At 46.0% G+C, this 72,089-nt stretch overlaps 2 protein-coding genes and 1 pseudogene across 5 annotated transcripts; 1 reads left to right on the top strand and 2 right to left on the bottom strand.

Moving 5' to 3' along the window:
* Window positions 1-33,466: 33,466 nt before the first annotated feature.
* LOC136477363 (lysine-specific demethylase JMJ706-like) lies at window positions 33,467-41,446 on the bottom strand. 4 transcript variants are annotated; one of them, XR_010763995.1, is made up of 12 exons: window positions 41,013-41,322; window positions 39,346-39,703; window positions 38,637-38,793; window positions 38,329-38,551; window positions 37,857-37,910; window positions 37,709-37,788; window positions 37,143-37,420; window positions 36,630-37,031; window positions 36,195-36,544; window positions 35,902-36,111; window positions 33,775-34,261; window positions 33,467-33,643 (listed from the first exon to the last, which is right to left on the bottom strand). XR_010763995.1 is itself a non-coding variant. In XM_066475503.1 (11 exons), the coding sequence occupies exons 2-11, from the start codon at window positions 39,599-39,601 to the stop codon at window positions 33,887-33,889; spliced, it is 2,385 nt and encodes a 794-aa protein (XP_066331600.1). In that variant the 5' UTR covers window positions 39,602-39,703; window positions 41,376-41,446; the 3' UTR covers window positions 33,467-33,886. The 4 variants fall into 4 exon arrangements, 3 of the variants coding, with proteins under 3 accessions (XP_066331600.1, XP_066331597.1, XP_066331599.1); XM_066475503.1 differs by lacking the exon at window positions 41,013-41,322 and adding an exon at window positions 41,376-41,446 and having other exon boundaries at window positions 33,467-34,261; XM_066475500.1 differs by having other exon boundaries at window positions 33,467-34,261.
* Window positions 41,447-47,256: 5,810 nt separating this feature from the next.
* On the bottom strand, window positions 47,257-50,035 carry LOC136473687 (probable xyloglucan endotransglucosylase/hydrolase protein 30). The gene is made up of 4 exons (XM_066471334.1): window positions 49,612-50,035; window positions 49,356-49,456; window positions 48,284-48,492; window positions 47,257-47,945 (listed from the first exon to the last, which is right to left on the bottom strand). The coding sequence occupies exons 1-4, from the start codon at window positions 49,808-49,810 to the stop codon at window positions 47,414-47,416; spliced, it is 1,041 nt and encodes a 346-aa protein (XP_066327431.1). The 5' UTR covers window positions 49,811-50,035; the 3' UTR covers window positions 47,257-47,413.
* A 3,613-nt stretch (window positions 50,036-53,648) lies between these two features.
* On the top strand, window positions 53,649-56,559 carry LOC136473689 (polyubiquitin-like; annotated as a pseudogene).
* The last annotated feature ends 15,530 nt before the right edge of the window (window positions 56,560-72,089 follow it).

Raw genomic sequence — 72,089 nt, forward strand, 5'->3', positions numbered from 1 at the left:
TAATGCCTTCTTCCGGCTTTGTAATTGACCTACAAAAGAAGATCAATTTTTTAGGTACCCAAACTTGCTTGGGTCCTTGAAGGTTAGTGACCAAGCTCTTTGGCACCCAAATGGCTTTCTTCTTTGAGCCCATCCATGTTTTACTAATGAACTTAGCCTTTACACCATTTGCACCCTTGGTAAGCATATAGAAAGAATCAAGCTTAATGAAGGATACATTAGCTTGTGACTTCTTGTTCATGCACTTTTGCTCTACATGACCAACTTGCTTGTAACTAGTGCAAAACCAACCATTGTTCTTCTCATCTTTCTTCTCCTTCTTTTCTTCCTTCTCATTATCATCTCTATATGTATCATCGGTCATTATATCTCCCAACACTTAGTTTGGTGTCATGGTGTCCAAACCACTCCTCACTAGAATAGTGACCAATGTGCCAAATCTTGAAGGCAAACATCTCAAGAACTTGTGGGAGAAGTCCTTGTCCTTCACCTCTTCTCCAAGTGCTTTGAGATCATTGACAAGCACTTGAAGCCTATGGAACATCTCTGGCACACTCTCATCCTCCTTCATCTTGAAGCTTGCAAACTTCTCTTTGAGAATGTATGCCTTTGCACCCTTCATGGCTTGAGTGCCCTTAAATGATTCCCCTAATTTCTTCCATACCTCATGAGCTCTCTTAATGTTCTTGATTTGCTCAAAAGTTCTCTCATCCAAAGCAGCATGGATGGCACTAAGAGCAATGCCATTATTTTGGAGTAGCATTTCTTCGGTGGTGGTGGGAGCCTCTTCATCTTCAATCTCAATCTTTGTCTCTACCACCTTCTAAACCTTCCTATTGATTGACTTGATATAAGTTGTCATCTTAGCTTTCCAATAGGGATAATTTGAGCCATAAAATTGGGGTGGCTTCTTGGTGTTGTTGATTTGAGCCATTTTTACACCGAAGGTTGTTAAGCCTCAAATGACAGTGACCTTGGCTCTGATACCACTTGAAAGGTCCTAATGGCTATAGGGGGGTGAATAGCCTATTAAAAATTTCTACAACAACACTTAACAAACCGGTTAGACAATTATGAGACGAAGCAAGTGTTGCGCTAGCCTACTAAAAATGCAAGCCACCTACCACAATTCTAGTTTCTATAGTTTCTATCCACACAATGTCTATGTCACTACACTAAGTTAGTGTGCTCTCAAAGACTAACTAAAGAGCCACACTAACCAAACTAACAAGCTCTCACAACAAGCTACACTAAAGAGCTTGATGACTATTTTGCGATAATGTAAAAAGAGAGAGGAAGATAGTTATACCAATGAAGACCAATCACCTCGGAATCAAATGATGACACAATGATTTTTTTACCAAGGTTCACTTGCTTGCCAGCAAGCTAGTCCTCGTTGTGGCAATTCACTCACTTGGAGGTTCACGCGCTAATTGGTATCACACGCCAAACCCTCAATAGGGTGCCGCACAACCAACACAAGATGAGGATCACACAAGCCACGAGCACATGTCACTCTACGCCGTCCATGTGTTGCTCTGTGTTCAACCGAAGCTACCCGATCTCAACGGTTAAGTTGCGACCGAACGCTGCACAGTGAATGACCGAACGCTACTGCGCCTGAGTCCGGTCATTTCTTGAGAGCTCCCCGAGCCTCTGTTTTGCGACCGGACACGTTCGGTCCACCATGGCCGGACATAGACCAGTGTCTGATTAGTTCTGTGCCTGCACACGTAACTCTAGTGCCACGTACTTCACCATACGTCAGCACTGACTGGATGCAGACCCTAAGTGTCTGGTCACTCTTTGCGCCAGCGTTCGGTCATGAGACCGAGACCACGTGCCCACTACTGCGACTAACCAGATGTGTCGGTCCTACCGAGGCTAGCGTCTGATTAGTTCTATGAAAACCCTGTCTTTTCTGTATAGGCCGCTAGTGGCACCGTCGGACTGTCCGCACTCTATGGGTGGACACTCCGCCGGTGGAGTTTTGAACCTTTCTCGCCTCTGTTCCATCACCGAGTTGATCCACATCAACTCCAACTTCATCTCCTTTATAAATGTGCCAACACCACCAAGTGTACACCACCATGTGTATGTGTGTAAGCATTTTCACAATCATTTCCCAAAGGATTAGCCACTCAACCTGCCACGCCACTCAATCCTAGCGACAATGTAAATTTAGATCACTCGAGTGGCACTAGATGACCGATATGCAAACAAGTTTTCCCCTCTTGATAGTAGGGTCATCTATCCTAAACCTAGTCATAAACTTCTCTACACACCTATGACCGGTGAAATGAAATGCCCTAGGTTATATGTTTGCCTTGCGCATTCCATTTCGTCTCCTCCAATGTCGATGCAACACATGCACCAACGCAATCAATAGTGATATGATCCACTTCATATCGTCACATGATCATATTGGTTCATCGATCTTGATTTCACTTGCTTTTCACCGTTGCCTTCGTCCATCGGCGCCAAGTCTTGCTTAAGCTTCACCGCCACATGGTCCATCGCTCTAAAGCCTCCAACTTGCCCTTCACACTTGCAACCGGTCCATCAAGCCAAGTCATGTCTTGATCTTCTCCACCTTGATCACATGACTCAATGTCATGTCTCATTTGCAATGAGCTCCTTCATCATCACATGTGTGAGCTTTGCAACATCTCCAAGCCATTTTCACCTTCATGGCATATGTTGCTCACACACATGTACCTGTGGACTAATCACCTGTGTATCTCACATAAACACAACTAGTCCACCTAGGTTGTCACTCAATTACTAAAACCACACAAGGACCTCTCACTTGGGCCGCTACCGAGAGATGGGTAAGGAGCAGCAGGATGCCTCATGCGGGTTATGCTGACTCCATCCTGAACGATAGACCTAGATTCCACTCAAACATATCCGATAAGAGCTCCCCTAACCCGTCACTCGAGCCATCGAGGTAACTTTACCAACCCCCAATTTACTTTTCCAGTGCATGAGCATTCATTCATGCATTCTCATACATCCAAGCAATGCATATGCAATTATTACATCACAATGCTTCGCATCGTGTCACAAAACGATAGTCGTCTCATTCGATATGAGCGGCGACCGACCGAGGTTCGAAGGCCAGCCCGCGAAGGGCTCGAGGCCGCCTTGTGTCAAATAGAGCTAGGGGAGAAAACACAGATGAGCCCTAGCGGCCTTTGCCTGACCCACTCAGAAGCGGATAGGGTCATCTCAACCTTCTTGTTCGATCCTAACCTTGAGCCAAGCCCACAGAATCTCCATCGAGGGGAGGCCAGTGGGCCACTTGAGTTGGTCTTCGGAACGACTCGGGCATCTACCGAAAGGTGGGTTAAGGAGCAGTGGAATGCCACATGAGGGCTATGCTGACCCTGCCATGAATGATGGACCCAGATTCCACTCGGACATGCCCATTAGCGAGCTCACTGAGCGCAACACTCGAGCCATCGAGACAAGTGTTGTTAGCTCAACCCCTCCGGTTGTGGAAACCATGGACGGGGTGATGCATAAAACTTGGTCGATCCCTACCGAGCCCAACGGGGCTCGGGGGCTGGCCTACGAAGGGCTCGAGGCCACCTCGCGTCGAATAGAGCCAGGGGAGAAAACGTAGATGAGTCCCAGTGGCCCTTTGAAAGGTCCTAATGGCTAGAGGGGTGTGAATAGCCTATTAAAAAATTCTACAACAACACTTAACAAACCGGTTAGACAATTATGAGGCGAAGCAAGTGTTGCGCTAGCCTACTAAAAATGCAAGCCACCTACCACAATTCTAGTTTCTATAGTTTCTATCCACATAATGTCTATGTCACTACACTAAGTTAGTGTGCTCTCAAAGACTAACTAAAGAGCCACACTAACCAAGCTAACAAGCTCTCACAACTAGCTACACTAAAGAGCTTGACAACTAGTTTGTGATAATATAAAAAGATAGAGCAAGATAGTTATACCATCGTGTCGAGGAAGGAGCCAATCAATCACAAGAATGAGTACCAATGAAGACCAATCACCTCAGAATCAAATGATGACACAATGATTTTTTACCGAGGTTCACTTGCTTGCCGGCAAGCTAGTCCTCGTTGTGGTGATTCACTCACTTGGAGGCTCATGCGCTAATTGTCATCACATGCCAAACCCTCAATAGGGTGCCGCACAACCAACACAAGATGAGGATCACACAAGCCACGAGCAATTACTAGAGTACCTTTTGGCTCTTCACCGGGGAAAGGTCAAGAACCCCTCATAATCACCACGATCAAAGCCGGAGACAATCACCAACCTTCGCTCGATGATCCTCGCTGCTCCAAGCCATCTAGGTGGTGGCAACCACCAAGAGTAACAAGCAAATCCGGGAGTGAAACATGAACACCGAGTGCCTCTAGATGCAAACACTCAAGCAATGCACTTGGATTCACTCCCAATCTCACAAAGATGTTGAATCTATGATGGAGATGAGTGGGAGGGCTTTGGCTGAGCTCACAAGGTTGCTATGTCAATACAAATGGCCAAGAGAGTGAGCTAGAGCTGGTCATGGGGCTTAAATAGAAGCCCCCACAAAATAGAGCCGTTGTACCCCTTCACTAGGCACTGCTCAGGGTGACCAGACGCGCTGGTCAGATCGACCGGACGTAGGACCCCAGCGTCCGGTCACCCAATGCTTGTCACATGTCATTGGCTTCAAATGTTGATCGCCTGATCCCAACGATCATCAGTATATTTAAGTAGTGACCAGACACACCAACACCATCGTCTTATCGTTTCCAATAAGGTACCAGAAGCAAAAAATCATGACCAGACGCATCCGGTCATGACCGACCAGACTCACCCAGTGTTCGATCACTCAACGTCTCCCCTGTGCACTGCATATGTCATCATACATCATATTGACCAGACTCAGGCCCTGAGCATCCAGTCATTTCTCATGCTAGCGTCTGGTCATGAGATTGAAATCGCACGCTCACTGCTGCCACTGACTGGACACACCGGTGCTATCGAGACCAGTGTCTGGTCACTTACAGTGACCTCCATTCACCTGGGTTTAGCCATCGGATACATCCGTTACACTCTGTGAAACCCTATCTTTTCTGTATAGTGCACCGGTGGCACCGGTGGACTGTCTGCACTGTCTGCACTCCACCGGTGAAGCTTCTTACCCTTGCTCAAATGTGCCAACCACCAAGTGTATCATCTTGTGCACATGTGTTAGCATATTTTCACCAACATTTTCAAGGGTATTAGCACTCCACTAGATCCTAAATGTATATGCAATGAGTTAGAGCATCTTGTGGCACTTTGATAACCATATTTTGATACAAGTTTCACCCCTCTTAATAGTACGGCTATCGAACCTAAATGTGATCACACTCGCTAAGTGTCTTGATCACCAAAACAAAATAGCTCCTACTACTTATACCTTTGCCTTGAGCCTTTTGTTTTTCTCTTTTTTCTTTTCAAGTCCAAGCACTTGATCATCACCATGGCAACACCATCGTCATGTCATGATCTTCATTTGCTTCACCACTTGGAGTAGTGCTACCTATCTCACAATCACTTTGATAAACTAGGTTAGCACTTAGGGTTTCATCAATTCACCAAACCAAACTAGAGCTTTCACCCATGTCTAACCCGCTCAGAAGCAGACAGAGTCATCTCGACCTTCTCATTCAATCCTAACATCGAGCCATACCCACAGAATCTCCATCGAGGGGAGGCCAGCGGGCCACCTGAGTCAGTCTCTAGAATGACTCGGGCATCTACTGAGAGACAGGTTAAGGAGCAGTGGAATGCCACATGAGGGCTATGCCAACCCTATTATGAATGATGGACCCAGATTCCACTCGGACATGCCCGTTAGCGAGCTCACCGAGCACATCACTCGAGCCATCGAGGCAAGTGACGTTAGCTCAACCCCTCCGGTTGCAGAAATCACAGACGGGGTGACGATCACAAAGACGAGCCGACCCTTGACCAAACCCCCACTATGCGTGGGGGCTCAAGGAAAGTTTGACTCATAAGGAGACAAAATGTGCAGTTATAGAACGATGGCTCAGATCCAAGGGAGGGGGTGCGTACAAAAGCTAAGAATGACATTTCTAAAACAAAAAATGCTTTCCCCTACCAGTTTCGCTATTGTCTCCTCGATCTTTAGTGAAACCCAACCCTAGCAATGGCAAGGGGGCGGGTCTCACTCGGGGGTTGATAAGGGTATACATATACCCTTTCTGAAACAGTCATCATGCCTGACCCTTTCTCACATTAAAAACCTAGAGGCAAGGTTTTGTGGAAACGAACGCTGAGAAAAATGGTCGACCCGTAAGAAACCTATGCCCTAGCAGCTACGACACTCTTGCTTACTAGTGTGACCAAAGTTTCCCGCCCACACCTTGAGCTCTATGGTCTTAACAATAAGAAGGGTCGGAACGCATTAACCCCCTTTTCACATAAAAAGGAAGCAAGAATAGACTTGTTCAAACGAAACAAAAGAATAGACTTGTTCAAATGAAACAAAAGAACAGACTTGTTCAAACAAAACAAAAAGGGTCAGAACTTGTTCGCTTATTACAAAAATGACCGCCCAACCTATTTAACTAACTAGCCCCTTCGGGGGAGAACTATGCCTTCTATCCTATCCGCCAGGTCCTATGAAAGGGGAGCCACCACCATTTCCATCTCCTCCAGCTCATGGACTTCATAACCGGGGTGCATAGCTAGGCTCATCGCCTCTAGATCAATGTTATCCCCATAATGAGAACGAGCAATCATGAAGGATTGATTGACCTCGGTGCGAAGCACATTCCTCTCGAGCTGGTGCACCCAAGACATGATCTCGATGGCATGAGCCATGAGCGAGCTGGTTCCCTCCAACCACACCACCTCAAGGTCATCGTAGACTACTCCAAGAGCGGTGCTTAGGATACCGAGCTTGTCACCCTCCGCCTAAATATTTCTCCTCACCTCGGCAAGATCCATAGCCAGCTCGGTAGAAATGCTCTTGGCCTCCAGCTTCTAGGTTGTCTCCCTTTTGAGCTCGGCCTAGAGGGAGCCAACCTTCTGTCGTGCATTGTCATGCTCTTGGTAGGCCTGGTCACGCTCTCATAAAGCCTGGTCACGCTCCTCGTGAGCCATGCCGCATTCCGAGCAGAGCCTCTCCGCCGTTTGGGTCAGCTCATCATGCTCCTTGCGTAGCTGAGCGACCACCACAGCATCCAGGCTCGCCCTTTTCTCTAAGGCCATGAACTTCTCTTCAGCCCCTAGCTTTAGATCCCTTTCTTTCTCAAACTCACCCAGAAGGTCAAGGATCCACTAGCGAGTTTTGGCATCCTTCTAGAGCAACTCATCCCGCTCCTTCCTGACCCTAGTGGCCTCTTCATCATCCTTCTATGACCACGCCAATAGGGCCTCGAACACCTTCTCGGCCTCATCAGCATCCCAATAGGCCTTGGCCACCCACGACCGAAGATTGGCTGCCTCCTCGGCGAGGGGAGTCAGCTCAATCATCCTCTGCTAGGTGGCAATGAGCTGAGCTATCACATCCCCGCGTAGTCATGCCTCTTTGATGAGGTGGTCCTAGGCTTCCTTCTGTTGACAAAGGAACCAAGATTTCCCCCGGCTGCAAGCTATAAGGGACTGTAGGGAGATGATGGTCAAGATACAAAAAGTATATAGAGGAAGAAAAGGGCAACTAGCAGGACCAAGCAATACCCAACTAGAGGGAACAACAACATCACGTAATGCGCCCGTGGTGTGTTCTAGGGCCTCGAGCATGGACGTGATTCCTACATCGAGGCTCTCCCGCTCCATGCTCTCTATGGCATCATCAAGGGTAAAAAGCATCGACGCCGGATCCTACAGATCTGTCCATTAGAGCAGGGGCTCACCACATGCAGGCGAGCCACTGCCCACCAATGTTAGAGTTAGGGATGACTCCCTGCTGGCCCCAAGCGCCGCCGACCCCTCTCACCATGATGTCCTAGCTGGGACACCCCCTTCGATGATGAAAGGGGTCAACGGTGCGGACGTGAACCTCTCTCCCAGCACCACGACTCCCGAGGACCCCTCGGTCACATCCCCCTCCGTCCAGCCCATGCCACACGCCATTGGTTGGGTCACCAATGGCATGGGTCACGCTGGTGCCTCAGGCAACGCTGCGGTTGTGCACAGCTATGACCCATCTGTCATGGCCACCGCCACCTCCACCTACATTGGTGCCACTGAAAGGTCCTTGTTTGGTTTTGGTAATTGAGTGACAACCCTTGGTGGACTAATGGTGTTTATATGAGATGCACAGGTGATTAGTCCACAGGTACATGTGTGTGACCAACATATGCTATGGAGGTGGAAATGGCTTGGAGATGTTGCAAAGCTCACACATGTGATGATAAAGGAGCTCATTGCACATGGGACATGACATTGAGTCATGTGATCAAGGTGGAGAAGATCAAGACATGACTTAGCTCAATGGACTGGTTGTAAGTGTGAAGGGCAAGTTGAGTGATGACTTGGCACCGATGGACCGAGGCAATGGTGAAGAGCAAGTGAAGTCTAGATCGATGAACCAATATGATCATGTGATGATATGAAGTGGATCATATCATTGTTGATCGTGTTGGTGCATGTGTTGCATCGACATTGGAGGAGATGGAATGGAATGTGCAAGGCAATGGTATAACCTAGGGCATTTCATTTCACTAGTTATAGGTGTGTAGAGAAGTTGATGACATGATTTAGGATAGATGGTTGTACTATCAAGAGGGGCAAACTTGTTTGCATATCGGTCATCCAGTGCCACTCGAGTGATCTAACTTTGCATCGTTGCTAGGATCAAGTGGCGCAGCAAGTTAAGTGGTTAACTCCTTGAAAAATATTTATGAAAAGCTAACACACATGCACAAGGTGTTATACATTTGGTGGTGTTGGCACATTTGCAAAGGAGAAGAAGTTGGTGAATTAAAGGAGGTGTTTTTCACTATCAAACAGTGACCGGACGCTAAGTTCTAAGTGACCGGACTCAGGGTTCCAGCGTTCGATCAATTATAAAAGAAGGTGGTGCTCACGGGCATGATTTGCCCTATGACTAGACTCGAAGAAGAAAAGTGACTGGACTCTAGCTGAACACTATTCAGCGTCTGGTCCTGCTGATGTGGCAACGTGCAGAGAAGAGGAGGTGGACCTTGACACATCCGGTCATGATTTTGCCTCTTTGGAACCTTACTGGAAATGATCGGACTCAGGCGTAGCAGTGTCCGGTCATCCTCACGGTGCGTGTTCGGTCACAACTTAACTGTTGAGATCGGGCGCTCAGCATTTGAATCCAGGGATGATGTGGCAACCATCCATTGACCGGACACTAGCAGGGTGTGTCCGGTCGATCTAATTGGTGCGTCCAGTCGTCCTGAAATCTATCTAGTGAATGGGTAACGGCTATTTTAGCCCGTGGGGCTATAAATAGAAGTGTTGGTTGGCCTTTGGCTGAGAGCATAGCACACTAGAGCCTTGGTGGCTTATGCGGTAGTGCTTGGGAGCCCTCTAACTCACTTGAGCTTGATAGTGTTCATCTGATCGAGTGAGTGAGCGATTCTAGTGTGATTGCATCGAGTGGCACTAGGTGGTTGTCTTGCAAGTCGGTGATACTTGTTACTCTTTGAGGTTGCCACCTCCTAGATAGCTTGGTGGTGGTCTCCGTCGAAGCCCGCAAGAAGCTTGTGCGGTGCTCCAAAGAAGAGCTTTGTGAGGGGCATTATGCTTGCCCCGTGGGAGCCACAAAGAGCAACTCTAGTTGAGTGTGTCATTGAGCTACCCTCACTTTTAGGATAGGTTCTTGCAGTGCCCAACATGTAGGCTTGGCGGGTGATGCCAATTAGCCATCGAACCACCAAGTGAGCGGTCGACACAATGGGGACGTAGCGTGTTGGCAAGCATGTGAACCTCAGGAGAAAAATCACCGTGTCAACATTGTTCTTCTCGTTGGTTTGCAATCCCCTTACACAAGCTTGTAATTACTTTCATATACATTGTGCTTGTGTAGTTGCTCTTGTAATTAGGTAGATTGTGTAGCTCACTAGTTACCTTCTTGCTTGTGTAGCATAGAAGTATCTCCCTTGCATGGCTAATTTGGTTTGTGTAACCTTGTTAGTCACATTGCTTAGTTTGTGTAGCTAAGTATTTACACTCTCTAATTTGGCATTGGTTGCCTTGTTATTAAGCATTGCAAATGAGCTTAGGAGCTTTGTGCTTTTGCTTACTAGAATTGTGTAGGAGCTCCCCGGTGTGCAAAATACTAGTGGCATAGGTTTGTGTGACCTTACTCCTAGAATTGGATAGGTGAGCTTTAGCTAGCTTGGCACCTTAGTTGCTTAATTAGGATATTTATAAGGTGCTAGAGAACATAAATAGAGAGGTGTAGTCTTGGCTAGACTGATAGTTTTAATTCCACACTTGTTTCGGTTAGCTAGCGTGATTAAGTTTTAGAAAGGACTATTCACCCCCCTCTAGTCTGCCATCTCGACCCTACACATGGTATTGGAGCCAAGGTTTCTCATTTGTGGTCTTCACCGACCTAAGAGGATGGCGACTTATGGGCTAGATGTTGATTGTCCACACATTTTTTATGGCACACACTTTGCACGGTAGAAAAATTGGACGATATGCAATTTTAAGTTTATTTGCCCTCAAATATGGTGGATGGTAGATGTGGGCTTTTCTCATGTGTTGGATGAAGATAATCTAACTCAAGCACAAGTGAAATACCTAGATCTCAATATCCAAGCTACTAACATCATGTATAGGTCTTTGGATGATTGCATATTTGGTGAGATCATTGACATAAAGACTGCTCATGAGATTTGGAGTTATCTCAATGAGAAGTATGGGATGGTCTCCGTTGATAATGGTGATGATGCCACAAGTGATGTCAATGATGATGCTACTCCATGCACACTTGATGGTGATAATGATGGATCATGCTCGGGCTATGAGAGTGATGTTTCTTCAAGCTCTCCAACTATATCACATTGCTTCATGTTACAAGGTGACACTAAGGTATCTAATGCTAATGTGATTTATCTTGATTCATATAAGGAGCTTCTAGATAGATATGGTTGCATGATCAAAGCTTTAGAAAAAGAGATGGCTAAAACCGAGAATTAAAAAATGAAAACTCTTTTCTAAAGAACACATGTGAACAACAAAAATATCTACTTTATGTTACTACTTGTTCACATGAGGAGTTAAAATTGGCTCATGAGGAACTTAGTGTTGCTCATGATAACTTGGTACAAGACCATGCTTTTCTCACTAAGGAGCTTTCCAATGGAAAAACTAAAACTAGTGAGAGCTCATCACATGGGTCAATTGATCAATCACATATTGTTGCTAACCCTTGTGATGTAGGCAAGAAGCATATATCCACCTCTTGTGATGATTTATTAGAAATGCCATGTTCTTCATAAATAGATGCTTGTTCTATTTCTATGCCTTGTGAGACTAACCTTTTGAAGGAGAACAATGAGCTCAAAAGTGAAGTGAAGAATTGGAGCAACAAGTTAGAGAGGTGCTACAACTCAAAAGTCATCTTTGAGCACATGTTGAAGACTCAAAGAAACTATGGTGATAAGTGTGGCCTTAGCTTCAAGAAGAAGATGACAAAGGGCAAAAGAAAGAGAGAAAGAAAGATGAAGAAGCTACAACAAAGAAAGCTCTCTCATACCATGTACTACCGGTGTCATGAAACGGGACACCTTGCAAATGGTTGCCCTAAGATTGAGAAGCTCAAGAAGATAAAAGAAGAAGAGAGGCTCAAGCATGTGAAGTGCTTCACATACCGCACTTGGGGTCATCTTATCTCAATGTGCCCAACCAAGCAATTGGTGAAGCAACTAGAAGAGCCTCAACCAAAGTCACAAGTTGAGCAAGAGAAGACACCCCAAGAGCAAGTCAAGATCTATCATGAAGATGGTGGTGACCTGATGACGACGAAGAAGAAAACAGGAAGGGGTGGAAAGGCAAGGCATCCAATGCAAACTCAAGATGCCAAGATGATGAGCAAGACACAAGATAAGAAGATAGTCTATGCTCACATCAAGTGTTTCAAGTGTAGAAATACAGGATACTTTGCCTCTAAGTGTCCTACCAAGCTTGAGAAGAAGGCTCAAGCAATCCATGAGAGGCAAGGCAATGGGAAGTACCACATGAGCAAGGAAGAGAAGGCTCAATCAAAGAGAAAGTGCTACTCATGCCGGGAAAGGGGACACATGGCACATTCATGTCCCCTAGGTAATATTTCTAAGCCTATTTCAATTATTGATAATAATATGATTAGAAAGGATGGCAATGGTACCTCATTGGTTGCAATTGCAAAACATCCCACTACTCATACTAAGGCTATGCCTAAGTATGTTGCTCCTAACTTGAGAGGACCCAAACTTGTTTGGGTACCATTAAAAAGTGGATGATTGTTTATAGGTACCATCGGCATTGGAGGCTTGATTCAATTGATTTCACATTGATCATCATATGTTGAGCCAAGTATTGAAGCTTAATGCAATCCTATCCTAATGCCAAGCCAAGAACTAGTGAAGTCCAAAAGTGCTACAACATACAAGTGTCATATTCAAGTTGTGTATGATTTATTGGATATATATATATTTGATGGCTTGCAAGAATTTGAGTTAAAGCTTGCAAATTGATTGATCATGAGCTAACCGAGGTATATCTCTTGTTGATCATTTCATTTGGGTGCATATGAGTTAATTGAATTGGATAAATATGCAATGTTGCTTGCTATGAGATGTTTGAATGGATAAATATCTTAGTAATCAAGTTTGGATTGATTTGTGTTGGATAAGTTCATAAGATGACATTTAGTAAGTGGATTAAATGGATTTATGTGTTGTGAAAGTATTCAAACAAGTTGATTTCAAGTTTCATTCACATTTGATGAAGTATATCTCAAGTGATTGAAATTTGTCCTATATTGAAAATCTGAGTGAGCTGTGATCTTAACCATGTTTGGGTGACCAAACCTATTGGATTGACATAAAAATTGGTGTACACGCTCTGGACTTATGGTATAAGATGATGTACAAATTTCATGAGAATTGGATAAGAGATGCTTTCATTTTGGAGTGGATCTTGTCAGCTATAGTGCAGTAGTTTTCAGCATATAATAGTGGTGGAAGAATTGAAATTTGGTAGCAATCTAGAAGTCAAATGAAGCTCAACTTTTTACATCTGCTAGATAACTTAGTGAAGCACATCTCCACCAAATTTCGTGGTATTTGGATTTGTACTTTGGGAGATATGTATTTTTCTTTGAAGAGTACAGAATCTGTCAGAAAAATGACAATTATTGAATTTATTTGAAGTCACTTTGATTGAAAGGTCCTCAAGTTGAAACATGTTTATAAGTAATTGAGGCACCTAAGTTTGGTTTTAAGATGTTCTAGAAGCATTACAAACAAAGAGTACAAGGGCATTTGATTGTGGAGTGTACTTTGCACACATTCGGTACTTAAATTGGAAGATCAAGATCAAACTTAAGATGAAGATGAAGTTTAAGTTCTAGTTACTATTGGAAATCATTTGGTAGAAAGAAAAGGACTTAAACAAGTAGAAAGAAAAGGACTTAAAGAAGGAATTAAGGTTACTCATCAAGTTAAGTATCAAGGATGGTTCTTTGGAGAGAGGTCACTTCTCCCTAGTGTAGAGGCTTGCCGCCTATATGTAGGTAAACCAAGTGTGGTACTTGGAAGGCTAACATGGAAGTGGTGATCCAAGGGACATTTGAGATGCTTAGTTGAAGCAATCAAAAGGGTTGATCAAGAAAAGCAAGCAACACCCAAAAGAAAGCTAGTCATGACAATTCAACCTATGTGTTGTTCGATTCTGGTGCATCACATTCCTTTATGAGCATGAGATTTGTAGAGCGGCACCACTTACCACTTATGGCTATACCGTATGCCTATAAGATTCGTACTGTGGGTTCACAAATGTTCATCAATACCCGAACGGATACAGTAAGCTTGGTATTAGCTACCCACACTTACCGCCTATAGTTCATGGTAATGTCTGGGCAAGGCATTGATGCTATTCTTGGAATGAACTAGTTGCGGGCGTATGGGGTAGTATTGGATATGAAGCGGAGAAGTGTGGAGTTATGGCTTCCTTCTTCTGAGGATAGGATGTCTCTTATTGTACCCTCAGATCTAGTCTTACCTATTGCTACCCATGTTGAAGCCTCTCCTAATCCTACCTCCATTCCTATGGTATGTGAGTTCCCAGATGTTTTCCCTGAAGATCTTCCTAGGTTGCCACCGGACAGAGAGGTAGAATTCTCCATTGAGCTAGATCCTGGTACTGCCCCTATCTCTAGATGCCTTACCACATGGCTCCAAGGGAACTAGCAAAAATGAACAAGCATCTAGAAGAGTTGATGGAAAAAGGTTTCATCCATCCTAGTTCTTCACCGTGGGGTTGCCCAGCTATTTTCATGAAGAAGAAGGATGGTACTCTATGGATGTGTGTGGATTAATGCTCTCTTAATGCGGTAACAGTTAAGAACAAGTATCCTTTGCCCTGCATAGACACTTTGTTCAACCAATTAGCTGGTGCCAAGGTGTTCTCGAAGATTGATCTCTGATCAGGCTATTATCGATCAAGATCAGGCCACATGATATACCAAAGATAGCTTTCTCCACTAGGTATGGGTTGTATGAGTACCTAGTGATGTCTTTTGGTCTCACCAACACTCCTGCCTTCTTCATGTACCTGATGAATTCAGTTTTCATGCGGAAGCTGGATAAGTTTGTGGTAGTTTTCATTAATGACATCCTGATCTATTCCAAGAATGATGAAGAGCATGCCCAACACCTTCAGATAGTACTGGCTCGACTAAGGGAGCACAAGTTGTATGCTAAATTCAGCAAGTGTGAATTTTGGTTAGATCGAGTGTAGTTTTTGGGGCATGTGTTGACACCTGACGACATTTCAGTAGATCCCAGCAAGGTGCAAGATGTGTTGGATTGGAAATCTCCTAAGTCCGTGCACCAGATTCATCAGTTCCTGGGTCTAGCTGGGTACTATCGGTATTTCATTCCTAATTTCTCCAAGATAGCCCAGTCAATGACCAAGTTGCTCTAAAAAGAAGCTAAGTTTGATTGGAACCCCACTTGTGAAGAAGCTTTCCAAACTCTAAAGACATTCCTGACCACTGCTCTTGTGTTGGCCCAACCAGATATTGATAGACTCTTTAATGTATATTGTGATGCCTTGAAGATGGGGTTGGGGTGTGTGCTTATGCAAGATGGGCGTGTGATAGCTTATGCTTCGCGCTAACTGAAGAAGCACGAGGTGAATTACCCCACTCATGACTTAGAGCTGGCTGTTGTAGTCCACACTCTAAAGATTTGGAGGCACTATATGTTGGGCAACCAAGTGCATATCTTTATAGATCACAAGAGCCGCAAGTATATTTTTCACTCAGTCTGAGCTGAATATGAGGCAAAGAAGACGGTTAGAATTGATAAAGGATTACAACCTGGAAGTCCATTATCACCCAGGAAAGACCAATATAGTAGCTGATGCTTTAAGCCGAAAGTCACATCAGGTTGAAGAAACACCTGTGTCTCTCAACTATGCAGAGGTATTGGCTCACATTGCATTGACCTCAGAATTGTGGGAGCAGATTATTCAGGAGCAAAAGGAAGACCCCAAAGAAATTCCCCACATCATAAAATTGATGGCCGAAGGGCATGGCCCTCACTTTAGTGTTGATGATCATGGAATAGTGAGATATAAGGATAGACTGGTGGTCCCATCCAATGAGGAGCTAAAAAGAAAGATTTTGAATGAAGCCCATCATTCAAAGCTGTCTATCCATCCTGGCAGCAATAAGATGTATCATGATCTGCGCCACTTGTACTGGTGGTCCAACATGAAGCAGGACATCACTCAGCATGTCACGGAGTGCGACATTTGTGGTAGAGTTAATGCAGATCATATGTGTACTCCAAGATATTTGCAGCCCTTGCCTATTCATGTTTGGAAATGGGAAGATGTTTCCATGGACTTTGTGATGGGTTTGCCCCACACATCCAAGGGCTATGATTCTATTTGGGTCATTGTGGACCGTCTGACTAAGTCTTCTCATTTTATCCTGGTGGACACCAGATATGTAGCCAGAAAGTACGCTCAAATATACTTTGATCAGATTGTGACTCTGCACGGGGTTCCCCTTACTATCATCAATGATAGAGGGTCAGTCTTTGTCTCTTGTTTTTGAGACCAGCTGCAGCAATGTCTTGGTACTCATCTCCTCAGAAGCTCCACATACCATCCACAAACTAATGGCCAAACCAAGAGGGTGAACTAGGTGCTCGAGGAAATGTTGAGAGCTTGTGCCATCTCTTTCCCTGAGAAGTGGGATGCTTGCTTGAAGCTAGCGGAATTTTCTTACAATAATAGCTACTAAGAAAGCATCCGCATGTCACCATTCGAAGCTCTATATGGAAGAAAGTGTAGGACACCACTCAACTAGGTTGAAGTGGGAGACCATGGGTACTTTGGGCTTGAGTTCATCAAAGAGGCTCGAGAGCAAGAAAGCATCATTCGGAATCACTTAAAGGCAGCTCAAAGCTGACAGAAAGCGTATGTCGATAAGCAAAGAAGGCCCTTAGAGTTTGTAGCTAGAGATTATGTGTATCTCAAGGTGTCTCCTATGAGAGGGGTGCATCGGTTTGGCATCCATGGCAAGCTAGCACCTCGATATGTGGGTCCGTATCGGGTGTTGGAGCAATGTGGCCTAGTTGCTTATCGTCTATGGCTTCCTGATATTTTATCTATGGTACATGATGTGTTCCATGTATCGCAACTGAAGAAATGTTTGCGGGTCCCTGATGAAGCCATGGAAATTGAAGGGCTTCCCCTCTAGCCAAATTTGACTTATGTTGAGCACCCTGTCAAAATCCTGGAGGAAAAAGAAAGAGTAACCAGGAATAGAGTGGTAAAGTGCAATGGCAAAACTATTGAGAGGATGAAGCCACATGGGAGCAAGAGAGTTACCTATTGAAGCATTACCCCCACCTCCTCCTTGGTGCTGATAGTTAGTTGCTGCGTTGAAATGTATTTCCTACCTCCTTCTCACACTAGGCACACAAAATCTTGGGTCGAGATTTTGTTTTAGGGGGGTAGATTTGTAACACCCCCGGTGTTACAGTGTACTATTTTTTCTAAAACACTGCATGAGTATCTTACTTGTATGTGAATGTGTGTAATCTAGGGTATAAATCAATTTTGGAAATTTAAACATTCATTTGAAACATGAACCGAATGTTACATGGTATGCCACATTGTATCGCTTGGACAGGGAATTACTCACGGTCGGGATCGAGAGTCGCTAGCTAGCTTAGTGGGTAGCTTGGAAACCGAAAGTGACGCGAATCCGAACGAAGAACTTAGTCGTTTCTTAAGTCAGAGAGTGTGTCGACAAAGCAAAGCTCGAGCATTTTTAGAGGAGGATCGGGTTAAGTCATGGCAAGGTGTTTTAGCTTGGTTTGATAGCCCTATATACCCTCTGGAGCATAGAACAACTGGTTTGGCGTTTGGAGCATCGGGTTCAAGTTTTTGAGCCACTTTAAAAAGCGTGCATGGCACATTGTCCATCTCCGGGCACGGTCACCACCTCTGCTCGGCCTGGCACACTGCTGGCCTGCTCAGTGCGCGCTGCCGCGCCTATGCAAGCACGCCCATGCGCATGCCCCACGCTGCTGGGTAGGGTCCCTGCTGCTGCACCTTGGTACGCGCTTGCGCGCGCCGCACGTGTCCAGACACGTTGTCCGCCCGACGTTGCCGCTCGCTGGCCATCCGGCCATTACTGCCGCTCGGTCCGCTCCACTGTGCATGCCGAGCTTGTGACTCGCATGCACACATGTGTGCACTAGGGTCCTACAGGCCTAAATGTTGCCTCCTCCATCACATCCACCTACGCCACAGCCCGACATCGCACCTGCTTACGTGTTCAGCTCGTTCGAACCAATGTCGCCACTCTCCCGAGCACACTCACGCGCACCGCCTGCACGACCTTCACTGCTCCCGTTGATGCATCATAGCTGCACGCGCATGGGATAGCTGCCTCACTGTGCCTTCACGTCCGTATCCGCTCCACGCTCAGCGCCGAGCCAAGCCATCCTAACTTCCCTGTTTCGCAGTTGCCGTGTCACCGGAACCGCCCCTCCGATTTCACCGTAGTGAAGCCACAGTAGTGCAATTAACCCTGCCCTCGGCTCCGTGGTGTATCTAGGTGCACAACCGACCCACCTCGTTGTTTGTGACACTACACAGTGCCCCAATTTGGGATTGCCGCGCCATCGGGTACTTAAGACCGGACGGGTATGCGCCGTCGGCAAGCCATGTATCATGTGCATCTCTTGGCAATTCCTTGCACCGCTAGCCTTTACTCTAGCTACTAATCACCCTAATCACCTCAGTCAAAGCTTTACCGCTACCTAGCATTCCCTAACATGGCCGTGCCATCGCCGTGCGCCAGCGCGCCGCTCGCGCGCACGTGGCCAGCTCGGCCCAAGCCATCTTCGACCGAACCTACACCTCGACTGTTTCCATGGGTAGACCCTTGAGCTCACTAGCTAACTCGTTTGCTCCATTTTTGCTGTTACTCACCAGAACACCCCGTCGTGGCTACAAGGTACCCGCCGACGGGGTCCGACCTCGTTGTAGCATCCCGGTCATGTTTCCTTCGCCCGGCGCGTCACGTTCGCTCCTAGGTAAGAGTCGGCTTGGTAGTTAGGGAGGGGAAGGTCTGTTGTGGCCAGTGTATGCCGCCGGTGCCAGCGCCATTGTGCCAGAGCGCGCGCGGGTGTCGGGGGTATCACCATCATGAAGATAGGAAATTCTGAGGGCGTAGTTGTAAAATAGTAGACATGCGGAACAGTGAGCTTATCGCTCGAGTGGTTACGAAGTAGTCCGAGGTTGTTTCTGCATATCGACCGGCACGTGTGGGTCCTTTCCACCATGGGCCGTCGTTCGGCTAGGCTGCGCCCCTGTGTGGGCCGTGTCGCGTAGTTGTGGGCCGAGCCGCGCGAGTTGGGCCACAAGTTAGAAATCGGTTTCTTCAATTTCCAATAAAGTAGAAATGCTTATTTAATTTAGTTATGAGCTGAACTTTGATAAATTGTAGTAAATTCTATAGATGTCCTAAAATAGTGAAACCAAGTTTGTTAGGTTCGCAAAATTACCATCTACCTGTTAGTGTAATTAGATTACAGTTAATTATGTCAATGGTAGGTTCATAAATTCAAACTTGATGACTTAGTATTATGTAGATTAAGATTTGTAGGAATTTTTATGGTAAATTGGTGTTAGCTATAGCTATAAAAAAATTTATAGTAGGCTTACTAGATTATTATGTACTTGCTGTAAATTTTATAGCCCTAGAATAAGTTGATAAATAGAGTAGCTATTATCCTTGCTTTATCATCTATAGCGTACATCAACATTAGGAGTAAGAATACCTGTAGTTGCTATAATAATGTAGGCCATACTTCATACTTTTTATTGGTAACAATAGATAACTTAGTACCGTGGTCGGTAGCACTAGCTTAGTAGTTAGACAGATGAACTTTTGTATTAAGAGTTGTTGTTGCTATATGACTAAGTATTGAATCATCATATCATGCATGTAGATCATGAGTTGATTGAGTTCGTGCCTGTCGATGAACCAGAGTACAAGGAGGTCATCGAGGAGTACGAGGAGAAGATCCTCGTGTAGGAGGGAGCCCTAGAGCCTGTTGGTGCTGACCTTGCTGACCTGTCGCCTGCCTAAGGCAAGCCCCGGTGCATAACCCCTATTTTTATGATCACTGAATATATATATATATGACGTGCATTTAAGTTACATGCATTTTATGGAAACTACATGCATAAATATATCTACCTACGAGTCCTACTAGTATAGGTCGAGTAGTTGCTATGCTCAAGATATCGGTAGCGTGAGTAACCTGCCGTTACTCACAAGTAGGTGATGATTATGAACACTCATGATAAAATGTTGTAAAGATAAATGGTGACCGGACAGGGATATGGTTTGGGTATTGGTGGGTGTAAGGGGTTGTGTCCTGCGGCCAATAGGGCATAGCTCGGTTACACTTTTTCCCTGTCTATGTCGATTAAGGACCGGTCGTTGCATATGGCTCTAGGCAAGTCATAGATCTATTGTCCCGAGCACATACTTGGGTATGGGCACAGGGAAGACTTGTTGCTCTCTTGTTGTGGATCTGGCTCTTTCTAGACCGACTGATTGGAGGCAGAGATGGTGGAGGTCTTTGCACCGCACAGAGTCCGAGACTCAGGAGTGGGGGCTTGGAGTCCAAGTTTGGACGGGGACCTGAACACCCAGGATAGGAGAGTGATGGGTTGGTCCTGCTTGTGCCTAAGGTACAAGCGGGGAGTGTGTCTTCGGGGCACCGAGCTAGGGGCATTGATTCGTGAATCACCGGTGTTCCAGTATGGCTTGTCTGCAGTTTAGCACCATAGTAAGAACTAAAAGTGAAAGGAGAAGAAATGGAACTGATTGCTCAACTCTTGCTTGAAAGTAGAATAGGTGCTTATATAGACTGGCTAGATGATAACTTAATACGGCTGATAATAATAACACAAGTAAGGACTCACTATTAGTATTACTTTCTACTCAAAAGAAACCAGCAAACCATAAAGCTTATCATATTCCTTGGAGTCAGGAAATTATTCCCACTAGTCAGATAAGTCTTGTGAGTACATTGTGTACTTAGGGTTTATTTACCCCTATTGCAGGTGATGCATGAGAAGTACCTTTGTGTGGAGGATTCTTCTGGTGGACTCAAACGGAATCCTCGTTCCTATCGCTAGATGTTTATTTAAATTCCATTGTTTATCATTCCGCACTCTAACATTTGGTAATGTAATAATGTACTTTTTAAGAACTTCTGATGTATGAAATGGACATGTATTGTAACTCATTCTCATTATTGGATCCTAGGGAAAAATGTGGATCTTTCGGGTTCTCCCTTAGGGTGTGCCCGACGGATATCGCTGTTGTAGCTTGCTTGCAGGGTGCTTAGTGTTAGGTGGAAGACGAGCGCCTTCGTAAGCGTGCTATTTCGGGTGGTTCTACCACATATTAGTCCCATGAAAGATTCAAAGAGTTGATAAAGATGAAATGGTATCCCTCAATTCTTGAAGTTGTAAAAGCGGACAAACTCAAAACGCTCTCCAAAGGTTTTGTTTTTGTTTTTGAGTCTAGGATCCGCCACACTATAAAGAGGGATGCAAACTTAGTTGGTCTGAGGAAGATAGAGTGCTCAAGAATATAAATAAAATTAAAAGAGAGACACTCTAGCACTCTACGAACACATAGAATATTTTTCGGTGACTGTGGACGTCGGAAGTCCCAATGTGAGTCGGAACTCCTAACAGTCGGAAGTCCCGACCCAAGCTGAGAGTCCCAGCATCAGTGGTTCTATTGTCCGGCTGTCTGCGCACATTGGAACTCCTGACGTACATTGGAAGTTCCGACCATTGGAAGTCCTGACCCATGTTGGGAGTCCAGACACCTAAAGCGGTGTTGGCTGGTTGTCTAACTACGCACATCGGAAGTCCCAACGTATGTCGGAAGTTCCGACCGTTGGAAGTCCCGACGTTTGCTGGGAGTTTCGACATTAACTTGCACACGTGAACTTCTGACCCTGTGTGAACAGTGGTTTATGTTAACGTCGGAAGTCCTAAGATCTGTGTTGGAACTTCTGACATAGATCTGAATGGTTAGATTTCTACTTAGAGTATAAATACCCCACTCTTCACTTCTAACCGTTATGGACTCATTCACAGCTGACCTAACTTCGTCCAAATAGCTCCCAAGCAAGAAAGGCACCTCTATCCTCCCTCCTTTGCTCCAATCATTGATTCCCTTAGGGTTTTGAGTGAAAGGAGAGTGGATTAAGTAAGAGAATCACTTTGGCAAGCTTGAGCACTTGATTTCTTCATCAAGCCGGTTGATTTTGCGTCTATTACTCTTGGGGCTTTGCCGCTAGCCGGCTAGGCGTTGCCCAAGAGCTTCCATCTTGTGGAAAAGCCTTAGGAAGTTTGTATTACCCTTCGATTTCATAGTGGAAAGCTCAAGTGACCTTTGTGGTCGCTTTGAGAGAGGCAAGGAGGTGGAAGAGACTCTGACCTTGGTGGTCACCTCAACAACGAGGACGTAGGAGCTCCTTTGTGGGGTTGTCGAACCTTAGGATAAATCCTTATGTCCCGTGTGCTTGTTGTGATTGCTTGAGATTACTTGTATTTGTTTGTCTCTTTCTCTCTCTTGAACTTCATTTTAGGGTATGGACTTGATCTACGGTTTGGAGGCATTACAGCGTCAAGGGAGTGACCCAACATCTTCACCAAACCACTAGGAAGTGGGGTTGTAAGATTATTTATCCGTAAAGTTAAATTTGGCACTGCTTTTGTAGTTCATGTAGGCATCGGGACTGCTGGCGTTTGGGTTGGAACTTCTGACGACGTCGGGAGTTCTGACCCAAACGCCGGGACTTTTGACATTGACTGACAAATTTGAACTTAGCATTTGTAGTTAATTTTTAGATACGCCTATTCACGCCCCCCCCCCCCCCCCGTGCATTGTTAGATCCTTTCAGTGTGAGCAACATATGCCATGGAGGTGGAAATGGCTCAGAGATGTTGCAAAGCTCACACATGTGATGATGAAGGAGCTCATTGCACATGTGACATGACATTGAGTCATGTGATCAAGGTGGAGAAGATCAAGACATGACTTGGCTTGACGGACAGGTTGCAAGTGTGAAGGGAAAGTTGAGTGATGACTTGGCACCGATGGACCGAGGCAACGGTGAAGAGCAAGTGAAGTCAAGATCGATAAACCCATATGATCACTGATAATATGAAGTGGATCATATCATTGTTGATCGTGTTGGTGCATGTGTTGCATCGACATTAGAGGATATGGAATGGAATGCACAAGGCAAAGGTATAACCTAGGGCATTTCATTTCACCAGTCATAGGTGTGTAGAGAAGTTGATGACTGAGTTTAGGATAGATGGTCATACTATCAAGAGGGGCAAACTTGTTTGCATATCGGTCATCCAGTACCACGTGAGTGATCTAACTTTGCATTGTTGCTAGGATCAAGTGGCACGGCAAGTTATGTGGTTAACTCCTTAAAAAATGTTTGTGAAAAGCTAACATACGTGCACAAGGTGTTGTACATTTGGTGATGTTGGCACATTTGCAAAGGAGAAGAAGTTGGTGAATTAAAGGAGGTGTTTTTCGCTATCAAACAGTGACTGGATGCTGAGTTCAAAGTGACCAGACTCAGGGTTCCAGTGTCCGGTCAATTATAAAAGAAGGTGGTGCTCTCAGGCTCGATTTGCCCTCTGATTGGACTCGAAGAAGAAAAGTGACCGGACTCTGGCTGAACACTATTCATCATTTGGTCCTACTGACGTGGCGGTGCATAGAGAAGAGGAGGAGCGGACGTACTGACGTGTTTGGTCATGGTGGACCTTGACGTGTCCGGTCATGATTTTGCTTCTCTAGAACCTTACTGGAAATAACCGGACTTAGGCGTAGCAGCGTCCGGTCATCCTCACGGTACGTGTTCGGTCGCAACTTAACTGTTGAGATTGAGCACTCAGCATTTGAAGCCAGGGATGATGTGGCAGCCATTCATTGACTGGATGCTGGCAGGGTGCGTTCGATCGATCTGATCAGCGTGTCCGGTCATCCCAAAATCTGCCCAATGAAGGGGTAATGGCTATTTTAGCCCATGGGGCTATAAATAGAAGTATTGGTCGACCTTTGGCCAAGAGCGGAGCACACTAGAGCCTTGGTGGCTTATATGGTAGTGCTTGGGAGCCCTCTAACTCACTTAAGGTTGATAGTGTTCATCCGATCAAGTGAGTGAGCGATTCTAGTACAATTGTATCATGAGGTTGCATTGAGTGGCATTAGGTGGTTGTCTTGCAAGCCGGTGGTGCTTTGTGAGGGGCATTGTGCTTGCCCCGTAGGAGCCGCGAAGAGCAACTCTAGTTGAGCTTGTCATTGAGCTACCCTCACTTTTGGGGTAGGTTCTTGCGGTGTTTGACGTGCAGGCTTGGCGGGTGATGCCAATTAGCTGCCAAACCACTAAGTGAGCGGTCGATACAATAGAGACGTAGCATGTTGGCAAGCATGTGAACCTCAGAAGAAAAATCACCATGTCAACATTGTTCTTCCCATTGATTTGCAATCTCCTTACACAAGCTTGTAATTACTTTCATATATATTGTGCTTGTGTAGTTGCTATTGTAATTAGTTAGCTTGTGTAGCTCACTAGTTACCTTCTTGCTTGTGTAGCATAGAAGTAGCTCCCTTGCATGACTAATTTGGTTTGTGTAATCTTGTTAGTCACATTGCTTAGTTTGTGTAGCTAAGTATTTACGCTCTCTAATTTGCCGTTGGTTGCCTTGTTATTGAGCATTGCTAGTGAGCTTAGGAGTTTTATGCTTTTGCTTACTAGAATTGTGTAGGAGCTCTCCGGTGTGCAAAATACTAGTGGCATAGGTTTGTGACCTTGCTCCTAGAATTGGATAGGTGAGCTTTAGCTAGCTTGGCACCTTAGTTGCTTAATTAGGATCTTTGCAAGGTTTTAGAGAACATAGATAGAGGGGTGTAGTCTTGGCTGACCGATAGTTTTAATTCTACACTTGTTTTGGTTAGCCGACGTGATTAAGTTTTAGAAAGCATTATTCACCCCCCTCTCTAGTCCACCATCTTGACCTTATAGCCACGAGCGTGGTCGGCAGCCCCGTCTACCCTGCCATCGGTAGCGGTATCACGGCTGTCACCGGCTGCTCCATGACCTCCAAAGCCATTCCTTGAATGCCCATGTCCGCTCGTCCTACCGACGGCACAGGCGCCACCATGGGTGACGCCTGACCGGCCGGCTATGCGGTCACACTGGTGCCACTCCCATCCGAAACAGGCGCGACACCAGCCGACGGCCGCCGCCCCGATTGGAGGGTGATGCTCTTCTTTGGCACCAAAGGCATCCACTGCCTGTCGACACTACAAGGGATGAAAAACATAAGTCACGATGAAATCTAACTAAAATAGGAAAAAACAGAGGAATTGATAACTCACCTCAGCGTCATCGGGGGGTAGATGCGTTTGGGGGACAAACCCCCCGACCCTTGCTCTGCCTCATCAAAACGAGGCTATTTTGAGCCCGCCCCCTGCTCCTAGGCAGAGGGGCTCACCCCTGGCATCTCCTGGGGCACATTGGTGGAATGCCCCGCTCCCCTTAGCTCTTGGGGCGCGATGGCGGAGCCGCCCGCTTTAGCTGGCACCTCGAGCACGATGGCAGAGCCGCTCGCCTCTGTTGGCTTCTGGGGCAGGCCAATGGTATGTCTTGCCTCTACCGACACTCTAGATGTACCCTCCCCTCTATGGAACGGGAAGGGCCCTAATGCCTGCAAGGACGAACCGATGTCTGTCAGCGCATCCTCGTTCTCTAGGTTGTCTCACTCGATATCGCCGGCTACCGTTTCTTCTTCCTCCATCACCTCATCATCATCACCATCGTCGGTGTCCTCCCCTTGTTCTCACGCCCACAGCTTCCGCTATTTCTTCTTCTTCTTGTCCACCTTCACCTTCCTCAGCTGCTCACCCTCGACATGATTCACCGCCCTCACGGCCGAATCCCTCGGTAGAGGCGCTCGGTGATCCGTGAGGATGAGGTCCCTTGGCTGGTCCTACCCCTCTCAAAGTTAGTCTCACGGGGTTAGGAAATCAATTAAAGAGAAGGCAAGAGAAAGGGAAACTTACGAAGACAACGTAGCTTGGCTTTGGGTAAACGAAGTCAAGGGCGGCACCCACATCATCCCGCAAAGGCTCCATCGCCTCCTTGATGCATTGCGTGATCTCAAAGTTAGGGAGTGTTCCCTCGACGAGCGTCGTTCCATCGAATGATGCCTCAGGTGCCATCGCGTATAGTAGGAGCACGCGCATCATCAACGGCGCCACCCTCCTCATGTGGTAAGCCTCGATGACGTCTAACCCTTTTAGGATGTTCTCCTTCAGGATGTGGATGGCGGCAATGTGGTCTTGGATCTTCTTCTTGTCCTTCTTCAGGATGCCCCACTTCCTCCACTGCTCTAAGACCTCTTCGATCAGGCGCCTGGTGAACTCTGGTAGAGGGGTGGCGGCATCATTCTTGAGGTAGAACCACTACAAGTGCCACCCCTTGTTGGACGTCGAGAGCCGAATGGACGGGTACTCGCTGACCTGATTGTTTCAAAGTTGGATGTCGACGCACCCCACTGGCATGTGCAACTCCTACCTACCGCCCTTCTCCCTCTTCTTCTAGAGGTTAACGGCGAAGAAATATCTCCACAAGTCAAAGTGGGGGCTGATCCCTAGGAATCCTTCGCACAACGCGACGAAAGCCGCCATGTGCTGGATCCCGATGGGATTGAGATGCTGCAGTTCAATCTTGTAGAAGTGCAGCAGCCCCTAGAAGAATTTATGGGTGGGGTCACGAGCCCATGCTCGTGGAAGTGGGCAAATGACACCACGTAGTCATTCGGCGACGACGGTGAATCCTCGTTGCCGGGCAGCAACCACTCCTCGGTTGAGGTCTACACATGGAGAAGACCGCAACAGACGAGGCCCACCATGCGTGGGAAGGTGATGTCGGAACGACACCACAGATCCATTGAAAGTGGGTGCGGATGGATGTGAGCTCAACAGCGGCGGATATGTGGAGGCAAGAAACCTAAGCGTTGGCGGCGTGGCTATGGAGGTAAGGATGCAGGCGTGCATATGAAACATGAAGGGCTAACCCTTTGGTTTTATAGGGGCGATGGGTGCGAGGAAACCAACCGCCCGCCTAGATCTCCATGCCTGCCATGACCTGTCACCACGTCTCGTCGTGGGGCATGCGCACACAACCTATGGCCATCCCCTCAGAAAATGCGCCGAGTGTTTCTCCTCCCCGAATGGGCCACAACCTATCACAGGTAAGAGGGATATGGAGCTAAAAATGCTCCCATGCCCCGTCTAGGCCTAGGAGTTCGAAGGTTGGCCCACCGACAGGTTCGACAGCCACTCTGGGCAACCTTAGAGTGAGGGGTGCAAAGGGATGGGCTCGCTAGCGGCCAGTACCCGGGCGCATGAGCGCCGCGGGCATCTTGGCCCACGTTCGAGTATCGGGTGGATACGATCCATGGTTTTTCCTCGAAGAAAGGCAGAGAGCCCTTAGGATCGGTCAAACGGACTCGAGAACTATATGGATTGATCGCTGAGAATCTAGAGTCGGTCACCAGCTGACCCGAGCCAGACCCCCGTGAACGTTATGTCGGGGCCCCACTCGGACTAGCCTGTTAACAGCTCACCGAGCACCATGATTCGTCCATAAAGGAAAATCATGGCACCGCTCAACCCTTCCGTTTTTATCAAAAAAACACTTGAGGGAAGACGATCACAAAGATGAGCCAACCCTCGACCAGACCCCTGCTATGGGCGGGGGCTCAAGGAAAGTTGGACTCACAAGGAGATCGAACACGCAGTCGTAGAACGACAGACCTCCATAGGGGTCGGAATCTGGGAAGACCTTTTCTGACCCACCAAATCTTATGGCTATGCCCCCGAGGGGTCCGATCACGACGAAAGGGAATCGTCGTACCCAGGACACGGCGTGGGTGACAAAACAAGGCCAAGGCCCTCAGAGTCCTCCAGTTCGGAAAAGCCTCTGAAGGAGTATTCTACTCCTCCGTAGGCTCGGGGGCTACTGTCGGGGACCAATACTAGGGTACTCAAAGAGGAGCTAATGGTCATCAACATTAATTTATCCGAGAAGTCAAGAGCGCGACTACAGCTCCAACCAACCCCAAGGTGCGTGGGCTCCGCCTCTCCCGACCTCTAAGGGCGGGCTCTGCCTCGTTCGACCCCTTGGGTTTGTGCTCCGTCTCGTCTGGCCCCTTGGGGGCTGGCTCTGTCTCACTCGATGGGGACTCATACTGCCACCAACCACTCCAGGTCCAAGCATATGGGCCTAGGTCAAAACTCTGACACCATGGAAGAGACCGGCACGCCCCGTTGTAACCCATGGTCATGACGGGCCATATCTGAGGATTCACATCAAGAACAGCGTCGGGCGCGCCGGTGCTGTTCTGCCTAACCCTCGTACGAACGCTGACAGGCGCGTCAGTTCACCACGATGCCTGTCAGGACAGATTGTGACGCCATGACCAGCAGATGACGCCTACGCATGGCACTAGCGACGAAAAGGGCCGCGACGTGAAACCATCCCTATTGACATCTACAGGATCGGCGGGACCCGCATGAAGGAGAAGAAGGACCTGACGATATTAAAAGCCTTCCTCTCTCTCGTTTCTTCTCCTTTTTCTCCGATGTAACCCACGCTTTCCCTTGACCTATAAAAGGGAAAGCAGGACGCTCCATGAATGGAGGGGGATCCGATCGATTCAGAGCCGCGCGAAACCAAACCACGAGATAAAAACACAAGAGCACGACACGAACACACGGTTGAGCAGCGATCGAACTCTCAGTACCCGTTCACTCCTTCCACCATAGACTTGGGATCCTTTTCCTCTCTCGCCTGTTTGTAACCCCTACTACAAACCAAGTGCTGGTAACACGAGCAACCGCAAACTGGACGTAGGAACGTTCCGCCTGAACCAGTATAAACCATTGTGTCCTCCGAGCACACCATCCGAGCCAGACGCGTAAATACAAATTTACTCATCGGTAGTCCGAAAACACCGACACTTTGCGAGATGGATCTTTTAAGCCTAATTAATCCATGATTTGACAATAAAGTTCTACAGTAACACATGTGCTAATGACGAATTAATTAGGCTTAATAGATTCATCTCGCGGTTTACTGACGAATTCTGTAATTTATTTTTTTATTAGTATCCGAACATCTCATGTAACAACCCATATAATATTCGATATGACACCCAAAACTTTAAGCCCTGAATCTAAACATCACCCTTGTCATATGGACAAGACCAAACACAGCACAGCTGATGAACAGACATGCATATGCGTACTACATGTACTGTTACCGGATTTAAGTACTAGCTAGGATAGCATATAAACATGGCACACAGTTTGGTGCTGTTCTCGATCAGAAAACCTTACGACAGTAACGAACAACTCCTTAGACGAAACGACGTGCCCAACTGTTTGCAGACACTTAAACTAAGGCTTTGTTTACATTCAGCCATAAAGGTTTTAGGGTGACACCTCGGATATTACATGGGATGTCGTATGGGATGTTCGAATACTAATAAAAAATAAATTATAGAATCCGTCAGTAAACCACGAGACGAATTTATTAAGCCTAATTAATCAATCATTAGCACATATGTTACTGTAGTACTTTATTGTCAAATTATGAACTAATTAGACTTAAAAGATTCATCTCGTAAATTAGTCGCAAACTGTGCAATTAGTTATTTTTTAGTCTATATTTAATACTCTGTGCGACCATGCATGTGTTCAAATATTCGTTGTGACAGAGCGTAAAGTTTTGAGGTGAGAACTCAACAAGGGCCTTGTTTAGTTGGCGAAATTTTTGGCGAAATGGTATTGTAGCACTTTCGTTGTTATTTGGCAATTAGTGTCCAATTATAGTTTAATTAGGCTTAAAAGATCCATCTCGTGAATTTCGTCTAAACTGTGTAATTAGTTTTATTTTTTATTTTTATTTAATGCTTCATGCATACGTCCAAAGATTCGATGTGACGGAGAATCTTAAAAATTTTTGTAAAATTTTAGGAACTAAAGAGGCAAGGTCTAAAGGGAAAGCGATTCCCCAACCCCTTTTCTGCGTGACGTGTGCAAAGTCTACGGCAGGGAGACATGCACGCATTGTCATTGCTTAACAAAGTCGTAGCAGCGGTAACATAAGAACAATCCCCGGCATCTCGGCATGTGCCCGGATGGGGACAGCAGCAATAACAGCAGCGAGACCAACAGCTAGCCGCGCCCCTCTCGGACGGAGCTGCTTGTAATTGTGGGGAGGTGGAGTGACAGTCACACACATAACGCCCAAGGAGCGGGTCGCCTGCGCCGCTGCCCGCTGGTAAATGATGCCTGCCTCCAGCACCATGCGGTGCACGCCTCGTGGCCGGCTGGCCGGTCGGCGCCGGCCCCACCCATCATACGGCCACATCCCGCCGGGAACCCCACCGTCCGTGTCCCGGTCCAGCTGCCGACAGTCAAAACCTCACCCTTGCCCACAATTTGACCGTCTCTCATGGGGTAGGGGCGGGATTACTGAACTCTACTGGAGCTGCTGCAGGTACAGTTCACGTACCGTGGCAGTTCTGTTTTTTTTTTAAAAAAAAACCATCGTGCTGACAGTAGCTAACACTCATACCTAGGGCATCCAAGCAAGTATTGCGTGGATTAGAGAAATCAGGATACCAGATTCCATGCACAGACAAGATGAATAACATAATCCGTGACGTTGACATGGAGAAATGACTAATAATCAGTCAAAGGGCGACACAATATGCCGCGAGGGTATATAACTACTTGTACTGCATTAAGCAATTCATGAACTGACAATATATAAAAGGCACTAGGGAACAAATCTGATTTGATCTAGTAAGTAGGAATAAGATAAGGCGATGCCTACAATGCAAGGGGCATGATTGTATAATCATTACTATATTAGAAAGCCTGATCTGCTTGCTTAGACCAATAGCTATTTTGTTTAAGCAGGATTTTGGGTGACTAACCACTGGACTTGTATTTAGACACTTAGACCTAGCAATAGATGACAAGAAGCATCTGTTTTCTTTTTCAAAACTTATATAGGCGAGCTAGTAGGGGTGGTACGGCAAGGCTGCATACTTATATTGGATCGGCTCAGTCGCTCAGCCACATGATGCTTTGGGTAATGAATTTATACTCACTTCAATTTGCAAGGTGAGTCATGCACGTGAATTGCAGTCTATCTCCTAGTTCCTCAGTTTCTGCAGCGTTTCTGCATAAGCTGACTACGGAGTTTAATTCTTTGGTCGTGCAGAACTTCAGACCTAAACCAGCCTGCAGAACTCTGTGCTGTTTGGTTGTAGGATCAGTAACGTAGACGTATAGGAATCAAGAGTTTGCAAACCTTCACCCAAGTTACAGTCCTTACGCGTGTGGGAATCGGATACTATACCAGTACCGTGCATGAACTTCCAAGGTGTATGTATATACCAGGATTTGGTCCATGGTACTGATGCACTGAGCAGGTAGGTCAAGATACGGAGTCCTTGAACTCTGTGGCCTTTAATGGTTTGTCTCCTTCCAGAGTGTGGTCACATCTGGTTGAGGATTTTGATATCCATTCAAGGCCAGGCAGAGGCAGAGGCCATGCAACAATTTACTCAACAAGGTACACGCATCAGTGTACACTGCTGTGCTTGCGTGCATAGCATGGTCATGGACCTATGCTGAAGCCAGGCCACGAGCCCACAGGCCACAGCGGCGCAGAAAATATTGGAATGAAGCGTCATCTGGCTAACAACTCTGCCACCACCTTAAATCCAGCAGAGGTGCAAAGCGAAACTGGGAGGCCAAGGCATGACTCGACAGGCCCACTCCATTAGACCATACTGTACTACCGGTATCAGTATGTGAGCCAGTTGCAGCTTTCGGATACCACATGTAACCTAGCAGTAGGCAGAAACCATAAGACTAAGAGCAATGCCTAGCTTGAGTTATTAGCATGTTGGACAATAAGCACATGGCAAAAGTGGCGGATAGTACTTCGTCCTAAAAGTCTTGGGACGTTTAAGAGTTTTAGACTATGACCAGACCATGGTGGCAACTGTGTGGGAAAGATCCAAATAGGATCGTTTTTTGCCCTTTTATATTAGTTGGACACAGCAGTGTATTCGGAAGTGCCTAATGTGCGGACAATAATGCAATTTCTAGATTCCATCAGAAGATTGTTTTCTGCAATTAGCCTAGACACTGAAACCACGGTCGTTTCCTAATTAGGATATGGAACATTTGTCTTTGAACAAGGTTCATAAATAAGAGATGACATGAAAGCAAAGGCATCTCAGGCGCACTTACAGTTATTGTGAAGCGTATCTTCGCCTTAATGCTGCACCTATCATCAGATGAGGCTGACATGATAGCCGAATAGAAAACAGGACAAGCGGCACCAAAAAGAAAACAGCACAAGCACAAAGTGCAGTCTTCTTGGGGTCATGGCAAAGCTTCAGTCAGCAGTTCAGCACTCAGCGTTTAATCATCATCGACATGTGAGAGTGGCAGCAAAGAGAATCCCTCTTTCTTTTTTACTTGTCTTTAAAGACATGCGATGATTTGATAACATGTATTTTTTGAGAACATGCACAAAAGAATGAAAAGTGAATACGCAAAGTGAGAAAGATATCAAATCTTTCCATATGAACCCCATCATGAGTTTTTAGTGAAGGGCTAGCCTCTTTACCGAGGTAAAGTGCGATAGTCGTGCAAAAAAAAAAACACACCAAACTGTAGAGTAATGGCTCTTTTATGCCCTCGTCAAGAAGTTCAGTTTGTCAACAGGTGGAGCAGAATGATGGTCCGTGCGTAAGTGGAAGTAAGAAACCCAGCACTGGCTATTGTCCTTGTCCCACCAGGACCGAGTAATTTAATACGTTATGCAAAACCAACGGTACCAAGGGCGGGTCTGGTGTAAGCGGTAGAGTCTTATCGCCTGTGACCGAAAGGTTCCGGGTTTAAATCGCGGTCTCCTCGCATTACACAGGTGAAGGTAAGGCTTGACACTGACACGCATCCCCAGACCCCGCACAGAGCATGAGCTCTCTGCACTGGGTACGCCCTTTTTTTATGCAAAACCAATGATATGAGGTATATAATGCCTAATTTGCAGAATTTTGTAAAAGCATTGAGACAAGAAACAGCAAGTAATTTCTACCTAGACTACCTAAAGTATTATCGAGAATTGGAATGGACGAATTCATTCTACAAATAGAAGCTGCTTAGGGTGAGTCAAAATTACCTACTCAACTAACCAACCAGATACATAATGAAATTAAAATAATTGTCTAACCAAATATTATATCCTGAACTTACAAGAGAGTAAATCTTATATGACAGATTTCAGTAGATCAGGATCTAACAGCAAGGAGTTGAGACTGAGTTGCTCCTTTATTCCTTCTGTTATATCCACTTTCTATAGGACATGATTGATTCGAGCATTTGCATGCGCTTCAACATTATCACAAAGCATCTACTTTGTTGCATATGCAACATGACAGTCAGTGGTAGTGAATTCCTGTCAGCATCAATCGTTTTATTAACATATCAAAGTTATCAACACATCTGGGGACAAATGTACCAGTACCAACAATGGCACAAGAATAAGAAAATGCAAATGATTCCAGATTATAAAAAAGAGCAAAGACTGACTCGTTAAAAAAAATGTACAATGTCCATTTCGTATGAGGATCTATTAAAGCATTCTAGGTACAGGTGTATCTGTGGTGGAAAAAGAATGAAAGAAATTGTTAAAAGTAGTAGACTAACCTCTTCACAGTGGAAAACCTACAAAGAAAGGAAATAAGTGAAGATATACAGCTACGGATCATCAGAAAAATTGCCTGCCTACAGCTTTCAGGTCCCATGCCACATAGGTGACCTGGCAATAAAATCATAAAATCCAGCCATAACAGTACCTCCATTGGAGACCTGTAGAAAAAATCAGTACCGAACCATCCAATGAAAATGAGCTTTAATCTTCCAGAAGTTACGATTGATGTTAGCAGTTAGCACCAATAGCAGCATAATTCATTGAGTGTGCTGACTAGCCAAGTCACTGTCCTCCTGGAACCTATAAGATATTTCCACTTCAGAAACAGTGCTTGGGAAGGATGGGCCACGAATTTTCAAGCGTTTTGGCCCAAGATCTACAGATGGAGATAGGTAACTGCAACCGATAGATTTCTGGCTGAAAGCAACTTCGTCTTGCACAATTTTTGCATCTAGCTGATCTATCCTCATTTTTAGTTTGCTTCGATTGACGAAGTTATCTGTATTTCCAGAAATGGAGTCAAGACAATGCGATTCAGCACCCAGATTGACACTTCTTGTACCACAGGATACTTCTGTTGTGTTCTTCTCTTGTCTGTCATCTGAGCGGGCTTTCTTTAACCGTCTTAAAGCCTAGCAAAACAAACAATGAGTAAGCCATTAGTAAAAGAGTAGGCGGCATGAGTTAAGGTAAATACTGAAAGTTCTGAAAAAAGGTTGTGCATTTATCTAACCATTCATTAAAAACGTCCTGTTAAGTAAATTGGTTTAATTGCTAGTTCTGAGAAGTTATTGTTGTGTAAAGTCTCTCCATGTTTGATTGTTTATTATGTCTTTTATTAGGGAATTAAGCTCCTTAATCCATTGTTTAGGTTTAGTGATCATTTTGCTAATAGTTTTTAAATGAAGCTTAGAAACTAGGAGAGTCGTACGTGCAGTAGCATAGATTTTGATTAGCCAATCTCCATAGCAGGTTAGAGTCAAACCTGTTTAAGCCTGTCCACAACTTTATCATGCATAAAAAAAAACTTTGGGTACATCAAATAGGTTAAAGGATTGGTATAAAATGATGATTCTTTTATGTTAAAGATAATTATATACAACTCAGGAAATAAGGTTCCAAAAATACTAGCACAACTAAGGGCCTATTTGATTTAGCTTTGAATTTTAGATTCTAGTTCTAAAAGCTGAAGCTAAAATAATCAGGGTGTATTTTAAAAGTAGATTGTTAGAACCCAACCCTTTTTACACCACGATCCACAAGATGCATCCCACCAGCTTACAGATTTAAAGAATAAAGCTTTTAACAACCTGCAATATGCAGCTAGCTTTTAAGAATCCAAAGCTAAAACAAACAGGCCCAGAAACTGTTCCAGGTCGATTGTTTAAGTTCAATACAACATCCTGTCTCAACAACTTAATTAATTAAAATAATAATAACCCTTCATTCAAATATAGGTAACTTATGTGTTAAGGTATGCCCTACTCATGATTATTACTATTGTGGTCGTGTGGACGAGGACCCTTCACAGCAGGTTTAGCAGCAACGTATTTGCGTTCTGCAGCACAATCATAGATTCATAGAGGTGCAGGAATTCAATACTAGCAGGTAGCAAAGTGTCCAAGAAGAATAAAAAGTTGAAATAAAAAAAAGGATGTTGAAGAACAAGAAGTTGAGTTAGATAGGTCCTGCAGCTCAGAGGTGAGCTGCTTGTCAGGAAGGGCTGTAAAGTTATGGACTTGGGTTCACAAAGGAGCTGCAGCAATGACGCAACAGTGTGAAATAGCATGGCAAGGGCGGCACAGATGTGCAGGCACCAGAGTCCAATGCTAGCGGATAGCAAGATGTCCAGGAGGAACAAGAAGTCGAGATCCAACATGAACAAGAATTCTAGTTGTAGTCAGTTCACTTACAACAAACCCAGTTCTTGGATATGTTAGATTAGATTTGAGTTATATTAGTTGAGTGAGTCCATCATCATAGAAAGGGGCATGTTTTTTTTTTGGACAGAAATAGGAAGGGACATTTGATCCTGGAAATCAAGCAAACATCTTATATACTGTACCCCTAATATTCTTATAGCCGTACTTTTGTTGTGACCTCCTATTCCAATTTCAAACCATGTTGTCTGACCTCCCTTAGTACGACAGTTAACATCACATGACCAATCCAATCATTATTTGTCAAAGTTTAACAAACATACTGCAGAGCCATCCACTCTTAAATGGAGGAGGAGCAGTTAAACTAAGCAAAATCACAAAAGTAAAAGTACCTGATTCTCAGTTAAATTTACTGTTACATCTTCTGAACATCTTTTCTCTGGAATTATGCCAGATCGTCTCTTAACTCTAAATACCTCACAGTCAGAATCATCAGTATCCTGAGCAGCCAATGCTTGATCAGTGCATAAAGGATAAACATTAATCATTCCATTCTCTGGACATGAGCTAGAGAATGTTCTTCGGTTAGAACTAGTACACTCCTGCAAAAATAAAGTTACATAAAAGTTTTAAGTTACCCAAATAATACACAGAAAAACAGAAGTAGAGAAGGCAGGCATCATACATCACTTTGTGTAGAATACTCCTGGGGTCCATGTGCAGAAGTTATTGTTGATAATGTAGGATATGGCTTATTCAGATCATATCCAAGAACATCTACCTCTGACAAGGTATGAAGTTCAGGGGATGTATCAATTAGGATCTTGCAATATGGGAAGTATTTAGCATTGTGGTCAATGCCATTGGACAAATAAGGATGCGTGCTAGAGCCATCACTTTGAGACATTTGTTTTCCTACTTCATCCAATATCCCAATTTCCTCAAACTTCTTTGATAGTTCCTCCAGTTCAAAGATGTCTTTCCTCACAAAAATAACACGATCACAGTGGCAAGAGCACTTCCTAATTTCTTCCTCTTCAAAACAAGGTAAATAAGTAAATAAGATAATCACAAATGAAGCAAATATCTGTAATCTGTAATAAGTGCAAAACGACCTTACCATGACAAAGGCAAATTGCATCGGCTCTGCAGTTACACATAATGTGAGCTATATAGCAGTCACGTTTGCATATTCCACAGAGAACTGTGGCGTCAATGTCTGCTTTATAGCGTGTACGAGCACCCATTTTCGCAAGTGACCAACGAACACGGTGTTGGAACCGCATCAACTGCACAAAGGGGGCCTTCATAGAGCTCTGTATATGTGTGTCTCCAGTTAATGCTACATCTCCGTGATCAGACATGGAAAACTCATTAGTAAAAAATGTTGTTTCTTTACAAAGAAGCTCCTCATAAGGTAATACTGGTATCCTCTTCAGAAGTGCATAACGTTGACTAGCAACTGCTCCTAGAGGAAACCATTCGCTTGTAGCAAAATTTACTGCCTCGCCACAATTGAAACCTGACATTTGTTCAATGGTTTTCAATAAATCATAAAATAAAATAGAAGATTCAAGATGTTGAATAGTTACAGAAAGTAGATGACTGCAGGTAATTGCATAAGAGATCCTACCATGGCTGAAACCAGAATGATAAGCTCGGGGAAATGTTACAACAAACTCTCCAGGTTTCTGTATGGCTCTATAGACTGGAACATGATGATCCAGCAAAATATTAGGTGGGAAGATTGTAGTCTTCCCCAAAAGAACATCAAATGCTGCACTTTCCCCTTCACCTGATAAAATTTCGTGATCATATACATGCTCACGTACCACTTTCTCAAAATCAGAAGCAGCACTTCCTGGAATACCGTACCATGTTTTTGAGGCTCCACAGTGGTGATAGTTAATACTGGCAAAATGATAATTCACATGAGAATGACAGAAGTGTCAACGAGCAGTATCGTGCAAAGAATAATGACAAAAAAAATATAGATAGTGGGAGTATTTTCATTTATGCCACCACTTGAGATGTGCATTTTATCTATACCATCAGCCTGTGTCAATGACATGTAGGATCATTCCCTAAAAAAAATGACATGTAGGATCAGACTCCACATGTCATTGACTAGCTTGGTGGTATAGATAAACAGTTCCCCTCAAGTGGCTGTATGGATAAAAATTCCCATAGATCATTCACCTGTACAGGTAATGATCTTCCACATGCCAGGCAAACATACTAAAGAGCATCCCAATATACAGCATTGGATCTGTTATTCCCTGAAAATATATGAAATGTAAGTAACTGAAAAAGGCAGGATGGAAATTCATCAGTGCGATCTACTCACTGGAACTGCAGCTCTGAGAAGACGTAGTGTAGAGTTCGGCAACCGTGAGAATCTCTGGATCAAAGCACGGACAAAAATACTTTATGATACCATCATCATTGCCAGAAATGATCATAAGATCACCAGATGATCATAAAAATATCAGGGTTAGAAACCTTGACGAAGAAACAATAGAAGGAATGTGGATTTCTTGAGTAGAAGAATGTGCCCATTGTTTACCAAATACTCATACAAATTAGACAGACTACATTCACTATTTTAGACTGGTCCCTACTATGGAATGATTAAAGATAAATTCATCACGTATATCACTTGAAGACAAGTTTTGAGCTGAGTCATAACACAGAATATCAGCAGATTATATGCAACCAATATGGCAAAATAGGTAAAGCAGTGCAAGATAAGTTTTAGGCGTTGCGTGAAATTAAGAAGCACATAAATGCCTGTAGAAACTGGGACACAAAATAAGTACCTTCAAGTTCCATTTGCTTCTCCCAAGCTGGTCATTAGAAGAAGAAGAAGAAAATGCACTACCATCGATATCACATGCATACTCAACAGACTCCATCTTGCCAAAAGCTATCTCATGCCAAAACTCCTCTTCCATATACCTTGATGGAAGACAAGCAGCACTGGAGTATCTTCGTACAAATTCTTTATTTGCCATCTTCTCGAACTCCCGAAATGTGTACTTTCTGATAATTTGTACTACCATGTTATGCACTGCAAACAATTAAAATCGCATATCATGCACTATGCAATATGAATGGCCATACAAACCTTCCACTCATGAAGAAGGCAAACTTGTCATCCTTGGACCATTCAGCAAGACGGAGAGGCTGAACTCTGGTCGTAAACTTAAGCCCACCTAATTCCTTCATTAGTACAGTGCCCGCAGGTACCGAAGCAGAGATCGGTGAAATGATCTTGCATATACCTGGGTAATTGCACATGGTCACAACAACACAATATTCACAGAAACTTAAAAATCCATGTGTGAGCATTGGTTCATCTTTTTTTTCAGCAGGCACATGGAACTCGAAAAGCCATTATTTATGGCGCACACTGATGAAGATTATGAATACATACTACCGTAAACAAAGGGGCTGTATGATTAAGATCTGAGTGCATTGTTTAAAGAACAAGATTTATGGGGGCACATCTCAGAAAGGTTGCTAGCAAAAATTGCTTCCGAGATGCCAAAACATGCAAGGTGGCAATACTTAGGTATCTAAACTTCACAATTATCTCGGTAGGTCCCTACACTTGAACAATTCGCCACCTGAGATAATTTAGTAGTTTAGGGACAAAAGCGTCACCAGTGTGTAAGTATAGCAACTCTCATTGCTAATTTCTTCATGTCGTTTTCATGCAACTACATCTGTCAACCATTAGTTCTCTGTCTATCATCATTATCAACACTTGACCTTGTTACCTAGCTAGAAGACTATAATCAACAAAGGAAAAGGATACAGAGAACAACTATTACCATATTTTGCAGCCACAGGGGCAATTTTGCTGAGATAAACCATAGGATCCTCAAACTCCTGGGTTGATGGAGAAAATACAGGGCAATCTGGAATCTCATCAATCCAATCTAGGCTAGATAGATCAAACTTCTTTACTCTGTGTTTCGAGAATGGATTTCTCATGGACCCTCCCTCTCTCAGTGACGCATCACAACTCCTGCGCAATCTTGCCCCGTATGACACAGATTTCAGAGTAACTCCATCCTTCCCTGCCATTATCCTGGAGGCATTGGTCCCTTGATCTAAACACCCTGAACGCAATGACTGAAGCCACTTATACTTTGCAGTCCCCAGCTCAAGAGAACCGGTCTCCTTAATCTGAGCACACAAGAAGAAGCAATTACTCATCCTGTTAGAGCACTGTATACACATTTCATTACTAAATTATAGCTAGAAATGGCATATTGTAATGGAAGATGCCAAACTAAAGTGAAGTGGGCATAGCTTGAAAAGTTTGTCTCAGCTGATGTAAACAGAATATCACAACCCAAAAGGAAGCGTCTAATCGAACTAATGTAAATAAGTAATTATGAACATGTGTCAATTGTGCTTACTTTTCCACACCAGTCTATATGCCTAAAAGCCGGGGCTGAATTCTACAAAAGGCAAGCTCACTAAATTTGTTCCCGCAATAAAAGCCACTGTAACCAGTAGCCACGCAGGTAATACCCAGAATACACGTGGTAGCATGCTAAAAAAAGTCAAACTCTCCTGTTGATACAGAGAATCCAACAGCTGTGCACCATCTCAATCACAAAATATAGAAATGCATCCATATCCATATAGTTCAAAATTACTTCTCAGATCACCTAAAGATCAGTTCACATAAATAAAAGAGTTCATATTAAGAAGCACTAGGGTTATAGCCCGCAAATCACATCATATCAAACCTATTGTCGTAGAATAGCAGAAACACAGGCAAAAATAGCAACTGAAGTGGTCAAATCCTTTCCCGAAAATGGCCAAATCTATGGAACAGTTCGAATTAAGAAACACCTCAAAACTAACCACGAAATTAATTGTTTGCCACATTAGGCTCAGTTCTACAATAAATAAACGTTTGATTATCTGAAGCAAATTCGTCGCCCAGAAAGAAACAGGCGCGCGAATAGTAAGAGAATTACGCGACACCACGCGAAACTACGAGTTGAGCGAACTGCTACAGAACTCATGGATTCAGGCGAGCGCGGGAACTCACCAAATTAGACCCCGCATATGCAGGCACTACAGTCCAGTTTACCAAACAGTCCGGCAAATCATAATTTGAAGGGGAAATACAAAATTAAGGAAGGATTAGAACAGATTTCGACTACAAACCGCCGGAATTGCAGGGTTAGTTTATTATCAAAAAAACACTCCCAATTCGAGGTGAATAGAATCGTATGACTCAAAACAAGCAAAATAATACTAATAATCAGAAGAAGAAAAAAATCCTGGTAAAAACATGAGCCGAATCCACAAGACCAAGCCAATTCTGACGAATCAAACAGTTCCCGAAATTTCACTGCGCAAATCCCATAGAAAACGACGAGACCGCGTCCTCTCAAACAAACCCAACCACCCACAGTGCGGGTGCACCCGCTCACCAATTCACGATTAGCAATCCACAGAACCTCAGATCGCTCACCGTCTCATCTCGCCGCAGCTTCCAGGCCCGAGACCTCCTCAAACGGGGACCCACATTCCCCTGCGGTGGCCGCTACCGGCGTCCCCGCGCGCTCCGATCCGCGCCCGCCCCTGCGAGTCCGATCCGCCGCGTCTCGAACGTACGGAAGCGACTCCCGAACTCCGCCGCGGCGTAGACTGCGGAGCCTGCGTAGGCTTCGGAGCCAAGGCGAAGGAGGAAGCGCCCGCGGCGGTGCTCCGGCGAGCGGCGGAGGAGCGAAGGAGCGCCGAGGAGGCAGCAGGAGGAAAGACCGAAAGAGGCGGACGGGGGGATGAAAGGAGAGGAAAGGAAAAGTGCGGGTGGTATTTAATAAGCGATAACTACCTGTACCGCCGGACGCGGATGGCGCTTGGACCTCGCTGATCCAACCGCACCACAGCTAATATGCGGATTAGAATGTGGGATTAGCGTGGGTTTTATTGCACTTTTTCTTCTAGCGGTGGTGGATGGGGTAGTTGTGGTGGCAGGCCGTCGTCACGGGGCCGTCTTCTTCCCCAGCACCAATTACTGCTCTGCCCTCCATCAGGTAATGTATGGTGTACAAGTTGTTGGACTGTCCGAGTATGGCTCCAAAGTGTCAGCGATTGTCTTGTGACATAACCATACGGCCAGAGCAATGCGATTTTTTTTACCATTATAAAATTGTTAGAGATTTGCCGCTAAAGAGATGTGATTTACAGTGCACATCCTGTGTGCTAACACATAGATTCGATTCCTTTTCTTAGCAACCGTTATTAGGTGTAGGGCTCTAACCTTCCAGCTGGAACTGCTAGATTCGAGAACATTAGGTAATTATTAGGTTGCCGGGGCAGATTAGCACGGAGAGAGCAGAGAGCCCTGTTAACGTCATTTGTTCACTAGAGTAGACGGGATTAATAATGAGACCGTGTGAAATCGCCTGTTTGAAGCACAGGCAGGCGACTTTTCAGACTGGGATAAAAGATGAAGCGAAGCATCTTGTTACCTCCCCCAGCACGTTGTTCTTTTTTCCCACATGCTCGTTATTTGAGTTTGAGAGAAGCTTTTGGTCGATTTCGTTCTTTACGTTTTTTTGGTGGTGCGCGCGCGCCGATGATGCCTTTTACACACAACTGGCGAAGCACATTTCGGCGGAGCAGCATCACGGCCGCCCTGGCCGAAAACCGGCTTGTCGGCAGCGAATCCGCGCGTCCATTGCCATCACGTTTGGGAATTCGTGATACCTGCCTTTTACACAATATTCGTGATTCCTGCTCGTTTGGATGAATTACCGTGGCAGCTGCACAACGGCACAAGCGAGGCAGGCAGCAAACTGACCAAATTCACCTGCGCTGTAAAGCTCGAGGCAGGCAGCAAACTGACCAAATTCACCTGCGCTGTAAAGCACGGCGGCCTTGATTAGAGGAAAGTACCGCACCACAGAGCAGCTGCTTGGAGTAGGGATTGTCCCTGTAAATGCGTGTTTAGTTCATGATTTTTGGGAATTTGGCTACCGTAACATTTTCGTTTTTATTTAGTAATTAGTGTTCAATCATAGATTAATTAGACTCAAAATGTTCGTCTCGCAATTTCTAACTAAACTGTGCAATTAGTTTTTTTTCGTCTATATTTAATGCTCTATGCACGTATCATAAAATTCGATGTAATAGCTACTATAGTACTTTTTGAAAAACTTTTTGAAACTAGACAGACACTAAGGAAAGATTCTATGCTTTGAATAAGGGGAGATGACGTGGAAGCAAATAATTGAAGTGGGGGAGCAAAGTGGCATCTCTGCCCCGACCCCGCTTGATCTGTTGTTTTTCCTTTCACTTTACTTTTGGCCAGCTCCTGCTCTGTCAAGTTGCATTGGCCAGCCCATCCATATAGAGCAGAAAATTATAACATGTTTGGTTCTCCGGTGTAGGGACTAAAAGTTTTAGTCCACTTTAGTCTATGAATTAAAAGTAGATTAAAGTGGTGTTTGGTTTCTTAAACTAAAATGGACTAAAGTGAAGATAGGGTAATAAATGAGAGATATGGGTGTTCCCAATACCTTTTAGTCCATTTTAGTTCAGTTTTGTGGACTAAAGGACTAAAAGATTTTAGTCCACTTTTAGTCAAGTGTTTGACTGTTTAGTCCAACTAAAATGCAGATTTTAGTCCATGAGAACCAAACACTCCCTTAATACTCCAAAAGGCAGCTTTTGATGTTAATGGCGTAGTTCGTTCACCCTGTTCGTTTGGACTTATTTGACTTATAAGTCGTATTTTTTCTGCCAACAAACAATATTTTTATCTTACACCAAATTAACTAATAGCATTTTTAGCCATGTCTTATCAGTCAAATAAGCCCAAACGGATAGAGTGATTGACTTTGAGTTCAATCTAACCTTGCCCTATATACGCACATGTTTTAATCATCCGTGATGTTAGCTCCTAGGCTCACCTCATCCACATGTACGAAAACGCTGCAGATAGGAAGACTGTTTCAGGTAGGACCTGCTGTCGATGCTTTGCCAAGAGACCCTGCAGGAGAGCCACACGCAAGAACTGCCCGGAATTTCAGGTTATATTTACGGCATATTCGTTGGTTGGTTTCAGACAGGGTTTATCAGCTATGATAAAGTATTTTTTTCTCACAACAAATCAGCATCAGTCGGACTTATCAGTAAAAAAAAAAAAAACCAACGAACATGCTGCCGATTGCCGAACAGTCTCTCCCTAGTCTAACAGTGCTTTGCACCTGGGGCTGGCGACCAGAACAGCTGAATACCTGAAACAACTTGGTCAGAGTAGTTGCGTCTTGATTTAACCAAAAGATAATTGTGATGGTGAGTTCATCCCACTAACGACTGTGAGGTTTGGTCGCTCGCAAGAGCAGATGGTTCTTTCCAAAACCAAAGTCAGCAGATGGTTCTTTCCAAAACCAAAGTCCCAAGGTGGCTGCACCTGCTAGCACTGTTCCCCGTTAGCTCCGCTCCGGGGCAAAAGCCTCCGCCGCGCAGATATCGCCTGGTGTTTCCGAAGTGCCGTCGCTCTCTGCGCGCTCCGCCGGACAGCGACGTGGCGGGCCTGGCTCTAGCTCTCCGTGTTCTCGCTCTCGCGCGGGTCGCAAAACGAGCAGCGAATCGGGATGCCGGAATTAGCAAGGGGAATCAGGCGAGGCGGAGGGAGAAAGGGAACGGTGATCGGTTGCATTGGGCGCTCGCTCGCGCCACCCAATCACCGCCGGACAGCGCGCTTGTCGCTTGCTAGCCCGTTTCGTTAGGTTCGTCGGCTTTGACCGACCGGGCGCGGCCGGCTCCGGGCTCCGCTGTCACCGCACCGAACCGAACCCGTCCACGTAGTGCCCGGGTCGCTCGTCATCTCCTGGATCGGCCGATGATGAGTGAGCCCGGCTGACTCTGGCTGGGGAATAATCGCTTCGTTCCACACGTGACTGAGGCGACTCGTCGTTGCGCTGAACAGTAAAAGGCAGGGTACAGGCCACATGGGAGGACACGACACGAGAAGTTCTGGCGACGAGCTAGCGGCAGACGTCCGGGCGCGGCCGGTAGCCGGTCGCGTCCATGTCCGACCTGCCCGGAGTGGAGTGATGCGGCCTTTTTCAATGTTCCTGTCCATGCACACCAGCAACGAGCTAGTAGCTTCCTGTTCCTGCCGGTCATCGTCGTGCGAGAAAACACAGGTAGGAAACGAGGAATGGTCCGCACGGTGGCACTTGAGCGATCTGGTCTCGCACGCTATTTTGATGAGAAGTTTGTGGCGTGAGGATAAGGAGCTGGTTTGGACTCCCTCTCGCCTAACACTCGTCTTGTCTTCATGGACCTCAGGATGTACAAATAATCCATAAAAAATAGGATGTGCTACCACACTACCACGCCGGAAAGTATCCAATGATTCGGCGCAATAACAGGAGAAAAGAGTTCCCTCAAAAAAATAACAGGAGAAAAGAACTCAATAACTCTCCCTGGGATGGCTCGCCTTTTTCCACTTTGAGCTGATTGAGATCGCCATGCAGAAAAGCTGCCTTGCGCGGCCTCGCCTGTTGCTGCCGTCGCTGTCCTGTTCCTGTCGCTGTTCGTCAGCTGCGGCAAGCATCGGGCGCGGCCTGACGAGCTCGGACGCTTGCGCTGCAGCGCGAAGCATTGGACACGTCACGCTTGGGACTGTTGGAGATCTCGCAGTTGCACAGAGCAAAAGCGAAGCGAATGTGCCACAGCGAAGTGTGCAGTAGGATTGCAGGAAAAGGGGAAGGTGATGTAGCAGAGGACAAGCTCGCATTGGCGACCGCAGAATCTCAGGACCATTCGCGAAAGCGACCGACCGTAGGCAAAGTGCCAATGCCACCACGGCTACCTGTTCCGCCGGCGCGTTGGTAAGTTGTCCAACTGCCCAACAGCCCAAAGGCATGTATCGAGCGATCTGAGAGCTAGGAAGGCCTAAGTTGGGCTGGATCTCCTATCGGGCCTCGGTCAGGTCCGTCAAGATTCTGGATCAGGCCTTCTTGAAACTTGAGCTATGATTCATCTCTCTCCATTTCCTTCTCTGATAAAAAAAAAACATCGGAATCGGATGATATACAGGCCATAATAAGCACATCAGGAGCAGGCTTTGGTCTATTTGTGAGGGTAGGAGGCATGCAAGTCAATGTCCACGACGGTAAGGTAAAATGTTCTCTGATGAAATGTGTTTACCTCGTCAAATCATGATCAGTGCCACTACATACATGCATAGAGATCGTGCACTACCTGTGCTGCAGTAACTCTACACGAATCGGAATAGTAACACGACCGTTTGCGAGAAAACCCAGGGTTCCTCGGCCTGTTCGTTTGCTCGTAAACGATCGTAAATTTCCAGTCGGGAACAGTGTTTTTCTCTCACACTAAACCAGCCAGCAGTAAATAATCCACGATCGTTTACGGCCTCCCGAATAGGCCGCCTAACTCCTATCCTAGGTGGAAACATTCAACCAGCAGCTCTTAATGGCCGGCACAAAAAGGAGGAGAAAGATGCGGAGACGAGCAGAAAAGACACAGGAGCAAGTTAGTTTTCTGGCGATCGTGGTGGTGGGTGCTGGTACTATGCACGCTAGCGTTTTTTTTTTTTTTTTGAAAGGAATTCGAAATTCCATTAATCAACCATCTCATGCTTTTACTATGCACGCTAGCGTTACATGGCAGTACAACGCTACAACCAGGCCATGTGTTTGATCGACCCATCATCCGCTTCCTCTGGACAACGAGTCCTATGTCCTATGAACACAACAGCTGCGGCCGGTACAAGGGCGAGGGACATAATAGAGTACGTGTCTGCGTGACTGAACGCGTGATTTGAAAGAACGTAACTGATCAGGTCACAAGACATACCAATTCCGCCAGTTGTCACGCTCCTGTCTGTTGTTGGATCGCCCCAACATAACGCAAATACCGAATCCCGTGATTAATCATTCACACCGCTGAAAATCATGTTAGACAGAAACATAATCCTAGTGCTAATCCAAATCCATCTCTATCCCTATCTCTCTATCACTATCACTGTCTATATCTATTTTATTTCTAATATTATAAACAGCAAAGGGCTTTCATCTCGCTTTTTTTATTTTCCAAACTCCAAATTGCTCTTATGTCCTTTAATATTAGAATAATACCCCGCGCGTTGCTGCAAAAATTACGGATTAGTGGATTGCGTGGCATGATGACATGGACAAACAAAATACTTATATGTCTTGGTGACGTGGACATTACAATTGTATGGGCTAGTGTGTTTTAATTGTGTGTGATAGTGCATTGCCTAGTTGGATAGCTTGTATGCTGAGATATGTGACTTGCTGACGTGGACATTACAATTGCATGAGACTTGCTGACGTAGACATTACAATTGTATGGACTAGTGATTTTTTTAATTATGTGTGATAGTGGATTGTCTAATTGAACAGCTTGCATGTTGAGAGGAATAGGTAACGGGGTTTGGCGGCTTTATAAGAATATAAGATAAGATATGACCTAAATTCGTGACCTGTTGGAACAAATCGCATCCAAAACGTTTTAGGTTCCGTGCAACTCGCGGTCACATTTTACTAGTAGTGTCAGTGATTCAATTATATTAGCATTACTACTCCAAAAACATATTCGGTTCCGTGCAACTTGCGATCACGTTTACTAGTAGTGTCAATGATTCGATTATGCTATTAGCATTGCAAGTAGTAAAGTACTAGTATACTAATAATAAGCATTTTATTAGCTGCCACCAAGGAATCAAAGAATATGGATCAACAACAACAACAAAAAAAAACGAATCGAATTACTACAATACCAGACCAACCGATCATCCCTAACAATTGTGCCAATAGTTTTCGCAGCAGACCCTGGGCCTCTTTTTTTTTTTGTTGTTGTAAAACCTCAGCTGCTTGACACGTCAGCCCGTCCCCTGGCGCCGGCGCAGGCCTTGCGTCCCCGGCGGCGGCCGCGGGCGCGTGGCCTCATGACGACGGTCTTGGAGTCGCCCCAGGCCGAGAAGGACTCCCTCTCCTCGTCCGAGTTGTCGCACTCCGGGAACGGCCCGTCCGCGTACCGCACGGCGTCGTAGCACACCGTGTACGTCATCTGCCGCGCCCTGAAGGCGCGCATGGCCGCGCGCTTCTGCGGCGTCATGACGGCGTAGTCGGCCGTCATGAGCCCGAGGAGGTCCTGGTGGGCGTGGCGGCGCGGGACGCGGAGCACCGGGTCGGCGCGGGAGCCGACGATGGCCAGCTCGGAGAAGTCGGACGCGAACGGCGCGTACTTGTAGTTGACCTTGTACTTGCCCCCGTCCGTGGCCCACGCGGAGCCGTCCCAGATGGTGGCGTACACCGCCATCGGCTTCGCCGGGAAGTCGCCGCCCATGTCCGGGTGCCGGATCACCTCCCGGATCGGCGTGTCGTCGATGTAGAAGCTGCATGAATTGAAGACGCAGTCAATAACCACTGAGGCTGTGTCCACTGAGGCCGTGAGGGAAAGTTGGAATCTGGATACTGTAGCACTTTCGTTTTTATTTGATAAATAGTGTTGAATCGTGGACTAATTAGGCTCAAAATGTTTGTCTCGCGATTTCCAACCAAACTGTGTAATTAGCTTTTTTTTGTCTACATTTAATGCTTCATGCACGTATCGCAAGATTCGATGTGACGGATACTGTAGCACTTTTTTGAACTGAACACGGGCTGATTAATGTAGGGGGAGTGTGTAGTGTACGTGTGTACTGGAAGTTTTTCTGGTGAATGTGATACGTACATGATGTGGGTTGGAGCCCAGAGGACGGAGTAGCTGTGGGCCTCGAGGGTGGGGTCGAAGGGGAGGAGGTAGCGCTCCTCCCGGCCGTGGCTGGTGCTGCCGTTGCCGTAGACGTTGGTCTGCACGCGCCACTGCCCGCCCCACCGGCTGCCCAGGAACTCGAAGTCCAGCTCGTCGTGCGTCTTCTCGTACACGTCTCCATTAGACAGCTGCAGCATCAAAAAAGGATGGTACAAGCATTATACACTGATGATGCCCTATGAGTACAGCCGTAAGGAAGTCGACATGGCAATTCAAAACTTCATCATGTGTTAGTTGGAATCTCTGAGGGTTGCAACCTGGAACAACCACAGATCAGTTGGATATTCCATCTACCACTGGAACTGGATATTCCATCTACCACTGGAACATCGTACACCCTGTTCGCTTGACTTATAAGCCGTACTTTTTCAGCCAACGAACACTATTAATCTTTCACAACAAATCAGTCAACGGTACTTTCCGCCGCGAACACATGGCAATAATCACTGCAATCACTGGCGTGTGAATAGTAGTAGTAGTAGTAAAACCTAACCAAACATGGAGGACTACCGATTCAGTAGCATTAACTATTTTTTGGTGCGCCTAATTAATCAATCATCAGGGGGACGTGAATGACCGAAGTGGAACATTTATTCCCGGGCCCAGGCGGCGCAGCCTTTCTGCAGCTAGGGCTGGTAGAACGTGGATTATTACGGCTAGAATTGATTTGATGTGAGAAAAATACTGTTCTGACGATTTAGCGAACAGGCTGCTGGGCTGAAAAGTCCAAGGCAGCTCATGTGGGACGCCCTGTAGCGTGCTCTGCGGCGCAGGACATGGGCGTAGCACCGGCAACTTGCTACGGCTCGCCGGCGGTTGCTGAATCCGTGTTGACACGCCATGTGACCAAGCACGAACCAACGGTTCGAAAGAGCGGCGGCGGGGATACATACGCTACTATAGTAAAGAAAAAAGGTCCCCTTGGGCAGGAATGTTCCGAGATGGAATCGAATCCAAATGTTGCAGGCATCGATTGAGAAGGAACACTCACGTAGAAGGCGACGACGACGCCGGCAGTGTAGTCCTTGGGCAGCTTGATGGACGCGCTGAAGAAGCCGTGGAGGTAGTAGTCCGAAGAGACGAACCCGGAACCTGTGCGGAACGAGCAGTAGGCCAGTAGCTTATCAGAGACAGTATGAACGGCGAAAACAGAGGATGGAAGACTCATGTCGTCCTCCGCACAAGCTACGAAGAGAAAGGTGCAGGAAGGATTAAAACTCTCTGCAAGAAGATGATGCCCCACGTACCTGACCGGCGGTCGAGCAGGAGGCGGACGCTCCTGTCGTCTGAGGAGCGGAAAAGGTTGCCGTCACCGAACAGCGGTGAGAACCGCTCCTCGAAGGCCACGGTTGGCACGTCGAAGGCGGAGGCGGCTACGACAGATAAGCACGCCCACGTCGCGGCGACGAGCAAGCCCGTCAGCGAGACCCTCGCCTTCGCCGCCATGGCTGGCCGTACAGCAGAGCTTCTGCGCTGCCCTCAGCCTCCGGCCTCGGTTTCCTCCTCGCCCTCCTCCTCCTCCTCTCTCCTTCCTCGATCGCTTGTGCACCGTCGGGCGGCGGCTTTCGATCAGGAGCCAAACCCCGACGCGTTTCTTGCCCTGGGCTGATGGCTAACGATCTTGGCTTGCTTTATACGCGGTCATGGTACACTGGCCGGAGCCCGGAGCCGGGGCAAGGGGGATAGATACGCGACGCGGCTGCGTCATGCGCGGACGTTGGTAGCGGCCTTTTCCGCCGCACCCACAGCCCATGCTACCGTGGACTCCGTTAGTGCGGCGTGGGCCCCCCGTGGCCCCGGGAGCCCTCCAGGCGGCCAGGCCTCCACTACTGTGGAATGTGGATGTGCAAGGAAAGATAACAGTCAGGACGGAGCAGCCAACAACATTACAGGAGCGACTGAGCGAGGAGGAGTTCTGTCACTGTGCTGTGCACCGGCTTGGCACGGAAAAGGAGCGGGAACGTGGTAGGTAACGGGCGATTAATAAGCAAGCAACAGCTAAGCTTTGCTGGTGACGGGGCAATGCATGCATCATCATGCATGGTCCTAGACGACGGGGGGTTGCCCGTTGCCTTGTCCTGTTTCTTGCCACTCAAAAGACAGCAACGCAGTGCATTACTAATCTGTTTTTCGCGCGCGGCGAAATGGCTGCAGCTGGAGTTTAATGTTAGGAGACTTTGGGATGACGACGTGCTTGGTTGGTTTGTGGACGTGGGATGGGGATGGACGCTTTGCGGAGGGTGGTTTTACGAGCCATTACTCGCGTCTGGTGAGAGATTTATCACAGGGAGGGCGACGTACGTGAGGCTAGCCGGAACAGTTGGGCTGGAGCCGTCCAGGTATGGTTTGACCGTGTGTATTTATTTGTTCCGTGTCGCGTGGCCACCGGTCGTCCAGTCCTGACCTGTGGCGTGGCGTCGGATAGGCGTGTGTGTGCGCCCCCCACCGTGCCCGCTGCTTCCACCTCCACCGCCAGTGTGGCGCGTACCCCTACATGCATGGTGTCCAACGAGGCACCAGCTGTACAGAAGAACGCAACGCAACGTCCTCTCCTTATTGGCCGTTTGTCCGGTTGCGTCCTGCGCCAGTGCTCCTCCAGCGGCATTGTGGCATCCAAGGCGGTAGCTAGCTCCTTCTCCAGGCTCCAGTCTGACGATAGCTAACGTGATCAACCTAATATAAGTGCATAACCAATGATAGTGTGCCATTATAATATTGCTACGTACTTTATCTCGGAGCTGAGCTACTGTTGCGTATCTGCCAACCAACAAAAAAGGATCACGCACGCGTCAATGACTATAACAAAATAATACTGGTACTAGTAGCAGCAGCATAGAGTACTATAGCTCACACAGCAGCGTTAGCGTTAGAGTATTGTACTCGCACAACAGCGCCGCCCCGACCGAAAGTGGCAAGGCGGTATTCACAAACCATAAAGAATAATGGCCGCGCGCAAAGCCGCACGCGACAGGACTAAGGGCGTCCTCAATGCCAAACAAAGAACACAGTGGAGAGTTACGTGAGCTCTGAGAGAATTATTTATGAATGATCGTGCTAAGCTAGTTATTTGTGAGTCCGTAGATATTTGATTCCTCTTCTTGATAGTTAATAAAATTCTTTATAGACTAGCTATTTTGAAATCTTTAGGACGCCCTAACGTGCAATGCCCCGACACGACAGGGCAGTGGCGGGCCCCTTTTTCATGTGCGCCGCACCCCAAGAACAAGGCACACATGCTCGTGCCTGCGCGCCGCGTCAAAGCTCCCGTGGCTTGGAAACAGGCCGCTACAGCTACAGGCCGCCGCGCGCTCGCGCTCGCGCTCGGGGTGTCACGCTCACCCGCCAGCCAGCAGCGGCCACCCACCACACCAGCCACCTGTTCCCTTGGCCGTTTCGGCTCCATCCGCCGGCTGGCGGATGCAGATGCAGCGGGCAGTGGCCAAAGGCGCGCGCTGTTCGGCCTGTGACTCTGTGAGAGGCCGTGTCGTCCTGGGACGCGCGCCTGTTGCGTCCTGGCGTACGTGAACCGATGGAGAACGTGAAACTGTTGCCTTGTCAACGAGAGCCGCGCGTGCGCTAATTGTTGGGTTTCACAGGCGCGCATAGGGACTAGGGAGCTAGAAAAGGTCCTGTCTGCGCCAGAACACAACAGTTCCATTTCGATTAGGAGGATCTTGCACGGGACCGGCCGTCTGGACTCACGTCAGCCGCATTCGTACATGAACGCCACAATTTGCTGACATATACTATCAGCGACGACGTCCGCGCGCTAGGCGACGACACGAACAATGCATGCAGGCGCCGTAATGTTCCTGAATCCAGGTGGTTAACCTAATAAGAAGCCAGAAACCACAGTGCTTCTGGTATTTGGTTTAGGGAATCGACGAAACAATACACCATACTTTTCTTTCTACCCGGACCCATGCCCCCGGGGGACTCCAGGTCTCGTTTCGACCTAAAGCAGCGCCGACGCCTTCCACCTCCGCTGGTCCCCCTCTTTCTCCTCCGGTATCTCGCCGGAGACGAGAGGAGTGGGGATCCATTGTTTTCATAAGTTTTTCTAATAGATCGAGTCTTTAAGGGTTATGGTCTCTCTATGTCAAATTTGTTGGTATTAGGGATTTATCTTCTCCTCTCCGGCGACGCTAACAGGGAATGGTGGAATTGTTTTCTCCATGGCGGCTCCGGTGAAGATGAGGGCGACAACTACGCGTCAGCAACTTTACCGGCTTGACGACATGGAGACCTTTCTTTCCGGACGACGACATCAAGGTGGAGATGATATCGTCGCCATGAAATAATTTTCTCTGGTCTCTTCTCCGTTTTGTCGTGGTTAGATCTGGCCACGATGAAGGACTAGGAAGAATAATTTTTAGATCAGTCTTCCTCATTCTTCGGTGGCAGCCAGGAGAAGAAGAAGGAAGACACCAGAAAGGAGTTCTCAACTCCGCCTACATAGATGTTGGCCGTCGTTCGTTGGGCATCTGTTCTCAGGTCTTTTGCCGAGTGTTTGTCTGTCCGGTCATCCATACTTCAAAGCGTCATATAGGTTTGGTTTTGAGATCTAAAGCTATTCACAGTGTGGGTACAATTTAGATGAAAATCAGTTTCTGGATATTATGTAATTCAGAGTGCTCGTAACGTATTGATATACCCAGCTATTATCTAATATAATTCTTCTTTCGTAAAAAAAATACAGCAAATTTTTACGCGAAAGAATGGAAGCATTGAGGCGCCACAGCTACATACCGGAAATTCACATCGGCATCCAACAGTCACACCTCGTGCCAGTGGCAGTCTGATACATCGGGGCACACACATAGTTTTTTTTTTTTAGCAGAACACACACAGGTGATTGGTGTGGTGGTGGAGCCGGAAGCCCTGTGCGCCAACAGTGCCAACGCCCAACTGGCAACGGCCGAGGGAAAGGCTCGAAACAGGGCCCCCGCGTCGCAGAACCGTGGCTGGTATAGGCCGGATTCCGGGCACACCATCCGTCCCCATGGGCCCTCACAGCACCGTATGGGCTTAGGATCACACCATACGGGCCTTGTCATTAGAAAGACGGCCCGGCCGGGATGGAAGAGACCGGATCCTCCTCGTGAGTTCCGGAAGCCAGCCACGAGCGACCACCGACGCGGAGGATACTCGTGGTCCAAGTCCAACTCGCCGGGCAGGCTGGGCTAACTGGCTAACCTTAACCACCAAGGCACTCCAAGGCCCGCTTCTCCCACCCGACATAAATACCCTCCCATCCACGGATCCACCCTACAAGGCTCAGCGCATCAGACCAGTTTCCAATCAATCACCCAAGTTCTCCCCAAATCTGCTCCTCGTCTCCCGTCTCGCGGTTTCCTCGGACGCCTCCAGCAAGCCGCTCGACAGCAATTCCGCCCGCGCAAGGTATCATCAACTCAGTTCACCACTCCGATCTACGTCTGATTTAGATGCCACTCCAATGCGATTGGATTATGTTTACTACTTCGATCTACGTCTAATTTAGATGTTACTCCGATGCGATTGGATTATGTTTATGCGGTTTGCACTGCCCTGGAATCTAGGGTTTCGGGTGATTTGATCGATCGCGATCTGTGATTTCGTTGCGCCTTGTATGCTTGGAGTAATCTAGGCTTGTATGCGGCGTCGCGGCGTCGGCGCTTGCGGTTTAATCGCGCGATCTGACGCGGTTGCTTTGTCGAGGCTGGGGTCTGTTAGGTTGTGATTTTAGAATCAAATAAATCTGTTCCTTACCGTAGGTGTTTCCTACATGTTCTGTCCAGTGCTATATTCACATTGTTTTGACATTTTATTTTTGCTGATCAGTCCTGGCAAAAATATATCTATAGACCGTGTGATATGGCTCCTTTGTTCTATGGGTGCTTTATTTTCCTGAATAACAGTAATGCGAGACTAGTCTATGGGTGCTTTATTTAATGCGAGACTAGTTATTTGATCATGGTGCAGTTCCTAGTGATTAGGAACAGCAATTTGGTAGCTCTGTTCATTCAGCATTGCCTCTACGATCCTATCATTGACTAGTTATTTGATCATGGTGCAGTTCCTAGTGATTAGGAACATCAATTTGGTAGCTCTGTTCATTCAGCATTGGTTTATACGATCCTATCATTTTACTTCTGAATGAATTTATTATGTGCAAATGAAGCTTGTTTAAGCTATTACAGTGCAATACACTGCTGTATAATATCAATAACAAACTGCTATTACTAATCCATGCCTAGATTCATAATAATCCATTATTCTACTTGAAAATGATCTAGGCCTTTTTACGTGGTCCTACATCCTTCCACTGACTTGCTGTTCGTTTTTTTGTAATCCCTCACTGGGATGCAGAACGGTTCATCTGTATTAATGATATTTTTGCATGTATATAAGTCTATAGTTCTCATTATTCATGTGGCTATGGTAGCCTGTAAAATATATTGTAATAGCATATTAGTCAGCCATACATCTGTTCCAACTTGCTCAATTGCAAATCATATCTTCACTTAAAACACATGTTTGCAAGCTTTCTGACATTTTTCTATCTGTTTGATTGAAACAGATGCAGATCTTTGTTAAGACCCTGACCGGCAAGACCATCACTCTCGAGGTTGAGAGTTCAGACACCATCGACAATGTTAAAGCCAAGATCCAGGACAAGGAGGGCATCCCCCCGGACCAGCAGAGGCTCATCTTTGCTGGCAAACAGCTAGAGGATGGCCGCACCCTGGCTGACTACAATATTCAGAAGGAGTCTACCCTCCATCTTGTCCTGCGCTTGAGGGGTGGCATGCAGATCTTTGTTAAAACTCTTACGGGCAAGACAATTACACTGGAGGTTGAGAGCTCTGACACCATCGACAATGTCAAGGCCAAGATTCAGGATAAGGAGGGCATTCCCCCGGATCAGCAGAGGCTCATCTTTGCTGGAAAGCAGCTAGAGGATGGTCGCACCCTGGCTGACTACAACATCCAGAAGGAGTCTACCCTCCACCTTGTCTTGCGCCTGAGGGGTGGCATGCAGATCTTTGTCAAGACATTAACTGGCAAGACAATCACACTGGAGGTTGAGAGTTCTGACACTATCGACAATGTCAAGGCCAAGATTCATGATAAGGAGGGTATTCTGCCGGACCAGCAGAGGCTCATCTTTGCTGGCAAGCAGCTCGAGGATGGCCGCACCCTGGCTGACTATAATATCCAGAAGGAGTCTACCCTGCATCTGGTCTTACGCCTCCGAGGAGGGATGCAGATCTTTGTGAAGACACTTACTGGGAAGACTATCACACTTGAGGTTGAGAGCTCCGACACAATTGACAATGTCAAGGCGAAGATCCAGGATAAGGAGGGCATCCCACCTGACCAACAGAGGCTCATCTTTGCTGGGAAGCAGCTGGAGGATGGGCGCACATTGGCTGATTACAATATCCAGAAGTAATCCACCCTTCATCTTGTCCTGCGTCTCAGAGGAGGGATGCAGATCTTCGTCAAGACCTTGACTGGCAAGACCATCACACTTGAGGTGGAGAGCTCTAACACAATTGACAATGTCAAGGCGAAAATTCAGGACAAGGAGGGCATCCCACCGGACCAGCAGCAGCTCATCTTTGCTGGGAAGCAGCTGGAGGATGGGCGCACCTTGGCTGACTACAACATCCAGAAGGAATCCACTCTTCATCTTGTCCTGCGTCTTAGGGGTGGCATGCAAATCTTTGTCAAGACGCTGACTGGCAAGACAATCACGTTGGAAGTGGAGAGCTCTGACACCATTGACAATGTGAAGGCCAAGATCCAGGACAAGGAAGGGATTCCTCCAGATCAGCAGAGGCTCATCTTTGCTGGGAAGCAGCTTGAGGACGGGCGCACCTTGGCAGATTACAACATCCAGAAGGAATCCACTCTTCATCTCGTCCTGCGCCTCCGTGGTGGCCGTGTTAACTGAGGTAGTAGGAATGTGTCCTGCTGCAAAGTTATTAAAATTCTATGTGTAGTGTGGACAGACATATCCAGTTCTACTAATTGGTTCGTCATGTAAACTTTCTATATCCAGTTCTACTAAGTGTTTCGTCGTGTAAACTTTCTATATAACCTGTTGTGTAAACTTTATATATAGCCTGCTGTGTTCGTACTTATCTCTTCAGATGTAACTTGTTTACTTATGTAAAATCATGCTCCTCGGATGCTTTAGCTTTTGTGTCGATTATTTTGGTCTCTGAAACTCTTTTCTGACGAGGGTATGCTACCGTTTGAGTGAGGGAGTGTAGCTACTATTGCTACAATTTTAACAAATTAGTATATGCATTTGGCTGGGGCCTGTCTGTTCTTCGCGTTTGTGGACTGGACTAATGATGTGCTTATAAGATTTATTTTGTTTGAAACAGACATTTAAAAAAAAACCCTGAAGGCAGTTGATTTAGGATGCTCAGCATTTGCGTTAGTTGACTTACGTGATGGGACCACACGGACCACTAGTAACTGTAGGGGATTAATAAAAGTTACATTGATCAGAAAGCAGGTTATATCGATCAGTATATGTTTGAAAGCAGGGAATTTAGGATGCTCAATAAAAGTTACATTGATCTATCTATGTTTGAAAGCAGGTTATTATATTGATCAGTATATGTCTGAAAGCAGGTTATTATATTGATCAGTATATGTCTGAAAGCAGGGAATTTAGGAAAGGGGATGGAGAGTGCTTTGTCTGCAAGCCTGCTGAAGAGAGGGAATTCCAGTTCGTGGCAGCGCCGGCGTGGTCGTTTCCTCTTCTTACATCTCACTTGGCTGTCCTGCCTGCTGGACAATTATCTTGTCCACGATGCACGTCATGTGCTGTGGAACGTGGCAGGAGAATGGTCAGTTGGCCACTGCCGCGCGAGTTTTTGCTTTCCTGTTTCCTCTAGTATCAAGCTGCTAGCTGCAGGCAAAAAAGATGAGATATTTGTTTCTTGATCTCGAGTGCCAGACGTTCACCAAACCAGTCGAATCTAATTTAGGTTGGAGTTAAATAATGTGCCACACTGACTGACTGACAGGTGACAGCCCCCCTTAACGATCGACCCGAGGCATGCATTTTGTCCCTCTATAGCCGGTAGGACAAGGTCAGAGATTTTTTGGTGCTAGTCGTTGGACTAGGAAGTAGGAACCAACATTCGTGGATCCAAATGCTGGCGTCTCTTGTTCGATGTCGGCGTAGCCGTTTGGCCGGCCAAAATTTCAGCGTAGTGCGTTGGCCTTTGCAACTCATCAAGTGCATTTCGTATGTAAAATCTACATCTGCATGACTGCATCAGCACTTGCAGTAAACGTGGGTTGAACGTTGAAGAGTTTCGTCGACTGAACTTTAATATTCTGTGCCACAGCTGCTAGATTCACACGCACTTGGCACTCCTACAGTCTTCTTGACTTGAAAACCTGCTGCCGGACATTTACGCATATCCATATTCTGACGGTGTTGCAGATTTGAAGGGATCCCGGAGTCCGCATACCTTGGTCCGGACTCCGGATTCCGGTGCCGTGGTCAGAGGCTGAGCGCCAGTGGAAATATGGAATCAAGCGCTACGCATGTGCCTAGCACACGAACAGTATAGACAGACCGGATATCAATCTTATGCCGTTCCCACCCAATCATGGGGCGCATTGCATCTCCCCCCTCTTGGGAACTACGTCTACGTCCCCGTCCGTCGGTCTGGATCCAGGCTACAGCGCCGTGCAGTTTTTTGGGTGCTCGGACTTGTAAGGCCTTGTTTAGATGTCATCTAAATTCTAAGTTTTTTCACTCTCTTTCCATCACATCAATTTTTAGCTGCTTGTATGGAGTATTAAATATAGGTAAAAAAATAACTAATTACACAATTTAGTTGGAAATCACGAGATGAATCTTTTGAGCCTAGTTGGTCCACGATTGGACAATATTTGCCAAATAAGACGAAAGTTGTACTATTCATCGGGTTCAAAAAAATTTGCAAAGTGAACGAGGCCTAAGTTGCAAGCAAATTAGGCCCCGTTTAGATGCGATTTTTTTGGCTTTCGGCTACTGTAGCACTTTCGTTTGTATTTGGCAAAAATTGTCCAATTATAGACTATTTAGGCTTAAAAGATTCGTCTCGCCAATTACAGACAAACTGTGCAATTAGTTATTCTTTTTACATACATTTAATGCTCCATACATGTGCCACAAAATTTAATATGACGAGAAATTAAAAAATTTTAGATTTTGGGTGAGATCTAAACAGGGCCTTACTCCGTCCACACCAGGTGAGCGAGGTGAGGTTCCTGGTTCCTTTCACCCGCCCTGTAACCGAGCTTCCCATCGGGTGCCGGGCTGCCGGCACATGAAAACACAACCTCGGACGCACTGTGAAGTCTGCAGTTTGCCGTCGGACCACTGCAGCATCACGTCGTGATCTACTAGTACGCTGCTAGCTTGCTGCTGCCCGTGCAATGCGATGCGACCTAGACGGCGACGTACAGCGCCAATGCCGCGCGGTCGTCGTCCCGTTGTGCATGTACGACGCATATATCATATATCATTATATTATGTACGTAGAGACGACGACTATGAGCGCGGTTCAGTATCACGTACGGAAGCCAAACCGAAAGGAACTGAAACCGTAGCAGTGCATTTTTTTTCTCGTCGAGAACTGTCACACCGTGCATTCACATGGGGCAAAGCGACGATAATCCTGGGATTTGGAGTTCTAGATGACAAGACATTGATAACCAAAGTTTCAAACTGTATCAGATTCAAGATTCTATGGTGGACCTACGCCGATGCAGACGCCGGGGATATAGGGCTGGACAATCGGTTTTTTCGACTCGTTTTTTTTCCCCGAGTACGAGAACTTCGGTTTTGGAAAACCAACACACGATCGCTGTTGTAGAGTATCAAAAACCTACAACTTCGGGTTATTTTCTCGGTTTAGTGTTCCGTTACCACACTACTACTACAGAAAACATATCTTTAGAGGCAGGTAAAATATATTTTCAGAGGCGGTCAGCCCAACCGCTGCAATGCCACCGTCAGTGAAGATGGAGCATCTCTAACAATGGGCTTTTAACCGCCCCTGAAAATGCATTTTTAGGGTTGTTCTGTTAGGATCTCCGTCTCTAAAAATGGTATTTTCAGGGGCGGTTCAATTAAGAGAATCACCTCTGAAAATGCATTTTCAGGGATGGTTGCAGTAGTCAAACCGCCTCTAAAAATTCTTTTTCAGCGGCGGTTCCAATACATGAAACGCCCCTGAAAATGCATTACCAGGGGCTGCTGCTGCAATGAAACTGTCGGGTATCGATATTAGGGATACCCAAAGCAAGTAAATTAGCGCCCACGCTGACTTTCCCGGATGGCTTGAGACGTATTAAAAGGTCTCGCCCGACCCCAAGGCCATGGGCTCCGTCTCGCCCGACCTCTTAGGTGCGGGCTCCGTCTCACCCAACCCCAAGGACGCGGATTCCGTCTCGCCCAAGGCTGCGGGCTCCGTTTTGCCCGACCCCGAGGCCGCGGGCTCTGTCTCGCCCGACCTCGAGGCCGCGGGCTCCGTCTCGCTCGTTCCCAAGGACACGAGTTCCATCTCGCCCAAGGCTATGGACTCCGTCTCACCCGACCCCAAGGACGCGGGTTCCGTCTCGCCCAAGGTCGTGGGCTTTGGCTCGCCCGACCTCGAGGACGCGGGTTCCGTCTCGTCCGACGGGGACCCATACCGTCGCCAACCACTCCAGGTCCAAGCGTATGGGTCTGGGTCAAAACTCTGATGCCAGGGAAGAGGCTGGCACGTCTCGATGTAACCCATGGCCATGATGGGCCATACTTGGGGATTCACATCAAGAACAGTGTTGGACGTGCCGGGGCTGTTCTACCTAATCCTCGTACGGATGCTGACAGGCGTGTCAGTTCACCACGACGTTTTCACTGGGACGGAGGGGAATGCCATGACCGGTAGAACACGCCTGCACATGACGCCGGTGACGAACAGGGACGTGACATGGAGCCATCCCTGTTGACATCTACAGGATTGGCGGGACCCGCATGAAGGAGAAGAAGGACCCGACAACCCTGCAAGCCTTCTTCTCTCTCGTTCTTCTCCTTTTCCTCCTCTGTAACCCGCGCTTTTCCTTTGCCTATAAAAGGGGAAGCAAGACGCCCCATGATGGTGGGATCGGGACATAGGAGATCGGGACAAAAAGAGCACGACACGAGCACACGGTTGAGCGGCAAGTGAGCTCTCAACATCCGTTTACTCCTTCCACCAGAGACCTGGGATCCTCTCCCTCTCTCGTCTGTTTGTAACCCCTACTGCAAACCAAGTGTCGGTATCACGAGCAGCAATGAACTAGATATAGGGATGTTCCGCCTGAACCAGTATAAACCCTTATGTCCTCCGAGTACACCAAATTATACGGGGCTTCTACATATTGGAATCTCTGATGAGCTATGAACACCTTCCCGATATATAATGCAGCTTCATTCCTTGCTTCCCTATACAAAGCCTTCCTAATTGCCTCTCTTGCCTTGCCCTTGGCACCCTTAAATGCAGGATGCTCGTTTTCCATAATAGAGGTCCAGCATGACGTGCCTCGCAAATGAGATTTGGGTCAAGGTATGTGTTCCTCAAGTTCAACTTAGCTGAATCCATCCACTCTTTCCTACATGAAAGTAAGGCAAATGTGTGGTTAAAAAGATCTCACAAGCACAAAAAACCAAAACTGAGGATGAGTTTAAGAAAACACTACTTACATGCCCCATAGGGTAATCTGACTTACATCGAGTCTCTTCTGTCGGTATAAAAATTGAATGTCCTCAAAAGATATGGTCACTTTTGAAAATTCTACACCGGTAGCGAATATATCGTTAGCAGGGTAATTCATTGGCACTGACTCTAAGCCAAGTTCTACCGCTTCCAAATACCACATCTAAAAGACCCTCATGTGTTACAATCTCTTGTTGCATTCTAGGGCAAAATCAGGTAGAAATTCCTTGCCTGGCACATATTCATAGGGGCACTTGGGATTGTTTTGTTCCATCTTGTCTTTAACGAATTCAATGCTCGCCAGGGTTTGGCTCAAACGGTGTTGGCCACCAAAGATTGTTCTAGATCCTTCCTTAACCATGCTGGCCTTGGCATTTCTAGCTGACAAAGGCACCACCTTGCCCTTGATTGCCAAAGTGTCCTAGGGGTTCTTTTTGCCAAGAGACCTCCACATCACAGATATGCTAGCATCGGGCGGGTTGCTACCCATCTCAAATTCTCTCACCATCTTAGGAAACATTTGTAGTTGCAGTGGCGGTGGAGGTGGTGGCATCGCTGTTTGTGGCTACGGTGGCGGTGGGGGCACGATCGTTTGTGGTTGCGAAGGAGGTTGGGAGCTCGGTGGCGGTGGCGGTGCTGGCACAACAGTTTGTACCTACGGAAGTAGTGCCGGTTGGGGTGGTAGTGATGGGGGTGGTGGCAGTGGTGGGGGTGGTGGCGGTGTAGTCGTAGCAGCTCCTCCCTGCGGAAGTGGTTCCAATAGGGGTGGGGGTGGCAGAGATGGTGGAGCGCTGCCCCCTAACACTTGTTGTGTTCCTTGTTGAGTCTGGTCCTGATGTGCCTCTTCATTGCATGTTTCCTCAAACTCAGGTACTCTCCTTCCTATGATATCTTCCATGAATTCTTCAAAGGAGAAGCTAAGATTGGGGTTTGCCTGGACAACTGAAACATCCATGAATGGATCCATCATTTGCTGCTCATATGTCGATGACAACTGCGCACAAGCTTCGCCCGTGGGGCCTATTTCTACTTATTCCTCTACCCGAGGCAATTGTAGCTAACGTGAAGTAGAAGGTGCACCTGACAGGGTGGTTAACAGCATAATGTCTCATCATTGCCAAGCAATGAAATAGCCTACAAGGTTTCCCAAGACCATCTCACCATCAGGAGAAGGGATCCCAACTTCATAATCAAGATGATTCGAAGAAACTGAGAGCACTTTAACCCTGGCATAATCATCTAGAAGTACATTGCTATGTATAGTGCATCCTGGATAAGCAGTTCCGTTGGAACCCTTTACTGTCTTCCCCTTCCTATTGTATGGAATGTGTAGAGCACATGGTGTAGGCCTATCAATGGTGTCCACAGGAAAAGTCTCAAGCGTGATTGATGCAACACTACTTTACACTGGCACTAGAGATGATGTTGGCTCCACGTTAGACAAACCTTGTGAAGCTTTCAACTGATTAATCTTTTCATCAATATATGCATCGGCCGTCTTGCAAAGGGTGTCAAAAAGGTCATCCTTATAGCGTTGCCTTGTTCTATAGCTACTTGCCTCCTGTGGAAAACCATGCTTAAGTCCCAGCTTGGAGGAGACACCCCGCACACGGCTAGGGTGTTCCTTGTTGCCTTGGGCGACACTAAGCTCATCCACCTCCTGTCTGGGTTTAAATTTGCCTTGCATTTTCTTCTGAGCAAGTGCCTTTATGGCCTCCGCGGCTGCTTTAGTACGTGCATAAGGGATTACTAGTTGCCCATTTTCTTTGTCCTTAACTTCCCAAGCTCTAACCCAGTGCTCTGCGCGTTCATCAAAGTTCTCATATTTATACGGCACACCAGCTTGCCTAGTAGCCTCAGCCTCTGCTCTCCACTTTTCAACCTTCGAGCCATATCCAGCCAAGCCGAGACAGTGAGGGTGAATGTTCTTCTTCCCGAGCTCACTGTTCAAGACACTCAAGGCTAAGGCCTCAAGTGTGGACTTCTGTTCAAAAAAACCTTTGCCATTGATCAGGTTTGATCTTCCTGAGCTCCTTGAACGGTGTACGACCCTTCAGTCGAAAACTAGTATTTAGTTGGGACCTCCAACCTCGGAAACTTTTTGTCGCTTGTTTCATTGCCAACTTCTTGACGAGCTTTTCCGAACCATGAGGGAAACTAAATGCCCCCATCATCTTCTTCCATATCTTGGTCTTGTCACTATCAGGCACATAATTCCAATGCTGTATTGAGCAATCCAAAATGTCTCGGATCGCCACTCCTATCGCGCTTGCAAAACAGGAGCATACGCCATCAGGTTGTATGGGCTCGCCGATAGGGCTAACCACTTCTACAACAATAGTCTGTCCTTTAGGGAACTTGTTCTGCATTCTTTGTCTATGTCTGTGATTGCTCTATGGTTTGACTAGGCATATGGATAGACACATGCACCTATAGATATAAAAAAATAAGAAAAATGCTCACACACTTATGTGAAAATAAATGTGGTCAACTGATAGCAAGTATAGGCTTACATCCTCGGTCGGATCGTATTCTGGGTCCTCAAGTTCAGCCCTCAAAGCCCTGCGGTCAGGCCTAGGACTAGGATCCAATGCTTCTTCCAATGAGGTCGACGATGTGTCGTTGCCATCGTTGTCCGACAACCACTCCAACTTATCTGCTTCGTTTGTTGTTGTTTCTTTTATCCATTGCTAACGAATGTGGATGAATTTATCTCAGTCATGATGGAAAGGCGTATTATTGTTATAAATATTTAGAAACAAGATTATCATTCTCGTATGAATATGATTACATATAGCAAAATCAACACATGGCTAATACACATGCAATAAAAAATGTAAATTTTAAATACTTGGTACATTCCTTTGCTTCATATATATATATCCGCTACTCATGCATATAACACTAGTATCTAAACATCAAATGTTATGTTACATTTCTTGTCTAATACAGAGAAGATTAAAAAGAATCAACCTTTGGTAGATGAACAAGTGGCCGGAGTGGAAGATGGAGAGCACCGGGCAGATGATGGGCCGAGGGAGCGCAGGCGCATAGAAGAAGTCGGGGGAGCACCAGGGGAGTGTCGGGGAACCACCGAGGGACCGTCGGGGGCCTTCGGCAATAGGTTCACCAACGAGGCGGGAGCCGACAGTGCTGGGGACCTCCGGCGCCGGGGACCTCTATCGGGGGGCACCAGGGGTAGCGCTGAATGGGGGAGCGCCAGACGGCTAGGGAACTCCGACATCGGTGGCGTTGGATGGAGTAGGCGAAAAGACACGCACGAAAAATTTTGGCAGCACTTTGCTACACTATTGAATTCTGGCCCGCCCGATGACTTAGAAAATTTTCGGCGTTGCGTTACAAAAGACAAGGATCTTCAGCAGCGGTTTTCTTAAATCAGCCGCCGCTGAAGATGATTTTCGAAGGCGGTTGACATAAGCAACCGCCGCTGAAGATCATTTTCAAGGGCGGCTGACGTAAGCAACCGCCCCTAAAAATACATAGCAGGGGCAACCAAGGATTTCTGTCCATCACGTTCAAAGTTTAGACGGCCAGACCGTCCTACCAAGTGACACTAAAAAATACTATTGCTCTCCTTGTCCGGCCTATTGATGTTTTACTCGGTCGGATAGTCCTATGCCCCGTTTTGAAAACTTTAGCACCCTTTGGATGAATTTGCCCCCGTTCGCTAGTGGATAAGGACATGTCGTCCCTGTTGACCTTCACGCTCGTCGCCAGTCACCGTTGTCTCATACAATAATATTTCTTGTATAATAATATATGTAGATGCAGATGTAGAGATTATTTAAATAATAATGGAGTCCAGTAGTTAAACCAAATTTTAGGACTTTTCTTTTTTATTATTTTGCATAATTGTATAAATATGTTCTTTAAATTGTTTTAAATGGGTGAATTTGGAGTAACAATATGTGTTACTTTAAATCATTTTTATAATTAAATGGGTGAATTTATTGCTGCAAACTAGTTCATTAATTAACCAATGAAGTTAGCACATATATGTCTCTTTGCTTGTGATGTGTTTCTTGCTACTTATTTTTATCTGCTGCTAATAAATAACTTTGAATTTTTCTTTCTAATCTAATCTAATATATTTGATAGCTTAGCAAGCTATGATGTGGTATGTTGTGCATCGTGGTCGGACCCCTGGTGTCTACTCCAACTGGCATGATGCACATGCTGAAGTGGATCAGTTCAAGAGAGCTTGCCACAAAAGTTACAAGTTGAAACAAGAAGCTTATGCAACCTTCTATGGTCGTCAGGATGTTGTCAGACCACCACCACCACTTGAGCCTGCAGCACCTGATAAGAAGATGAGGCAGAGTGCATTTGATGTCCTGCATGTCATTATCTTAGCTCAAGCTTTAGTCATTTCTTTTTTAGTTTGGATAATTTGGAAGTTAATGTAATGTTAGTTATTAGCCTTGCTTGTAAGTACAACTCCTGGTACTAGACTTGGTGGTGCTATGCTTACCACTTCATGCAGGAGGTAACTACAACTATTTTGATGCAGCCAACAAAACAAACTTGCTTGCAGTTGTACTAAGTCTAATCTCAGTGTTAGTCCTTGTACCTAGAGTAATCTCAGAGTTATGTCTAATCTAGTGGCAGCGATTGTCCCTTGTCTCTTGATATTTCGTGGTTGGTGTAGGATCATGTTATGGGTGTATAAGACTAATTCTATAGCCACAATGCCATAGCTGTGTGCGTACTTGTACATATCGTGCACAGAATGTTTGCCTCTAACATGAAGTCGTGTGCTAGTAACGACAAAATCGATAAGGTTGTGGGGCACACCATAGTGCCTTGGGTGGTATTCCTATTTGTATAAGATCTATAGACACATAAATTGTACACTCTAGTGGCAGTGAGTGTTCCTTGGCTCTTGATATTTCATGTGCGAGACATAGGTCTGGCCGGACAACACTACTATAGTCTAACCTTGTCATTCATAAGGTGGCCGAACTGTTCTACCATGGGCATAATGAGTTCGACAACTATTCATCTATCGTGGTTGGTTGGTCTATGGTTAAACTTGTTACTTTGTACTATTAGGACCAAAACCAATACCTACACACCTTTTTCCACGAATGTTTAGTCACCAAACACGCGAACACACAAAACTCTCGCCGCCCCATAATCAATGCAACTCTTGATTTATTAAAATGTCAAAAGCTTTGAACTATGAGCAAACATACATGAAAGGCTACTAACATTTATGATATGAGGTAGTTACCATCAATTAAATCTTATGATATATGTTCATAATATATTTATTTGAAAACATAAATGTACAAGGTAGTTACCATTAAATGAATCACATAATATATTTTCATAATAAATTTATTTGGAAAGATAAATGGTTGATCAATCTTGAGAAATATTGAGTAGCATGAATAGTAGCCATGGTTTAGGTAGACAATACTTATAGAGAAACAGGGCTAGGGAGATGGAAAGCATTTGAACGTATAGTGGGCGTGATTTTGAAGTAGTCATGTGACGGAGAGTATTGGAACACGTAGTGGGGAGGGAGTTCATGCAAGATCATGCTATGGGTGCATAAGATTGAGTCTATGCCCACAATGCCATAGTGGCAGCGAGTGTCCCTTGGCTCTTGATATTTTATGTGCGAGACATAGGGCTGTCCGGACAATACAACTGTAGTCTGGCCTTATCATTTCTAAGGGGGGCGGACTATCCTATCGTGGGCATGAAATGTTAGACTACTACTCAGGCATTGTCTGGCCGTCTTAAATATTTCATGGCCGGACTATCCTATTGAGGCAGAAAAAGATTGCTAGGCACAAAACATGTTTGGTGATGAAGTGTGAATTGACATGACAGATTGTTACGAAGACTACATTGATGAACCCAAATGTGATCATATGTTACTTGCAACAAGCACAACTAGCAAGAACGAAAAGGTGATAGTCGATCCATAAATAGTCATACATAATGGTTCTCATAAGTAGAAGCCAAATATCAAGTCTCATAGGCAAAAGTGAAATAACAAGTCTTCCTCATCAAAAGTTATCTTAACATCCGTACTTCCATCTCACCCCTAACTCTCGCGTCATCTCCTATCTATCTATGGTGACTGCACATCCAAGGGACCATCCGAAGCACCTGCTGCCGATGAAGGAATAGGAGGGTCGGTGATGTTCTCTTTGACATTGGTGTCGATGGCATTGTGAACCTCGTGGGTAGTCTCATCTGAAGGAGCAACAATAGTTTAGCATTTATGATACAAAATAGTTACCATTAAATTAATCAAATAATATATCATAATAATAAATTCATTTGCAAACATAAATGGTAACACTATGAACTATAAATTTGAATCTTGAGCAATTTTGACTGACACGAATCCCATCATTGCACATTTGATACGAAAAAGTCTCACCTGTAGCACCTACTGTTGAAGAAGCCCTAGGAGTGTCGGTGATGTTCTCTATGACATTAGCATCGCTAGCATCATGAACCTTGTGAGTCGTCTCATCTGAAGGAGCAACAATAATTTAACATTTATGATACAAAATAATTACCATTAAATTAATCAAATAATATATCTTGATAATAAATTCAATTGCAAACATAAATAGTAACACTATAAACTATAAATTTGGTCAATCTTGAACAATTTTGACAGACACAAATCCCATAATTGCACATTTGATATGAAATAGTCTCACCTATAGCACCTACTGCTGAAGATGGCCCAGGAGTGTCAGTGATGTTCTCTATGAGACTAGTGTCGCTGGCATCATGAACCTTGTCAGTCATCTCATCTGAAGGAGCAACAATAGTCTCACTTGTAAGAGGAGATGATGCCGAAGAAGGCATAGGAGGGATGATGATGATCTCTCTGAGATTGGCGTCAACGTCATCATGAACCTTGTCGGTCGTCTGACCTATAGGGGCAACAATAGTTTAACATTTATGATACAAAATATTTGCCATTAAATCTATCAGATAATGTATTTTCATAATATATATATTTGAAAACATAAATGGTAGCACTATGAACTATAAATTTGGTCTCACCTGTAGGAGGAACAATAGTCTCTATAGTGGTAGTGGAAGTCGCCGCTAGAACCTCAGGAGCTTCGAGAGTATATGTACCTAACTCCATGGTTGTCCTCACTATACTCTACTCATGCACCGTCCTAGGTGATGACTCGGTGTATACAGGGGCAGTTGGACTAGGAGCTAGAGCAATTGGCCATGCTAGTAGACTGTTTGAATGTGAGTACTCGATGGGAACGTCTGGAGTGGTACAGGCAGGAAACCACCGATCCCCTAGCTAGCTGGCAACATAGCCTAAGACTGACCCTGAGGTGGGGCAAGGACTTGAAAATTAGGGGGTGCAATTCCTGTGGCACTGTAAAGCTGATTAAAGCAGCCACTAAACATTATGTACATATTAGCCACATGTGCCTGCTGATTTGCCAGGGCTTGAGAAAGAACCTGTGACTACTGCTTCATCTACTCTTGCATCATGATAAGCGTATCTCAATTCTATCTCAACTTGGCCACCTGATCCTATATGGCACGTGCCATACTCTGATTGGACTCAGTCAACACTCTAAGTATCTAAGTAAGCTCTAATGGCTGCTAAACAGCTGTCGGAGTCACCTAAGGAGGGACAGAGGACGCTGTAACATGTGGCTCGACATCGCTATCATCAATGCCAAACTCAAACATTGAGGCCTCGTTGTCATATGCATGGTGTGGTGGCGTAGGGAGGTACTCGCTATCATCTGAGTCTGAATCAGTCGGTTTATCTACACCAATCACCTCTTCTACATTCATTGGCCCTCCTAGTCTAGCCTTTTGCTCTACCTGCTCTAGGGCTACATCCTCTTCTTCATGTCTCTCTATTTCCTCCACTGAGAACTGCTCCTAAGCAGCTCTAAGGGCAAAGATGTCCATGACACCGATCGCCACTCAATGCTAGATGGTAGGTCTGAAGCACATTTTCTATCGCCTGATACTCCTTTCGGCACCAATCTGGATAAGTCTCATTAAGCAGGTAGCAGATAATATGTGGGTACACCTGCTATTGTCCAACATTAATAGCATCAGCAATGACATCCTCAATATCACACAGCATGAAGTCCAAGAAGTCAAACTGCTCTCTAGTCCAAATAGAGAGGAGAAGACACTACTGCAAGCTGGTCAGCGACTCTCGATTGCCCCCACAAGGGAGGACTATCTTCCTCATAGCCAATGTGTAGAACTTGCACTTCTAGTCACAGTTGGTCTGGTGTACGTAGAGAACCATCAGCGAACGACTGCCTGAAGAGCAGACATATCTGCTAGTCTATAGGGAAGGTACCTCCAGCTCTCCCATGTCGCGGGGGATCCACATCACCGTAAACTATCTGGTGTAGCTTCCTATCTGAGGCGGCAACTCCAAGATGCCTTCTCATCTTGCCTAAGTAAATTCATGTCATATGTTCATTGACCATCAACTGAATGAACCGGTGATGTGGGTTGATCCACACTGTAGCATAAAACTGACATACCCAATGAGTCACAACTTAGTCTACCTCGTTGAAAAGGTGAACGAAGCCCTAGAACCTCTCAAACAGGGGAGGATCGGCATGCCTGCTACTCTCTCAATCTCATCCTAGCCAAGTCACCTCTGGTCTGCTATTGTAATATTTTCTCATCATATAGCTCCTATGGAAGCTCTCCTAAGTAATAGTCTAGAAAGCCCTGCTGCAATCTTTCTCTCTGATCTGTGGAAACCAGAACGCAACATCGTAGAACCTAATGTCTATTATCTTCTTTGAGCTCAATCTCATAAAGTCATGGAATCTAGGTCCTCTCTCCTGCTCACTCTATTCACTTCTACTTCTCTTTCTACCACTTAAACCTCCTCCTTTAGTTTTAGGGCCAACACAGAAGTTTGGTGTTTCTTGTGGAATGTGTCCATCCACTGAATTTGCTCCTCAGTATACTCTTCCATCTGTACTCCCTCTAGGATAACCAGATGGGTCTCCTCGCCCCTCCGCGCTAGGCAGGACGATTGTCTAGTCTCCCTCTCTATAATCCTCAATGCACCACCACGACCTCGACCCTACCTTGCCTCTTGGGCCAACATAGCCCTGGCGGCTTGTTCCTCTCTTTGTCGTTGCTTTTCTATCCTACTCTTCTTCTTCTTCGGATCAAGTTCATGAGCCTTGTCCTTCCCCTTTCGTGGCATCTGCACGAGTTCGGTGGGGGGAAAGCCATGAGACTTGGTTAAACAACATAAAAAGCATACAAGCATTTCATCAAACGCGTAGCATGCATGATCAGTGGGAGCAAAGGCATCACCTTTCCTTAGCCAATTTGGTGGCTCGCCTTTAGAAGAAGAATGTTCGCGATGTCTGGTTGAATGCACGTGACACGGGGACGGTGGCATGTGCGACGACGGCGTCATCGTGGCCAGGGTGTCGGTGGCACAACACGGAGACGGTGGCATCTCACGGGGATGGCGGCGCATAGCGGTGAGACCACGAGCAACTCGGATCGCCAGCGTGATGGCGGTGGCGATGGCGAGCGCAACGGCGGCGGCGATGCGGAGCGGCCACAGGTGCGGGGGCGGTTAGGGCATGGGAGAAGAAAAATGGTTCGGCCCCTGTTTTAAATCTGGAGGACCATAGGATTGTCCGACCGTTGGAAAAAGAAATTGGCTAAACTTCTGGGGAACTGCTGGTGAAAATGAATGTCTGGCCTTTTTGTTTTGTCATTGGCCAGAATGTCCTGCGTAATGTATTAGATAAAAAAATTAAAAACAAAAAATAGGCCCGCGTGGGTTTAAACCTGGGGCTGCGGGGAGACCGAGTAGAGGCTTAACCCGCTGCGTTAGGATAGGAAGTTTGATAGAATGGTTTCTTTTTCTCCTTTTAGTCTTTATTGCTACATTATTAGTTTAAAAAAGGCCCACGTGGGGTTCAAACCTAGGGCGGCGGGTCGACAGAGTAGAGGTTTTACCGCTGCGCTAGGATAGTGTGTTCGTTGGAATAACTTTCTTTTTTTACTTTTAGTCTTTGCTTGATGTAGTACTAAATAATAAAATTAAAAACAAAAAGTTTGGCCCATGTGGGTTCGAGCTCGGGGTTACGGAGAGAGAGAGAGAGAGTAGAGGCTTCACCGTTGTGTTAGGATAGGAAGTTTGAGAGAATAACTTCTTTTTCTCCTTTTAGTTGTTATTGCTGCAGTATTAGTTAAAAAATAAAAAATAAAAAATTGGGCCCACGTGGGTTCGAAACTGGGGCTGCGTGGAGACAGAGTAGAGGCTCAACAGCTGCGCTAGGATAGTATGTTCGATAAAGTGGTAGTTTTTTTTCTTATTTTAGTCTTTAGTTGCTGCGGTAGGATAGTAAGTTCGATATGATTTGTTTTTTTGGTTTTAAGCTTTCATAAGGCAGTATTAACTAGAGAAATCAGCACAATCCATAATAATTTATTAGTACAAACAATTATTGAAGTCACTACAAAGTAATTGTTCAAGTACACAACAAAATTTGTGCAAATATAAGTAAATTACATATTTGGACCACGTCGCATCACGTAGAGGTTGTAGTGCAGGTCATTAATTTCATAGCCTAGACCATCAGTGATGTAGAGCAACATATTTACTAGTGCACTCTCCCTTGCTTCACAAGATCGAGCACAAGGTCTACCAATGACTGTTAGCAAAGTTCATGGAGATGCTGATAAATTTGTCACATGCACACGTTCTTGGAATCCATGTGTAGTGGGTGTTGGGCCACCAAATTCCCACTCATAAGGACCCAACTGAGGCATTGCCTGGTTTAGAATTGCTTCAAAGCTACAAGCTGCAAAGGTTAAGTCATACTCCTCAACCTGTAAGTGTTGAAAAATAGATATGAGAACCATCATATAGACATACCAATAAATATAGGTATGAGCTATGAGATTCACTTCAATCTTACCACATCAAATTG

Source organism: Miscanthus floridulus, chromosome 8, assembly GCF_019320115.1.
Source record: "Miscanthus floridulus cultivar M001 chromosome 8, ASM1932011v1, whole genome shotgun sequence".
Classification (NCBI taxonomy): Eukaryota; Viridiplantae; Streptophyta; class Magnoliopsida; order Poales; family Poaceae; genus Miscanthus; species Miscanthus floridulus.

Coding starts and splice junctions, on each gene's coding strand:
- LOC136477363 (XM_066475503.1), bottom strand. CDS start 39,601: ATGGCAGGGAAGGATGGAGTTACTCTGAAATCTGTGTCATACGGGGCA. Junction 38,552..38,636: donor GCCTTCTTCATGAGTGGAAG/GTTTGTATGGCC, acceptor ACAAATTATCAG/AAAGTACACATTTCGGGAGT. Junction 34,262..35,901: donor TAAATTTAACTGAGAATCAG/GTACTTTTACTT, acceptor TTGTTTTGCTAG/GCTTTAAGACGGTTAAAGAA.
- LOC136473687 (XM_066471334.1), bottom strand. CDS start 49,810: ATGGCGGCGAAGGCGAGGGTCTCGCTGACGGGCTTGCTCGTCGCCGCG. Junction 49,457..49,611: donor CCTGCTCGACCGCCGGTCAG/GTACGTGGGGCA, acceptor CGTTCCGCACAG/GTTCCGGGTTCGTCTCTTCG. Junction 48,493..49,355: donor GCGTCGTCGTCGCCTTCTAC/GTGAGTGTTCCT, acceptor TTGATGCTGCAG/CTGTCTAATGGAGACGTGTA.